Source organism: Rutidosis leptorrhynchoides, chromosome 2 (assembly GCF_046630445.1).
Source record: "Rutidosis leptorrhynchoides isolate AG116_Rl617_1_P2 chromosome 2, CSIRO_AGI_Rlap_v1, whole genome shotgun sequence".
Lineage (NCBI taxonomy): Eukaryota > Viridiplantae > Streptophyta > Magnoliopsida > Asterales > Asteraceae > Rutidosis > Rutidosis leptorrhynchoides.
Genome location: NC_092334.1, coordinates 109,091,765 through 109,163,853, shown reverse-complemented (window position 1 = coordinate 109,163,853; position 72,089 = coordinate 109,091,765). Strand labels below are relative to the sequence as shown.

Below are 72,089 nucleotides of genomic sequence, written 5' to 3'. Positions count from 1 at the left end.
AACCTTAGAGGACATGTTACGAGCTTGCGTGGTTGATTTCGGAAAATCTTGGGACAAGCACTTACCTCTCGCCGAGTTCTCTTACAACAATAGTTATCACGCGAGTATTAAAGCCGCACCTTTTGAAGCGCTATACGGTCGAAAATGTCGTTCACCTCTTTGTTGGGCCGAGGTAGGCGACGTACAAATCACCGGACCCGAACTCATTCACGAAACCACCGAGAAAATTGTTCAAATCCGAGATAGGCTTAGGACGGCCCGAAGTCGTCAAAAGAGCTATACCGACAAACGACGCAACGATCTTGAATTTCAAGTCGGTGACCGAGTAATGTTAAAGGTCGCACCTTGGAAGGGTGTAATCCGTTTTGGGAAACGCTGGAAGCTAAATCCGCGGTATATTGGTCCTTTCGAAATCTTGGAGCGTATTGGAACCGTTGCTTATCGTTTAGATCTTCCGCCTCAACTGAGTTCCGTTCATCCTACCTTCCATGTATCTAACTTGAAAAAGTGTCTTGCTGAACCCGATATCGTCATCCCTCTCGAGGAACTTACTATTGATGACAAACTTCATTTTGTGGAGGAACCGGTTGAAATTGTGGACACCTCCGTCAAGATATTGAAACAAAGTCGAATCCCGATTGTTAAAGTCCGTTGGAACTCCAAAAGAGGACCCGAGTTTACTTGGGAAAGACAAGATCAAATGCAAAGGAAGTATCCTCATCTATTCGTGAATTCAGAAACGCAAGATCTCGAGGAAGAAACAACGACTACTACGCCTACTTAAATTTCGGGACGAAATTTCTTTTAAGGAGTAGGTAATGTAACATCCCGCCTTTTTCCGTCTACTTTTCCGTTATACTAATTTAAACTCCGTTATATGTTTATAACATCTTCCGTTGATACGCGTTTTAAATTATCTCGTTTAGGTAATTCACGCACCCGAATGAAAGTTGAGGGACTAAACTTGACAAGGGATCAAACCCTTGACTAGGTCAAAGGGTCAAACCCCTTTCACTCATTCATTATCATCTCCATCTCTCTCTCTTTCTCTCTAGCAAGAACACACACACCATTTCCAAATTCATTCAATCATCATCTAAATCCGATCTAGGAGGCTTACAACAAAATAAATTACATATTCGTAATCCTCTCTTCCTCCTCTTCATTTTGGTACCAACTTCATCTCGTTTGGGTAACATTTCTAAAACTCTAGATTTCTCTAAATTCATGTTTTTGACTTGAAAAGGTGTTAGTTAGTGTCTATGGCTCATTGTGATGTCGTGTATGTAATTTGTATGCTCGATCTCGTTGTTTTAGTATAACTAGCATGAACTTGAATTTTGGTGTGTTGTTCTTGAATTTTGGATGATCATATGTTGTTAGATGTTAAAAGTTCATGTTTTAATTGTGTTCCTAGTATCACTAGCTTCAAATTGATGTGTAGGTTCCTTGAGAAAACTCCATAAACTTGATTAGTGATTTTTGGTGGAATTGAGCTAGGGTTTAATGAACTTGAAATGATTATTTGATGCATTGATTGCCATGATTTGTTGTTAGTAAGTTGTTAGTTGTATTGTATGCTCAATTACCTACAAAATGGCATGTCATATGTATGCATTGAATGCCTAAATCATTAAATGTGCATTGGTGAGTTTGAAGCATTAATGTGTGCATTGAATGATCACTTGGTTTGAAAACTCGGTTGTTACAAATGAGGTTTTTGATTGATGAATTGTGTTTAGTTGCATTCTACGTCAAAAGAGCTTTCCAACGATATAAGGTGCGAGTCCTAAGTGTTAGCGGTTTGTGTTTTATGCACAAAAAGGTTTTGGATTGAGACTTGAACATTTGGGACTGGCCAGGCACCAGCATCCGGCCTTTGCCGCGGCGCGGCCCTTTCATGTCGCGGCGCGACATATAAGGGGGTCAGGTTCTGACCTCCATGTCCAAAATACGAAAAATGTTTGGCATACTACGGACCTCCGATTCACATGAGACTTGTTCTAACATGCTTATATATGAATAAAAACCTCAGAAAAATAGTTCGGAACCCGACCCGAACGTGTTGACTTTCGTTGACTTTGACCGACCAAAGTTTGACTTTTAATCAAACTTAACCAAATATTTGTGCAATCGTTCTAACATGTTTTTATACTTGTACCTTGCATGAAACATGACAATTTGATTCACATGCTATTATGATCGAGTCTTAACGAGCCATAGGACTAATTGAACATCTTTGACCTATTGTGTTTACCGTTATTGATGCGACCTATTTGTTTAGGTCAAGACTAGCACTATCCTTCGCACACGTTATTTTGTGAAGTACTTTTCGTACGTGCACTCAAGGTGAGATCATAGTCCCACTTTTACTCTTTTTGAACTTACATTTGGGATGAGAAAACATAAACATTTCTTTACTAAGTGAACACAAGTACAGGAAAACAAACATTCTACATACGAGTTTAGAACAAAATCCTCAATTCGATTATCATTAGTTACACTTGCCGGGTGTAAGCGAGAACTTATGTTGTATGGATCCATATGGGTTTGACAAACCCTCATTCAAACGGTTCGCTACCGTTTACGAATGAAATATATTTTCGAGAAACAGTGTATGTTCTAGCACTAAGTGATGGGGTTCAATGGAAGGAAATGTTAAGCATTGATAATTGGGTGCTCGTGAAACAAACTTTTGGAATGTATTACTATTATTTCATTGATGCAAATCTTGTGGTTCACTTGTACTTACTTACTTAAACCTATGATTTCACCAACGTTTTCGTTGACAGATTTCTATGTTTTTCTCAGGTCCTTGAACGATACATGATACATGCTTCCACTCATTATTTTGATACTTGCATTGGATGTCGAGTATATATGCATACATTGAGCGTCTTTTGACTACTTTTAAATTGTGTCGCATAAGTTTCATTTGTACTTAAAACTTTGTATCGTAACTTGTGGTGGAACTATTCTCGTAAACTTTGAACAATCTTTACATTTAAAATGAATGCGACATATCTTTTGGTCAAACGTTGTTTTAAAGACTTATGACCACGTAACGGGACCTAAGTAGACGGCGCTGTCAAACATGATTTGGTCGGGTCGCTACAGGATGATCACCTTACAAGATTGAAAGTGAGCTAGCAAACTTGAAAGTATTCTTGATTTTATGTAACTAGAACTTGTAGAATATATGAAGAACACTTAGAACTTGAAGATAGAACTTGAGAGAGATCAATTAGATGAAAAAAATTGAAGAATGAAAGTGTTTGTAGGTGTTTTTGGTCGTTGGTGTATGGATTAGATATAAAGGATATGTAATTTTGTTTTCATGTAAATAAGTCATGAATGATTACTCATATTTTTGTAATTTTATGAGATATTTTATGCTAGTTGCCAAATGATGGTTCCCACATGTGTTAGGTGACTCACATGGGCTGCTAAGAGCTGATCATTGGAGTGTATATACCAATAGTACATACATCTAAAAGCTGTGTATTGTACGAGTACGAATACGGGTGCATACGAGTAGAATTGTTGATGAAACTGAACGAGGATGTAATTGTAAGCATTTTTGTTAAGTAGAAGTATTTTGATAAGTGTATTTAAGTCTTTCAAAAGTGTATAAATACATATTAAAAAACTACATGTATATACATTTTAACTGAGTCGTTAAGTCATCGTTAGTCGTTACATGTAAGTGTTGTTTTGAAACCTTTAGGTTAACGATCTTGTTAAATGTTGTTAACCCAATGTTTATAATATCAATTGAGATTTTAAATTATTATATTATCATGATATTATCATGTATGAATATCTCTTAATATGATATATATACATTAAATGTCTTTACAACGATAATCGTTACATATATGTCTCGTTTAAAAATCATTAAGTTAGTAGTCTTGTTTTTACATATGTAGTTCATTGTTAATATACTTAATGATATGTTTACTTATCATAGTATCATGTTAAATATATATATATATATCCATATATATGTCATCATATAGTTTTTACAAGTTTTAACGTTCGTGAATCACCGGTCAACTTGGGTGGTCAATTGTCTATATGAAACATATTTCAATTAATCAAGTCTTAACAAGTTTGATTGCTTAACATGTTGGAAACACTTAATCATGTAAATAACAATTTCATTTAATATATATATAAACATGGAAAAGTTCGGGTCACTACAGTACCTACCGGTTAAATAAATTTCGTCCTGAAATTTTAAGCAGTTGGAGGTTTTGACGTATCTTCTGGAAATAAATGCGGGTATTTCTTCTTCATCTGATCTTCTCATTCCCAGGTGAACTCGGGTCCTCTACGAGCATTCCATCGAACCTTAACAATCGGTATCTTGTTTTGTTTAAGTCTCTTAACCTCACAATCCATTATTTCGACGGGTTCTTCAATGAATTGAAGTTTTTCATTGATTTAGATTTCGTCCAATGGAATAGTGAGATCTTCTTTAGCAAAACATTTCTTCAAATTTGAGATGTGGAAAGTGTTATGTACATTCGCAAGTTGTTGAGGTAACTCAAGTCGGTAAGCTACTGGTCTGACACGATCAATAATCTTGAATGGTCCAATATACCTTGGATTTAATTTCCCTCGTTTACCAAATCGAACAACACATTTCCAAGGTGCAACCTTAAGCATGACCATCTCTCCAATTTCAAATTCTATGTCTTTTCTTTTAATGTCGGCGTAGCTCTTTTGTCGACTTTGGGCGGTTTTCAACCGTTGTTGAATTTGGATGATCTTCTCGGTAGTTTCTTGTATTATCTCTGGACCCGTAATCTGTCTATCCCCCATTTCACTCCAACAAATCGGAGACCTGCACTTTCTACCATAAAGTGCTTCAAACGGCGCCATCTCAATGCTTGAATGGTTCTTGTTGTTGTAGGAAAATTCTGCTAATAGTAGATGTCGATCCCAACTGTTTCCGAAATCAATAACACATGCTTGTAGCATGTCTTCAAGCGTTTGTATCGTCCTTTCACTCTGCCCATCAGTTTATGGATGATAGGTAGTACTCATGTCTAGACGAGTTCCTAATGCTTGCTGTAATGTCTGCCAAAATCTTGAAATAAATCTGCCATCCCTATCAGAGATAATAGAGATTGGTATTCCATGTATGGAGACGACTTCCTTCAAATACAGTCGTGCTAACTTCTCCATCTTGTCATCTTCTCTTATTGGCAGGAAATGTGCTGATTTGGTGAGACAATCAACTATTACCCAAATAGTATCAAAACCACTTGCAGTCCTTGGCAATTTAGTGATGAAATCCATGGTAATGTTTTCCCATTTCCATTCCGGGATTTCGGGTTGTTTAAGTAGACCTGTTGGTTTCTGATGCTCAGCTTTGACCTTAGAACACGTCAAACATTCCCCTACGTATTTAGCAACATCGGCTTTCATACCCGGCCACCAAAAATATTTCCTGAGATCCTTGTACATCTTCCCCGTTCCAGGATGTATTGAGTATCTGGTTTTATGAGCTTCTCTAAGTACCATTTCTCTCATATCTCCAAATTTTGGTACCCAAATCTTTTCAGCCCTATACCGGGTTCTGTCTTCCCGAATATTAAGATGTTTCTCCGATCCTTTAGGTATTTCATCATTTAAATTTCCCTCTTTTAAAACTCCTTGTTGCGCCTCCTTTATTTGAGTAGTAAGGTTATTATGAATCATTATATTCATAGATTTTACTCGAATGGGTTCTCTGTCCTTCCTGCTCAAGGCATCGGCTACCACATTTGCCTTCCCCGGGTGGTAACGAATCTCAAAGTCGTAATCATTCAATAATTCAATCCACCTACGCTGCCTCATATTCAGTTGTTTCTGATTAAATATGTGTTGAAGACTTTTGTGGTCGGTATATATAATACTTTTGACCCCATATAAGTAGTGCCTCCAAGTCTTTAATGCAAAAACAACCGCGCCTAATTCCAAATCATGCGTCGTATAATTTTGTTCGTGAATCTTCAATTGTCTAGACGCATAAGCAATCACCTTCGTTCGTTGCATTAATACACAACCGAGACCTTGCTTTGATGCGTCACAATAAATCACAAAATCATCATTCCCTTCAGGCAATGACAATATAGGTGCCGTAGTTAGCTTTTTCTTCAATAACTGAAACGCTTTCTCTTGTTCATCATTCCATTCAAATTTCTTCCCTTTATGCGTTAATGCAGTCAAGGGTTTTGCTATTCTGGAAAAGTCTTGGATGAACCTTCTGTAGTAACCAGCTAGTCCTAAAAACTGGCGTATGTGTTTCGGAGTTTTCGGGGTTTCCCACTTTTCAACAGTTTCTATCTTTGCCGGATCCACCTTAATACCTTCTTTGTTCACTATGTGACCGAGGAATTGAACTTCTTCCAACCAAAATGCACACTTTGAAAACTTAGCGTACAATTCTTCCTTCCTCAATACTTCTAACACCTTTCTCAAATGTTCACCGTGTTCTTGGTCATTCTTTGAGTAAATAAGTATGTCATCAATGAAAACAATGATAAACTTGTCAAGGTATGGTCCACACACTCGGTTCATAAGGTCCATGAACACAGCTGGTGCATTAGTTAAACCAAACGGCATGACCATAAACTCGTAATGACCGTAACGTGTTCTGAAATCAGTCTTTGGAATATCATCTTCTTTCACCCGCATTTGATGATACCCGGAACGTAAGTCAATCTTTGAATAAACAGACGAGCCTTGTAGTTGATCAAATAAGTCGTCGATTCTCGGTAGTGGGTAGCGGTTCTTGATGGTAAGTTTGTTCAACTCTCGGTAGTCGATACACAACCTGAATGTACCATCTTTCTTCTTGACAAACAAACCAGGAGCTCCCCACGGTGATGTACTTGGTCGAATGAAACCACGCTCTAAAAGTTCTTGTAATTGGTTTATAGTTCTTTCATCTCGCTGGGTGCGAGTCTGTAAGGAGCACGAGCTATTGGTGCAGCTCCTGGTACAAGATCTATTTGAAATTCAACGGATCGCTGTGGGGGTAATCCCGGTAATTCTTTCAGAAATACATCGGAAAATTCTTTTGCAATGGGAACATCATTGATGCTCTTTTCTTCAGTTTGTACTTTCTCGACGTGTGCTAGAACAGCATAGCAACCTTTTCTTATTAGTTTTTGTGCCTTCAAATTACTAATAAGATGTAGCTTCATGTTGCCCTTTTCTCCGTACACCATTAAGGATTTTCCTTTTTCTCGTATAATGCGAATTGCATTTTTGTAACAAACGATCTCTGCTTTCACTTCTTTCAACCAGTCCATACCGATTATCACATCAAAACTCCCTAACTCTACTGGTATCAAATCAATCTTAAATGTTTCGCTAACCAGTTTAATTTCTCGATTCCGACATATATTATCTGCTGAAATTAATTTACCATTTGCTAATTCGAGTAAAAATTTACTATCCAAAGGCGTCAATGGACAACTTAATTTAGCACAAAAATCTCTACTCATATAGCTTCTATTCGCACCCGAATCAAATAAAACGTAAGCAGATTTATTGTCAATAAGAAACGTACCCGTAACAAGCTCCGAGTCTTCATGTGCCTCTGCTGCATTAATATTGAAAACTCTTCCGCGGCCTTGTCCATTCGTGTTCTCCTGGCTCGGGCAATTTCTAATAATGTGGCCCGGTTTTCCACATTTATAACAAACTATATTGGCATAACTTGCTCCGACACTACTTGCTCCGCCATTACTCATTCCGACACCATTTGTTCCTTTCGTTCTATTAACCCCTGGTTCGTAGACGCTCCGCCATTACTCATTCCGACACCATTTGTTCCTTTCGTTCTATTAACCCCTGGTCCGTAGACCTCACACTTCGCCGCGCTATGACCATTTCTTTTACACTTGTTGCAAAATTTGGTGCAAAGCCCCGAGTGATACTTTTCAAACCTTTGGCATAGCTGCTTCTGATTGTTGTTGTTGTTGCGGTTATTATTGTTGTTGGGATGATTGTTGTAGTTGCTGTTGTTGTTGTTGTTGTTGTTGGGCCGTTTGTTGTAGTTGCGATTGATGTTGCGATTGTTGGGATAATTGTTGCGATTATTGTTGTAATTGCTGTTGTTGTTTTATTGGTGATTCTTATCACCGTTTTCCTCCCACTTTCTTTTGACTTGCTTCACATTGGCCTCTTCAGCAGTCTGTTCTTTAATTCTTTCTTCAATCTGGTTCACTAGTTTGTGAGCCATTCTACATGCCTGTTGTATGGAGGCGGGCTCGTGTGAACTTATATCTTCTTGGATTCTTTCCGGTAATCCTTTCACAAACGCCTCGATCTTCTCTTCCTCATCTTCGAATGCTCCCGGACACAATAGGCACAATTCTGTGAATCGTCTTTCGTACGTGGTAATATCAAATCCTTGGGTTCGTAACCCTCTAAGTTCTGTCTTGAGCTTATTGACCTTGGTTCTGGGACGGTACTTCTCGTTCATCAAGTGCTTGAATGCTGACCACGGTAGTGCGTACGCATCATCTTGTCCCACTTGCTCTAGATAGGTATTCCACCATGTTAACGCAGAACCTGTAAAGGTATGCGTAGCGTACTTCACTTTGTCCTCTTCAGTACACTTACTTATGTCAAACACCGATTCGACCTTCTCGGTCCACCGTTTCAATCCGATCGGTCCTTCGGTTCCATTAAATTCCAAAGGTTTGCAGGCAGTGAATTCTTTGTAGGTGCATCCTACACAATTTCCTGTACTGCCAGATCCAAGGTTATTGTTGGTATGTAGCACAGCCTGTACTGCGGCTATGTTTGAAGCTAGAAAAGTACGGAATTCCTCTTCATTCATATTCACGGTGTGTCGAGTAGTCGGTGCCATTTCCTTCAAAATAGTCAAATGGAACAAGTTAATCATACAGAATATTAAGAGTAGTTAATAGTATTTCGTAGCATAATATGAACTCATTTATAAAAGCTTTTTCTTCATATTAGCGTTTTATAAGTTTAAATTCGGGTAGTACGTACCCGTTAAGTTCATACTTAGTAGCTAATATACAATTCAACTACTACAATTCTATATGAAAAACTGATTGTAATAATATTTCGCGTTCAAACTTTTATACAATATTTTACAAACTTACAATACCGCTTATTTTACATAAAGCATGAAATATAGCACACAATAACTTTGATACAAGATAGTTGTGAAGATAATTCTAGCTAGTACACAAGTCGTTCAGCAAAGGCAATAAAGACACGTAATTCATACGTCCAGAAACAAGTCATGCATTCTGGTTTTACTAGGACTACTTCCCATCCTTGGTCTTGTGGAACATAACCGTTATGGCCGTTGATAAGACAGCGTGTTGTAATGTCGTCAAAGGGACGAGGGTTACGTAATGACCAACAGTCTCGTAATAACCTAAAAACCTCATTTCTTACCCCAATTACCGACTCCGTCACTTGTGGGAACGTTTTGTTTAATAGTTGTAGTCCGATGTTCTTGTTCTCACTTTGGTGAGAAGCGAACATTACTAACCCGTAAGCATAACATGCTTCTTTATGTTGCATGTTAGCCGCTTTTTCTAAATCACGAAGTCCTATATTCGGATATACTGAGTCAAAATAATTTCTTAACCCGTTGCGTAAAATAGCATTTGGGTTCCCCGCAATATATGCGTCAAAGTAAACACATCGTAACTTATGGATTTCCCAATGTGATATCCCCCATCTTTCGAACGAAAGCCTTTTATAAACCAAGGCATTCTTGGAACGTTCTTCGAATGTCTTACAAACTGATCTCGCCTTAAATAGTTGTGCCGAGGAATTCTGACCGACTCTAGACAAGATTTCATCAATCATGTCTCCGGGTAGGTCTCTTAAAATATTGGGTTGTCTATCCATTTTGTGTTTTTATACTGTAAAATAGACAAGAGTTAGATTAATAAAAAAATACTTATTAATACAACCAATTTTTACATATATCATAAAGCATAAGCACACTATATTACATATATTACACCACACGAATACAACTGTCGTATTCTGACTCGCTCGTTTCTTCTTGTTCGGTTTTGGTTTGTTTTGCCAAGTTTCTAGGGATATATGATGTTCCCCTAATACGAGCCGTTGTTGTCCACATTGGTTTAGAAAAACCTGGTGGTTTAGAGGTTCCCGGGTCATTGTTACAACTTAAGGACTTCGGGGGTTGACGATACATATAAAGTTCATCGGGGTTGGAATTAGATTTCTATATTTTTATGCCCTTTCCCTTATTATTTTCTTTTACCTTTTTAAATTCAGTTGGGGTAATTTCTATAATATCATCGGAATTCTCGTCGGAATCCGATTCATCGGAGAATTGGTAATCCTCCCAATATTTTGCATACTTGGCGGAAACACCATTGACCATAATTAACCTTGGTCGGTTGGTTGAGGATTCTCTTTTACTTAACCATTTTATCATTTCCCCCACCGGTTCTATTTCTTCTTCCGGTTCCGATTCTTGTTCTGGTTCCGATTCTTCTTCCGGTTCCGACTCTTCTTCCGGTTCCTCTTCGGGAACTTGTGAATCAGTCCACGAATCATTCCAATTTACATTTGACTCTTCATTATTATTAGGTGATTCAATGGGACTTGTTCTAGAGGTAGACATCTATCACATAATATCAAACACGTTAAGAGATTAATATATCACATAATATTCATATGTTAAAAATATATAGTTTCCAACAAAAATGTTAAGCAATCATTTTTAAAGAAAACACGGTAGAAGTCCAGACTCACTAATGCATCCTAACAAACTCGATAAGACACACTAATGTAAATTTTCTGGTTCTCTAAGACCAACGCTCGGATACTAACTGAAATGTCCCGTTCTTATTGATTAAAAACGTTCCATATTAATTGATTTCGTTGCGAGGTTTTGACCTCTATATGAGACGTTTTTCAAAGACTGCATTCATTTTTAAAACAAACCATAACCTTTATTTCATAAATAAAGGTTTAAAAGCTTTACGTAGATTATCAAATAATGATAATCTAAAATATCCTATTTACACACGACCATTACATAATGGTTTACAATACAAATATGTTACATCGAAATCAATTTCTTGAATGCAGTTTTTACACAATATCATACAAACATGGAATCCAAATCTTGTCCTTATTTTAGTATGCAACAGCGGAAGCTCTTAGTATTCACCTGAGAATAAACATGCTTTAAACGTCAACAAAAATGTTGGTGAGTTATAGGTTTAACCTATATGTATCAAATCGTAACAATAGACCACAAGATTTCATATTTCAATACACATCCCATACATAGAGATAAAAATCATTCATATGGTGAACACCTGGTAACCGACATTAACAAGATGCATATATATAAGAATATCCCCATCATTCCGGGACACCCTTCGGATATGATATAAATTTCGAAGTACTAAAGCATCCGGTACTTTGGATGGGGTTTGTTAGGCCCAATAGATCTATCTTTAGGATTCGCGTCAATTAGGGTGTCTGTTCCCTAATTCTTAGATTACCAGACTTAATAAAAAGGGGCATATTCGATTTCGATAATTCAACCATAGAATGTAGTTTCACGTACTTGTGTCTATTTTGTAAATCATTTATAAAACCTGCATGTATTCTCATCCCAAAAATATTAGATTTTAAAAGTGGGACTATAACTCACTTTCATAGATTTTTACTTCGTCGGGAAGTAAGACTTGGCCATTGGTTGATTCACGAACCTATAACAATATATACATATATATCAAAGTATGTTTAAAATATATTTACAACACTTTTAATATATTTTGATGTTTTAAGTTTATTAAGTCAGCTGTCCTCGTTAGTAACCTATAACTAATTGTCCACAGTTAGATGTACAGAAATAAATCGATAAATATTATCTTGAATCAATCCACGACCCAGTGTATACGTATCTCAGTATTGATCACAACTCAAACTATATATATTTTGGAATCAACCTCAACCCTGTATAGCTAACTCCAACATTCACATATAGAGTGTCTATGGTTGTTCCGAAATATATATAGATGTGTCGACATGATAGGTCGAAACATTGTATATGTGTCTATGGTATCTCAAGATTACATAATATACAATACAAGTTGATTAAGTTATGGTTGGAATAGATTTGTTACCAATTTTCACGTAGCTAAAATGAGAAAAATTATCCAATCTTGTTTTACCCATAATTTCTTCATTTTAAATCCGTTTTGAGTGAATCAAATTGCTATGGTTTCATATTGAACTCTATTTTATGAATCTAAATAGAAAAAGTATAGGTTTATAGTCGTAAAAATAAGTTACAAGTCGTTTTTGTAAAGGTAGTCATTTCAGTCGAAAGAACGACGTCTAGATGACCATTTTTGAAAACATACTTCCACTTTGAGTTTAACCATAATTTTTGGATATAGTTTCATGTTCATAATAAAGATCATTTTCTCAGAATAACAACTTTTAAATCAAAGTTTATCATAGTTTTTAATTAACTAACCCAAAACAGCCCGCGGTGTTACTACGACGGCGTAAATCCGGTTTTACGGTGTTTTTCGTGTTTCCAGGTTTTAAATCATTAAGTTAGCATATCATATAGATATAGAACATGTGTTTAGTTGATTTTAAAAGTCAAGTTAGAAGGATTAACTTTTGTTTGCGAACAAGTTTAGAATTAACTAAACTATGTTCTAGTGATTACAAGTTTAAACCTTCAAATAAGATAGCTTTATATATATGAATCGAATGATGTTATGAACATCATTACTACCTTAAGTTCCTTGGATAAACCTACTAGAAAAGAGAAAAATGGATCTAGCTTCAATAGATCCTTGGATGGCTCGAAGTTCTTGAAGCAGAATCATGACACGAAAACAAGTTCAAGTAAGATCATCACTTGAAATAAGATTGTTATAGTTATAGAAATTGAACCAAAGTTTGAATATGATTATTACCTTGTATTATAATGATAACCTACTATAAGAAACAAAGATTTCTTGAGGTTGGATGATCACCTTACAAGATTGAAAGTGAGCTAGCAAACTTGAAAGTATTCTTGATTTTATGTAACTAGAACTTGTAGAATATATGAAGAACACTTAGAACTTGAAGATAGAACTTGAGAGAGATCAATTAGATGAATAAAATTGAAGAATGAAAGTGTTTGTAGGTGTTTTTGGTCGTTGGTGTATGGATTAGATATAAAGGATATGTAATTTTGTTTTCATGTAAATAAGTCATGAATGATTACTCATATTTTTGTAATTTTATGAGATATTTTATGCTAGTTGCCAAATGATGGTTCCCACATGTGTTAGGTGACTCACATGGGCTGCTAAGAGCTGATCATTGGAGTGTATATACCAATAGTACATACATCTAAAAGCTGTGTATTGTACGAGTACGAATACGGGTGCATACGAGTAGAATTGTTGATGAAACTGAACGAGGATGTAATTGTAAGCATTTTTGTTAAGTAGAAGTATTTTGATAAGTGTATTTAAGTCTTTAAAAAGTGTATAAATACATATTAAAACACTACATGTATATACATTTTAACTGAGTCGTTAAGTCATCGTTAGTCGTTACATGTAAGTGTTGTTTTGAAACCTTTAGGTTAACGATCTTGTTAAATGTTGTTAACCCAATATTTATAATATCAATTGAGATTTTAAATTATTATATTATCATGATATTATCATGTATGAATATCTCTTAATATGATATATATACATTAAATGTCTTTACAACGATAATCGTTACATATATGTCTCGTTTAAAAATCATTAAGTTAGTAGTCTTGTTTTTACATATGTAGTTCATTGTTAATATACTTAATGATATGTTTACTTATCATAGTATCATGTTAACTATATATATATCCATATATATGTCATCATATAGTTTTTACAAGTTTTAACGTTCGTGAATCACCGGTCAACTTGGGTGGTCAATTGTCTATATGAAACATATTTCAATTAATCAAGTCTTAACAAGTTTGATTGCTTAACATGTTGGAAACAGTTAATCATGTAAATAACAATTTCATTTAATATATATATAAACATGGAAAAGTTCGGGTCACTACAAACATTGGACCTAGCAGTACAGGAAATCGTGTAGGATGCACCTACAAAGAATTCACTGCCTGCAAACCTTTGGAATTTGATGGAACCGAATGACCGATCGGATTGAAATGGTGGACCGAGAAGGTCGAATCGGTGTTTGCCATAACTAAGTGTACTGAAGAGGACAAAGTGAAGTACGCTACGCATACCTTCACCGGTTCTGCGTTAACATGGTGGAATACCTATATAGAGCAAGTGGGACAAGATGATGCTTATGCACTACTGTGGTCAGCATTCAAGCACTTGATGAACGAGAAGTACCGTCCCAGAACCGAGGTCAATAAGCTCAAGACAGAACTTAGAGGGTTACGAACCCAAGGATTTGATATTACCACGTACGAAAGACGTTTCACAGAATTATGCCTATTGTGTCCGGGAGCGTTCGAAGATGAGGAAGAGAAGATCGACGCGTTTGTGAAAGGATTACCGGAAAGAATCCATGAAGATATAAGTTCACACGAGCCCGCCTCCATACAACAGGCATGTAGAATGGCTCACAAACTAGTAAACCAGATTGAAGAAGAATTAAAGAACAGACTGCTGAAGAGGCCAATGTGAAGCAAGTCAAAAGAAAGTGGGAGGAAAACGGTGATATGAATCACCAATACAACAACAACAGCAATTACAACAATAATCGCAACAACTATCCCAACAATCGCAACATCAATCGCAACTACAACAAACGGCCCAACAACAACAATAACAATAACAATAACAACAACAACAACAACAACAACAACAACAACAACAACAACAACAACAACAACAACAACTACAACAATCATCCCAACAACAATAATAACCGTAACAACAACAACAATCAGAAGCAGCTATGCCAAAGGTGTGAAAAGTATCACTCGGGGTTCTGCACCAAATTTTGCAACAAGTGTAAAAGAAATGGTCATAGCGAGGCGAAGTGTGAGGTCTACGGATCAGGGGTTAACAGAACGAAAGGAACAAATGGTGTCGGAACGAGTAATGGCGGAGCAAGTAGTGTCGGAGCAAGTTATGCCAATGTAGTTTGTTATAAATGTGGAAAACCGGGCCACATTATTAGAAATTGCCCGAACCAGGAGAACACGAATGGACAAGGCCGCAGAAGAGTTTTCAATATTAATGCGGCAGAGGCACAGGAAGACCCGGAGCTTGTTACGGGTACGTTTCTTATTGACAATAAATCTGCTTACGTTTTATTTGATTCAGGTGCGGATAGAAGCTATATGAGTAGAGATTTTTGTGCTAAATTAAGTTGTCCATTGACGCCTTTGGATAGTAAATTTTTACTTGAATTAGCAAATGGTAAATTAATTTCAGCAGATAATATATGTCGGAATCGAGAAATTAAACTGGTTAGCGAAACATTTAAGATTGACTTGATACCAGTAGAGTTAAGGAGTTTTGATGTGATAATCGGTATGGACTGGTTGAAAGAAGTGAAAGCAGAGATCGTTTGTTACAAAAATGAAATTCGCATTATACGAGAAAAAGGAAAACCCATAATGGTGTACGGAGAAAAGGGCAACACGAAGCTACATCTTATTAGTAATTTGAAGGCACAAAAACTAATAAGAAAAGGTTGCTATGCTGTTTTAGCACACGTCGAGAAAGTACAAACTGAATAAAAGAGCATCAATGATGTTCCCGTCGCAAAAGAATTTCCCGATGTATTTCTGAAAGAATTACCAGGATTACCCCCACATCGATCCGTTGAATTTCAAATAGATCTTGTACCAGGAGCTGCACCAATAGCTCGTGATCCTTACAGACTCGCACCCAGCGAGATGAAAGAACTGCAAAGCCAATTACAAGAACTTTTAGAGCGTGGTTTCATTCGACCAAGCACATCACCGTGGGGAGCTCCTGTTTTGTTTGTCAAGAAGAAAGATGGTACATTTAGGTTGTGTATTGACTACAGAGAGTTGAACAAACTTACCATCAAAAACCGTTATCCACTGCCGAGAATTGACGACTTATTTGATCAACTACAAGGCTCGTCTGTTTATTCAAAGATTGACTTATGTTCCGGGTATCATCAAATGCGGGTGAAAGAAGATGATATTCCAAAAACTGCTTTCAGGATACGTTACGGTCATTACGAGTTTATGGTCATGCCGTTTGGTTTAACTAATGTACCAGCTGTATTCATAGACCTTATGAACTGAGTGTGTGGACCATACCTTGACAAGTTGTCATTGTTTTCATTGATGACATACTTATTTACTCAAAGAATGACCAAGAACACGGTGAACATTTGAGAAAGGTGTTAGAAGTATTGAGGAAGGAAGAATTGTACGCTAAGTTTTCAAAGTGTGCATTTTGGTTGGAAGAAGTTCAATTGCTCGGTCACATAGTGAACAAAGAAGGTATTAAGGTGGATCCGGCAAAGATAGAAACTGTTGAAAAGTGGGAAACCCCGAAAACTCCGAAACACATACGCCAGTTTTTAGGACTAGCTGGTTACTACAGAAGGTTCATCCAAGACTTTTCCAGAATAGCAAAACCCTTGACTGCATTAACGCATAAAGGGAAGAAATTTGAATGGAAGGATGAACAAGAGAAAGCGTTTCAGTTATTGAAGAAAAAGCTAACTACGGCACATATATTGTCATTACCTGAAGGGAATGATGATTTTGTGATTTATTGTGACGCATCAAAGAAAGGTCTCGGTTGTGTATTAATGCAACGAACGAAGGTGATTGCTTATGCTTCTAGACAATTGAAGATTCACAAACAAAATTATACGACGCATGATTTAGAATTAGGCGTGGTTGTTTTTGCATTAAAGACTTGGAGGCACTACTTATATGGGGTCAAAAGTATTATATATACCGACCACAAAAGTCTTCAACACATATTTAATCAGAAACAAATGAATATGAGGCAGCGTAGGTGGATTGAATTTTTGAATGATTACGACTTTGAGATTCGTTACCACCCGGGGAAGGCAAATGTGGTAGCCGACGCCTTGAGCAGGAAGGACAGAGAACCCATTCGAGTAAAATCTATGAATATAATGATTCACAATAACCTTACTACTCAAATAAAGGAGGCGCAACAAGGAGTTTTAAAAGAGGAAAATTTAAAGGATGAAATACCCAAAGGATCAGAGAAGCATCTTAATATTCGGGAAGACGGAACCCGGTATAGGGCTGAAAGGATTTGGGTACCAAAATTTGGAGATATGAGAGAAATGGTACTTAGAGAAGCTCATAAAACCAGATACTCAATACATCCTGGAACGGGGAAGATGTACAAGGACCTCAATAAACATTTTTGGTGGCCGGGTATGAAAGCCGATGTTGCTAAATACGTAGGAGAATGTTTGACGTGTTCTAAGGTCAAAGCTGAGCATCAAAAACCATCAGGTCTACTTCAACAACCCGAAATCCCGGAATGGAAATGGGAAAATATTACCATGGATTTCATCACTAAATTGCCAAGGACTGCAAGTGGTTTTGATACTATTTGGGTAATAGTTGATCATCTCACCAAATCAGCACACTTCCTGCCAATAAAAGAAGATGACAAGATGGAGAAGTTAGCACGACTGTATTTGAAGGAAGTTGTCTCCAGACATGGAATACCAATCTCTATTATCTCTGATAGGGATGGCAGATTTATTTCAAGATTCTGGCAGACATTACAGCAAGCTTTAGGAACTCGTTTAGACATGAGTACTGCCTATCATCCACAAACTGATGGGCAGAGCGAAAGGACGATACAAACGCTTGAAGACATGCTACGAGCATGTGTTATTGATTTCGGAAACAGTTGGGATCGACATCTACCGTTAGCAGAATTTTCCTACAACAACAGCTACCATTCAAGCATTGAGATGGCGCCGTTTGAAGCACTTTATGGTAGAAAGTGCAGGTCTCCAATTTGTTGGAGTGAAGTGGGGGATAGACGGATTACGGGTCCGGAGATAATACAAGAAACTACCGAGAAGATCATCCAAATTCAACAACGGTTGAAAACCGCCCAAAGTCGACAAAAGAGCTACGCTGACATTAAAAGAAAAGATATAGAATTTGAAATTGGAGAGATGGTCATGCTTAAAGTTGCACCTTGGAAAGGTGTTGTTCGATTTGGTAAACGAGGGAAATTAAATCCAAGGTATATCTGACTATTCAAGATTATTGATCGTGTCGGACCAGTAGCTTACCGACTTGAGCAACAACTCGCGGCTGTACATAACACTTTCCACATTTCGAATTTGAAGAAATGTTTTGCTAAAGAAGATCTCACTATTCCGTTAGATGAAATCCAAATCAACGAAAAACTTCAATTCATCGAAGAACCCATCGAAATAATGGATCGTGAGGTTAAAAGACTTAAGCAAAATAAGATACCAATTGTTAAGGTTCGATGGAATGCTCGTAGACGACCCGAGTTCACCTGGGAATGAGAAGATCAGATGAAGAAGAAATACCCGCATTTATTTCCAGAAGATACGTCAACACCTCCAACTTCTTAAAATTTCGGGACGAAATTTATTTAACTGGTAGGTACTGTAGTGACCCGAACTTTTCCATGTTTATATATATATTAAATGAAATTGTTATTTACATGATTAAGTGTTTCCAACATGTTAAGCAATCAAACTTGTTAAGACTTGATTAATTGAAATAGGTTTCATATAGACAATTGACCACCCAAGTTGACCGGTGATTCACGAACGTTAAAACTTGTAAAAACTATATGATGACATATATATGGTTATATATATAGTTAACATGATATTATGATAAGTAAACATATCATTAAGTATATTAATAATGAACTACATATGTAAAAACAAGACTACTAACTTAATGATTTTGAAACGAGACATATATGTAACGATTATCGTTGTAACGACATTTAATGTATATATATCATATTAAGAGATATTTGTACGTCATAATATCATGATAATATAATAATTTAAAATCTCATTTGATATAATAAACATTGGGTTAACAACATTTAACAAGATCGTTAACCTAAAGGTTTCAAAACAACACTTACATGTAACGACTAACGATGACTTAACGACTCAGTTAAAATGTATATACATGTATTTTTTAATATGTATTCATACACTTTTGAAAGACTTCAAGACACTTATCAAAATACTTCTACTTAACAAAAATGCTTACAATTACATCCTCGTTCAGTTTCATCAACAATTCTACTCGTATGCACCCGTATTCGTACTCGTACAATACATAGCTTTTAGATGTATGTACTATTGGTATATACACTCCAATGATCAGCTCTTAGCAGCCCATGTGAGTCACCTAACACATGTGGGAACCATCATTTGGAAACTAGCATGAAATATCTCATAAAATTACAAAAATATGAGTAATCATTCATGACTTATTTACATGAAAACAAAATTACATATCCTTTATATCTAATCCATACACCAACGACCAAAAACACCTACAAACACTTTCATTCTTCAATTTTCTTCATCTAATTGATCTCTCTCAAGTTCTATCTTCAAGTTCTAAGTGTTCTTCATAAATTCTACAAGTTGTAGTTTCATAAAATCAAGAATACTTTCAAATTTGCTAGCTTACTTCCAATCTTGTAGAGTGATCATCCAACCTCAAGAAATCTTTCTTATTTACATTAAGATATCTTTCTAATACAAGGTAATACTCATATTCAAACTTTGATTCAATTTCTATAACTATAACAATCTTATTTCGAGTGAAAATCTTACTTGAACTGTTTTCGTGTCATGATTCTGCTTCAAGAACTTTCAAGCCATCCAAGGATCCTTTGAAGCTAGATCCATTTTTCTCATTTCCATTAGCTTTATACAGAAAACTTGAGGTAGTAATGATATTCATAACATCATTCGATTCATACATATAAAGCTATCTTATTCGAAGGTTTAAACTTGTAATCACTAGAACATAGTTTAGTTAATTCTAAACTTGTTCGCAAACAAAAGTTAATCCTTCTAACTTGACTTTTAAAATTAACTAAACACATGTTCTATATCTATATGATATTCTAACTTAATGATTTAAAACCTGGAAACACGAAAAACACCGTAAAACCGGATTTACGCTGTCGTAGTAACACCGCGGGCTGTTTTGGGTTAGTAAATTAAAAACTATGATAAACTTTGATTTAAAAGTTGTTCTTCTGGGAAAATGATTTTTCTTATGAACATGAAACTATATATAAAAAATCATGGTTAAACTCAAAGTGGAAGTATGTTTTCTAAAATGGTCATCTAGACGTCGTTCTTTCGACTGAAATGACTACCTTTACAAAAATGACTTGTAACTTATATTTCCGACTATAAAACTATACTTTTTCTGTTTAGATTCATAAAATAGAGTTCAATATGAAACCATAGCAATTTGATTCACGCAAAACGGATTTAAAATGAAGAAGTTATGGGTAAAACAAGATTGGATAATTTTTCTTGTTGTAGCAACGTGAAAATTGGTAACAAATCTATATTAATCATATCCTAGCTAACTAATATTGTATTATACATGTATCCTAATATATTATGTAATCTTGGGATACCATAGACACGTATGCAAATGTTTTGACATATCATATCGACCCATGTGTATATATTATTTGGAACAACCATAGACACTCTATATGCAGTAATGTGGGAGTTAGCTATACAGGGTTGAGGTTGATTCCAAAAATATATATACTTTGAGTTGTGATCTAGCCTGAGATGTGTATACACTGGGTCGTGGATTGATCCAAGATTATATCAATTTTTTTTTCTGTACATCTAACGTTGGACAACTAGTTGTAGGTTACTAACAAGGACAGCTGACTTAATGAACTTAAAACATCAAAATGTATTAAAAGTGTTGTAAATATATTTTGAACATACTTTGATATATATGTATATATTTGTTATAGGTTCGTGAATCGACCAGTGACCAAGTCTTACTTCCTGACGAAGTAAAAATCTGTGAAAGTGAGTTATAGTCCCACTTTTAAAATCTAATATTTTTGGGATGAGAATATATGCAGGTTTTATAAATGATTTACAAAATAGACACAAGTACGTGAAACTACATTCTATGGTTGAATTATCGAAATTGAATATACCCCTTTTTATTAAGTCTGGTAATCTAAGAATTAGGGAACAGACACCTAATTGACGCGAATCCTAAAGATAGATCTATTGGGCCTAACAAACCCCATCCAAAGTACCGGATACTTTAGTACTTCGAAATTTATATCATATCCGAAGGGTGTCCCGGAATGATGGGGATATTCTTATATATGCATCTTGTTAATGTCGGTTACCAGGTGTTCACCATATGAATGATTTTTATCTCTATGTATGGGATTTATATTGAAATATGAAATCTTGTGGTCTATTGTTACGATTTGATATATATAGGTTAAACCTATAACTCACTAACATTTTTGTTGACGTTTAAAGCATGTTTATTCTCAGGTGAATACTAAGAGCTTCCGCTGTTGCATACTAAAATAAGGACAAGATTTGGAGTCCATGTTTGTATGATATTATGTAAAAACTGCATTCAAGAAACATATGTCGATGTAATATATTTCTATTGTAAACCATTATGTAATGGTCGTGTGTAAATCGTATATTTTAGATTATCATTATTTGATAATCTACGTAATGCTTTTGAAACCTTTATTGATATAATAAAGGTTATGGTTGTTTTAAAAATGAATGCAGTCTTTGAAAAACGTCTCATATAGAGGTCAAAACCTCGCAACGAAATCAATTAATATGGAACGTTTATAATCAATATGAACGGGACATTTCAAACGCCAACGAAGACTAAATCCGAATATGCAAAATGTTGTTAAGAAAGAAATAATTAAACTACTAGATGCAGGTTTAATTTATCCAATTTCTGATAGTCCATGATTAAGCCCAGTTCAATGCGTGCCTAAGAAGGGTGGCATGACTGTCATTACAAATGAGAAAAATGAGCTTATTCCTACTAGGACTGTAACAGGATGGCGTGTGTGTATTGATTATTGAAAACCCAAAAATAAAAGACACTTGATGAAAAAAATACACACATAAAATCCGAATTTTTTCATCATTTTTCATCAAATCTTTCATAAAATCGCAATGAGGAGACTATTATCAAGGAATTACTCAAGGAAATCGGTAAATTTCTACATCAAAACACCCTTTAATCCGAAAATTAGTGTTCTTGAGCAATTTTATACCCAATTTGATTTTAATGATTTTTAGTGTAATTATGCTTAAATTGCTTATATATTATGCTTGTATAACCTATATTGATGCTATTTAACATGATTAGAAGCCTTAAACTTCAAATTTTGAGTAATCTAGGGTTTGTGTTCTTGAGCAATTTGGGGCTTTTTGATATAGACAGGTTATGGCCGATTTTTGTCATGAATTATTGCTAAATTAAGTAGTGTAACATGTTTAGGTAGTTAAATGATCCAAACTTTGAGCCTAAACATGATTTTTGAGAATTAAAGTGGACTTTTTCAAGTCTAAAATTCATGAACTTGATTTTTGAGAGATAATGCCATTTGAAACTTGTTTAATTGCTAATAATGATTATTTTGACATGTTATTTGAGTTGAATGCTTATGAACTTGGCGAACATTTTCGTATATGCTTATTTGAAAACGTGTAGATTTGATAAAAATATGAAAATGAGCATAAGTTTGATATAAATTGAACATGTCATTGTAATTATTTTGATTGATGATTTTGCTGACACTAATGCATATTTGGATGCACAAAAATTGTGTTTGATGTGTTTTGCAGACTGAAAGGGGTGAATCTTCATCCCAAGCTCGCATTGCTCCTCCTGAGAATGCGGAACAACAGGATGTTGATAACTATTATAAACAAGATATACCTCATCTAGTTATGACATTTTCAGATATGCACGTGGAAGATTTACACCCGAACTTGAGATTAGACAGACGTTGGATAGATTATCTAAAATACCAAAGGGGCTTGCACACTCTTCATTCTAAAGCTGTTGAAGTACCTAGGGTAATAGAATGGGAACCGTTAAAAGCTGTAGGATTGGGCGAACGGATTAGAGAATTACTTACACAGAGGTATGGTAATTCTACTTTTAACGATTGGGTACGATTATTCAACATGCGTAGACCTGTATATAAAGTATGGTGTGAAGAATTATTGTGTAGTATAGAAATAAATGATCGGGTAGCTACTTTAACCGATCGAACTTTTATTAGATTTTTGTTAGGAGGTTCGATGCGCCACATGTCTCTACTAGACATGGCTTAGGCCTTACGTATATATACGCCTGAGGAGCTAGCATCTGCCGATTGTTAAGGGTTGATATTAAATGGTAGAAAGATTGATGAAAATTTTGATACGCATGGTGTATGGAGTCAAATGACTAGCCATCACCGATTTAAAGGGGGAAATTACTCTTATACGGATATAGATAGAGCTGAGTTAAGAGTAATTCACAGGTTTCTAGCGAACTCGATTACACAGCGAGGTAAAAATAAGGAAAAGGTAAATGAGCAAGATTTATTTTACCACATGTGTATTCGAGACCCACAAAGCGCTGTTAGTATACCTTATTGTGTGGGTTATTATTTATCCGCTATGGTTAGGGGGATGAGACCGCACAGTATAATAGGAGGTGGTATATTTATTACATTAATTGCAGAGTATCTCGATGTGGATATAAGTCGGGGGGAATTATTAATCAAAGAACCAGAACCCCACGATACAATTGGTTTAAATGTATATCATGGTGCTAAGGTTTTGAAGAGGCGAAATAACGTAGTACAATATAATGGAAGACATCCACAGGTTGAAAGAAATCAACAGCCAGGTAATGTGGGAGGGGGAAATGAAATGACAGAAATGCAAAGGTTTATAGCTTCACAAGTGTATGAAAATGCTAGACATCGAGCATTTGAAGATTGGCAAGTTCATCAAAACCACATCATAGCTCATTGCCAACAGGTAGGTAGAAACTATATTCCTACTCCAAAGCCCGTATTTCCTCCCTGGTCTATAGAGATCCAACCACCGTATCCTACTTATAACCCAGCTGAAGCATTCTATAACACATACGGTTATGCATGGAACCCCTACTGGTATCAGTATCAACCCTAGTTTATTTAGTTTTATTTATTTTATTTTTGTAATGTTACTACATTTAGCACTTATGTTGATATTGTAATAGTTTTTATAATTTTCTAACTTTTATTATTAGATTTTAATAATTTTTGAATGTGGGGTAATATACCAAACTTCAAAAATATGTATATATGTTTGCAGTTTATCTTATGTATACAACAGGGTAAAACAACGCATTTTCAAAGACTGACATTAAGTTCAACAAAAGTAACTAATTTTGACGACAAGATGCAAAATATATGTGAAATAACTACAAGACGGAATGAACAAATGATGTGCACCATTTATCATTCAACACAAACAACAATATGTTTGGAAACTTTGGTAAAATTTAATCATTTTTCTACGCTAATCACCCTCAATAATTTAAATTGTTACTGATTTCTTGCAAATGAGGGCATTGCAAGATCTTAAGTGTGGGAAGGGGTTAAATTCTTTCAATTTTAAAAAAAAAAATTATTTAAACACTTGGTTACCATTAAAAATACTAGTAAAGCAGTAGTTGTATTAGAATCTAGTGCTCTCTGATAATAAAGAACAGCCCTAGTCTTATATACTGACTACCCAATTCTAGTAAAAATTTTCAAAATTTTCAATTAAATGAACTCAAAATCATGTTTATACATATTTATGAACGATAAAACTAGGTGTTAATACTGAAATTATTGTTACCTTGGAAAGGTTATAAATTTAGAAACAAACCAAAATGTTAGAATTCATTTAAAATGGAATAGATGAGAACAAAAAGGAAAAATAAAAGCCAAGTGTGGGAAAATTCACCAAGTTATCTTAAACATATGTCACATATTTCTGTAACAAATAATTGAAGATACTTTTGTTTTGGACTAATCTAATCAGTTTTACCTGATTTACTGTAATATATTTGAAAGAAAGATGGATCTACACGATGAATTAATTCCATCATTAAAAGGAAGTAAAGTCTTCCGAAAAAGAAACGCGCTTCTTGATTTAGGTCATGAAGTTGTCGTCCAGACCAGCTGTAGGTTGACGAAAAATCTAGAAAAGGCATCTCTAAAATCAGCAGGAAATCCACGGACCTCAGCATCAAACAGGGTCGCCAAGTGGTCATACTTATCCTAACCATGACAGGATCTGTCTTGTAAAATGGGGAGGACGCCGTGCAAATTAGCTGGATAAGACTAATGAATCAGATCCCCAGAAAAGGATAATCTCCTTAAAAGATCAAAAATCAGCTTTTAAGACTGATATTACTCAATCCTAGAGATTGACCTTAAAGATTGAGAATTACAAACTCATGGAATTCGACGATATCTAAACTCGAGCTTGAACGAGAAAATATTTTGATCAAACTTACAAACCGATTTGTTTTCTGAAAACCCATTTTCAATGCATTAATTACCATTGAACGTAAAATCCTAGGAATTCACCTAGAATTCATTAGGTCACCTGAACCAAATCGGGTGTCAACCGTATGAACGGTGGTTACATAGTATGGTCAAAGACAGGACCTTGTGTCAAACCGACAAAATTATAAGGGTGAGCTTTACTATTGCTCCTACAAAGGATAGTAATTGCATCTGACACGTTATAGACCATAATTAAAAGCATGTCAGGGAACATTGCCTTAACAGTTTCTTGTTCAACGCTTTCCTTTACAACCAGACGGTAGTTTACCGAAAGGTAATTGATAATGCTAAAAACGAACATATATTTCATAGCATTATTCCTCAAGAAAGACAAGCTTTTAGTTGCAATTGTTCTATTTACAAGTGATATTCGTTTAAATAATAAAAGGTGAAGACAAAAGACAGATTCGACGAATTGAAGACGCAAACGACCAAAAAGCTCAAAAGTACAAAAGACAATCAAAGAGGTTCCAATTATTGATAAGAAACGTCTCGAAATTACAAGAGTACAAGATTCAAAACGCAAAGTACAATATATTAAATTATACGCAAGGACGTTCAAAAATCCGGAACCGGGACCAGAGTCAACTCTCAACGCTCGACGCAACGGACTAAAAATTACAAGTTAACTATGTATATAAATATAATATAATATATAATTAATTATATAAATTATATATATATTATATTTATATAATAAACCGTCGGTAAACAAAGAGCCAAAATGGAGTGAGCTGTAATTACAAACTCCGCGAGTCGCGGAGTTTGAAGAAGGAATGGGCCGCGAGTCGCGGAGCCCCAAAAACTGAAACTCCCTATAAAGCCCAACGAATTCTGATCAATTTTTCATCCAATATCTATCAATCTCTCTATATATATACGTAATATTTATATTTATAATTTATATTTTAATTTTAATTTTAATTTTAATCCTAATAATAAGGGTATGTTAGCGAATGTTGTAAGGGTGTAAGTCGAAATTCTGTTCGTGTAACGCTACGCTATTTTTAATCATTGTAAGTTATGTTCAACCTTTTTACATTAATGTCTCGTAGCTAAGTTATTATTATGCTTATTTAATCCGAAGTAATCATGATGTTGGGCTAATTACTAAAATTGGGTAATTGGGCTTTGTACCATAATTGGGGTTTGGACAAAAGAACGACACTTGTGGAAATTAGACTATGAGCTATTAATGGGCTTTATATTTGTTTAACTAAATGATAGTTTGTTAATGTTAATATAAAGATTTACAATTGGGCGTCCCTATAAATTACCATATACACTCGATCAGACACGATGGGCGGGGTATTTATATGTACAAATAATCGTTCATTTAACCGGACACGGGAATGGATTAATAGCCACTAGAATTATTAAAACAGGGGTGAAATTATGTACAATGACACTTGGCATAATTGATAACAAAGTATTAAAACCTTGGGTTACACTCAGTCGACATTCTGGTGTTATAATTAAACAAAGTAATAAAACCTTGTTATAGTTTAAGTCCCCAATTAGTTGGAATATTTAACTTCGAGTATAAAGATAATTTGACGAGGACACTCGCACTTTATATTTATGACTGATGGACTGTTATGGACAAATACCAGACGGACATATTAAATAATCCAGGACAAAGGACAATTAACCCATGGGCATAAAACTAAAATCAACACGTCAAACATCATGATTACGGAAGTTTAAATAAGCATAATTCTTTTATTTCATATTTAATTTTCTTTATTTTATATTTAATTGCACTTCTAATTATAGCACTTTTATTTATTGTTATTATATTTAATTGCACTTTTAATTATCGTACTTTTTAATTATCGCAAGTTTATTTTATCGCACTTTTATTATTCGCAATTTCATTATCGTTATTTACTTTACGCTTTAAATTAAGTCTTGTATTTATTTATTATTTTACATTTGGTTTTAACTGCGACTAAAGTTTTAAAATCGACAAACCGGTCATTAAACGGTAAAAATCCCCCTTTATAATAATATTACTTATATATATATTTGTATTTTTATAAATTTAAACTAATATAGCGTTAAGCTTTGTGAAAAAGATTCCCTGTGGAACGAACCGGACTTACTAAAAACTACACTACTGTACGATTAGGTACACTGCCTATAAGTGTTGTAGCAAGGTTTAAGTATATCCATTCTATAAATAAATAAATATCTTGTGTAAAATTGTATCGTATTTAATAGTTTTTCCTAGTAAAATATAAGCTATTTCATATACGCCTCGCATAACATCAAGTATTTTTGGCGCCGCTGCCGGGGATTCGCTTAAAAGCCGGAAGCGCAACGCTAATATAAAAAAAAAGATTTTTATTTTTAGTTTACTTTTATAAAAATACGTTTTTGTAAAAAATACGTTTTTAATTATTTGAAAATATAAAAAGAAAACAAAAATATAAATATTTTTAAGAGTTTGTTAAATATTTAAGTTTTATAAAGTTTCTTTATTTTTATTTTATAAAAATATAAGTTTTATTTAAATATTTTGTGTTTATTTAGAACATAAAAAAAAACCGAAAAAAAAATTTAATATATATATAAATCTATTTTTAAGATATTTTTAAAATTATAAAGTAGTTCTATTTTTATTTTAGTTTTTAAATATAAGTTTTTATTATATAAATATTTTGATTTAAACAGAAAATATAAAACAGAAAAAAAAAACGCGTCGAATTTTAAACTGTACCTGAGTTGAAAATTGGAACCCCGCGACTCGCGGAGTTTGCAGCCTCGAATACCCCGACTCGCGGAGCCTCCCTGACACACGTGACAGAACCCTAATTTTGCATTAATTACGGATTTTATTATTATTATTATTAATAAACCCTAATTACTTAATTATTATTATAATTAGTTTAAGTTTTTAAATTAAATTGTATTTTAAATTTTAATTAGTTTTATTATATATAAAATTAATAGTTTTATAAAATAAATAATATAAAAATAATATTTTTATAAAAATTGTACTTTTTACAACTTTTAGTATATTTTTATATTTTGTCCATTTTTAATTGTTTTAGCGTAATATTTGTATTCTTCGCTAGTATTTAGTTTTAAACTTAGTTTTTGCCATAGTTATTTTAACTTCTAGATTTTTAGGCTTTGCCGTAAAATCTCTTAAGTGCTTTTACTTTAGACTAAGATTTAGGTACTTTAGAATTTTGCGACGCCTTTTTAAGTTTTAGTTTCTTTTTAAGTTATTGCCATTTGGGATTTAGTTTTTCCTGTAAGCTTTAATATTTTTAGACGACTTTTACCTATGTATCAATTATCATTCCAATTAATAATCACAATTTGCGATTATAATTTTAAGTTAGTTGTGGTAATAAGGTTAGGTTAGTCGAGTGTTTTTAAGTTTTATAAGTCATTTTTTTTTCTTTTTCTTATTTTTCGACGCCTTTTATTTTTCACCCCTTCTCTTTTTCGATCTTTTTCGACGCGCTCTTTTTCTTTCTTATTTCTCGCTATTCTAGTTTTTAGGACATAGATTTTTATTCTACTTCTTATCTAAATTTCTTAAAATTACGAAAAATTATTTTAAGTGGTTAAATTGATAGACATCAAAATTTTCTGGTTCGTAGTAATAGTTGGATTTGTACGTGGACCAGGTTATTGGAGCCAAACAGTCCTTAATTATATTGAGACCAAACGAATCCTGCCCCTCTGCTGCATCTTTTGGCTATTCGAAACGTGGGCAAAATTAGAAAAGTCTATTAATTGGATAACTTATATAATTTTTCTTTCCTTTTTAAAAAAACTAATAGGATATTCAGTGAATGCACCGAGCAAGACGTTCACCACCTTTTGTACGTTCACCACCTGTAACTAGATCAAGACATTTAGCAAATATTACCGCCGTTGATTTTTCTTTAGAATCGTCATCCAGTCGACCAAGTACTCCAGTTCAAATTTCCGATAATCCATTTTTTGAACCCGACCTCACAATTGAGAATCCGGAGAATATTCAGGGACGATTCATAGATCCTGAACCATTAAATTTTCCTCCGGAACCACCAATCATTCAAACAGAGATTGTTGAGGAACGAACCATTAAATCAGAATCCTCTAGTGATTCCGATTCAACAAATTCAATTATGGAGAATCTGGAACCTTTAAGTATGGAAGACCGAATGAGAGCTAAACGCACTGGCCAAGGTCACGCAATTACTCATCCAGACATTAATGCGCCAGATTATGAAATCAAAGGACAAATTCTACACATGGTGACTAATCAATGCCAATTTAGTGGTGCGCCGAAGGAAGATCCAAATGAACATCTTCGTACCTTTAATAGGATCTGCACACCATTTAAAATCCAAGAAGTGGAGGATGAACAGATATATCTCATGTTATTTCCCTGGACTTTAAAGGAAGAAGCCAAAGATTGGTTGGAATCGTTACCTGAAGGGGCTATTGATACATGGGATGTTTTAGTTGAAAAATTTCTTAAACAATTCTTTCCGGCATCTAAAGCCGTAAGACTTCAAGCAGAAATTGTTACGTTTACACAGAAGCCAAATGAAACTCTATATGAGGCATGGACAAGATTTGGAAAGTTATTAAGAGGATGTCCGCAACATGGTTTAGACACCTGTCAAATAGTACAAATATTCTACCAAGGATGCGACATCACTACAAGAAAAGACATAGATATAGCAGCTGGTGGTTCCATTATGAAGAAAACCAAAATTGATGCTTACAAAATTATTGATAACACTGCTTCCCACTCACATGAGTGGCACCAAGAAAAAGATATCGTTAGATCATCTAAAGCAGCTAGAGCCGATTCTATCCATGACTTAGATTCCATTTCTGCAAAGATAGATGCTGTCGAGAGACGAATGGAAAAAATGACTAAGGATATTCACTCAATATGAATTAGTTGTGAGCAGTGTGGAGGACCACATTTGACAAAAGATTGTCTCAGTATTGAATTAACAATGGAACAAAGAGAGAATATTTCATACATAAACCAAAGTCCTGGAAATAATTATCAGAATAATTATCAACCGCCAAGACCTATTTACAATCAAAACCAGAACTATAACAGAAATATTCCATACAACAACCAACAAGGTCCTAGCAATCAACAAGTATCCAATAATAATTACAATCAGCAAAGACCTAATTTTCAAAACAAACCACCACAACAAACCGATGATAAAAAGCCGAATTTAGAAGATATGATGATGAAGCTAGTTGAAACTCAAACGCAGTTTTTCACATCTCAGAAACAAACTAATGAACAAAATGCTCAAGCATTTAGAAATCAACAAGCTTCTATTCAAAATCTGGAACAAGAAGTAAGTAACCTAGCAAGGTTAATAGGTGAAAGAAAACCGGGAAGTCTACCTAGTGATACAAATGCTAACCCCCGGAATGAAACAGCTAAAGCCATTACCACAAGAAGTGGTACAACACTTAAACCACCTGAAATACCTGTAACTTTTGATGAAGCTATTCCTACTCCACAAGAACCACAACCTAATCAAGATAAGGAAAAAGAACCGGTAGTTGAAAAGGTTAATGAAGATAACACAGTTAAGGCTAAACCTTATGTTAAACTATACCAACCACCACTTCCTTACCCGAGTAAAATGAAGAAAGAGAAACTTGAAGCCGAGCAATCCAAATTCTTGGATATGTTTAAACAGATAAATGTAAATCTTCCTTTCATTGATGTGATTTCAGGAATGCCTAGATATGCTAAATTCTTGAAAGATGTAATCTCAAATAGAAAGAAAATGGAAGAACTCTCGGCTGTTACCATGAATGCTAATTGTTCAGCAGTGCTGTTGAATAAGATACCAGAAAAACTATCTGATCCAGGAAGTTTCACAATTCCATGTTTTCTGGGTAGTCTTAGTTCAATAGAAGCATTGGCAGACTTAATTGCTAGTATAAATCTAATGCCATATTCACTATACGCTAAACTAGACCTTGGAGAATTGAAACCAACCAGAATAAGCATACAACTAGCCGATAGATAAATAAAATATCCTAGAGGGATAATGGAGAACATGCTAGTTAAAGTTGGTACTTTAGTATTTCCAGTAGATTTTGTTGTTCTGGACATGGAAGAAGATTCTCAAGTTCCTCTCATATTAGGAAGACCATTCTTAAACACGGCTAAAGCAATGATAGACGTGTTCAGTAAGAAATTGACCCTAAGTATAGAGGATGAGAGTGTTACCTTTTCAGTTGATAGAGCAATGCAACAACCACAATCTGCAGATGATACATGTTATTATATTCAAACTATAGATGCACATGCAGAATTATTAGAAGAATTTCCAGAATTACAAGGAACAGGAGAATGTTCTTTAGGAGAAGGAACAGAACAAATTGATGAAACTGAAATGTTAGCTACACTTATAGCTAATGGATATGAACCAACAACAGAAGAAATTCAAATGCTAAAAGAAGAAGACAGATATCGATATAAATCATCGATAGAAGAACCACCGAAATTAGAGTTAAAGCCACTTCCAAACCATTTGGAATACGTTTATTTACATGGTGAATCTGAATTATCTGTAATAATATCGTCTTCTCTTACTGAAAATGAGTAATCACAACTCATTTCTGTGTTGAAAGCTCATAAACCAGCCATTGCATGGAAGATTCATGATATTAAAGGAATAAGTCCTTCGTATTGCACACATAAAATCCTTATGGAAGAAGGTCATAAAACGTATGTGCAACGCCAACGAAGACTAAATCCTAATATGCAAGATGTAGTTAAAAAAGAAATTATTAAACTGCTAGACGCAGGTCTAATTTATCCAATTTCTGATAGTCCATGGGTAAGCCCAGTTCAATGCGTGCCTAAGAAGGGTGGCATGACTGTCATTACAAATGAGAAAAATGAGCTTATTCCTACTAGGACTGTAACAGGATGGCGTGTATGTATTGATTATAGAAAATTAAATGACGCCACCAGAAAAGATCACTTTCCCTTACCTTTCATTGATCAAATGTTGGAAAGATTAGCCGAAAATAGTTACTATTGTTTTCTAGATGGATTTTCCGGATATTTTCAAATTCCAATAGCACCCGAAGATCAAGAGAAAACCACATTCACGTGCCCTTATGGTACTTTTGCTTACAAACGCATGCCATTTGGACTTTGCAACGCCCCTGCAACCTTTCAAAGGTGTATGATGGCGATTTTTCATGACATGATAGAAGAATGCATGGAAGTTTTCATGGATGACTTTTCAGTCTTCGGTGATACATTTGAAACATGTCTAGCTAATCTTGAACGAATGCTTATTAGATGCGAACAATCAAATCTAGTACTTAATTGGGAGAAATGCCATTTCATGGTTAAAGAGGGCATCGTTCTTGGACATAAAATTTTAAAAGAAGGAATTGAAGTGGATAGAGCTAAAGTAGATGTAATTGCTAAACTTCCACATCCCACCAATGTTAGAGGAGTTAGGAGTTTTCTAGGGCATGCCGGTTTTTACCTATGTTTCATAAAAGATTTTTCTAAAATTGCCACTCCTATGAATAAACTCCTAGAAAAGGATGCTCCATTCATCTTTTCAGATGAGTGTATCAAATCTTTTAATATTCTTAAAGAGAAACTCACTAATGCGCCGATCATGATAACACCAAATTGGAATCTACCATTTGAACTAATGTGCGATGCAAGTGATTTTGCAATGGGAGCCGTTTTAGGACAAAGGATTGAAAAACGATTTCAACCTATATATTATGCTAGTAAGACGTTACAAGGAGCACAAACTGAAATGTCCCGTTCTTATTGATTAAAAACGTTCCATATTAATTGATTTCGTTGCGAGGTTTTGACCTCTATATGAGACGTTTTTCAAAGACTGCATTCATTTTAAAACAAACCATAACCATTATTTCATAAATAAAGGTTTAAAAAGCTTTACGTAGATTATCAAATAATGATAATCTAAAATATCCTGTTTACACACGACCATTACATAATGGTTTACAATACAAATATGTTACATCGAAATCAGTTTCTTGAATGCAGTTTTTACACAATATCATACAAACATGGACTCCAAATCTTGTCCTTATTTTAGTATGCAACAGCGGAAGCTCTTAATATTCACCTGAGAATAAACATGCTTTAAACGTCAACAAAAATGTTGGTGAGTTATAGGTTTAACCTATATATATCAAATCATAACAATAGACCACAAGATTTCATATTTCAATACACATCCCATACATAGAGATAAAAATCATTCATATGGTGAACACCTGGTAACCGACATTAACAAGATGCATATATAAGAATATCCCCATCATTCCGGGACACCCTTTGGATATGATATAAATTTCGAAGTACTAAAGCATCCGGTACTTTGGATGGGGTTTGTGAGGCCCAATAGATCTATCTTTAGGATTCGCGTCAATTAGGGTGTCTATTCCCTAATTCTTAGATTACCAGACTTAATAAAAAGGGGCATATTCGATTTCAATAATTCAACCATAGAATGTAGTTTCACGTACTTGTGTCTATTTTGTAAATCATTTATAAAACCTGCATGTATTCTCATCCCAAAAAAATATTAGATTTTAAAAGTGGGACTATAACTCACTTTCACAGATTTTTACTTCGTCGGGAAGTAAGACTTGGCCACTGGTTGATTCACGAACCTATAACAATATATACATATATATCAAAGTATGTTCAAAATATATTTACAACACTTTTAATATATTTTGATGTTTTAAGTTTATTAAGTCAGCTGTCCTCGTTAGTAACCTACAACTAGTTGTCCACCATTAGATGTACAGAAATAAATCGATAAATATTATCTTGAATCAATCCACGACCCAGTGTATACGTATCTCAGTATTGATCACAACTCAAACTATATATATTTTGGAATCAACCTCAACCCTGTATAGCTAACTCCAACATTCACATATAGAGTGTCTATGGTTGTTCCGAAATATATATAGATGTGTCGACATGATAGGTCGAAACATTGTATACATGTCTATGGTATCTCAAGATTACATAATATACAATACAAGTTGATTAAGTTATGGTTGGAATAGATTTGTTACCAATTTTCACGTAGCTAAAATGAGAAATATTATCCAATCTTGTTTTACCCATAACTTCTTCATTTTAAATCCGTTTTGAGTGAATCAAATTGCTATGGTTTCATATTGAACTCTATTTTATGAATATAAACAGAAAAAGTATAGGTTTATAGTCGGAAAAATAAGTTACAAGTCGTTTTTGTAAAGGTAGTCATTTCAGTCGAAAGAACGACGTCTACATGACCATTTTAGAAAACATACTTCCACTTTGAGTTTAACCATAATTTTTGGATATAGTTTCATGTTCATAATAAAAATCATTTTCTCAGAATAACAACTCTTAAATCAAAGTTTATCATAGTTTTTAATTAACTAACCCAAAACAGCCCGCGGTGTTACTACGACGGCGTAAATCCGGTTTTACGGTGTTTTTCGTGTCTCCAGGTTTTAAATCATTAAGTTAGCATATCATATAGATATAGAACATGTGTTTAGTTGATTTTAAAAGTCAAGTTAGAAGGATTAACTTTTGTTTGCGAACAATTTTAGAATTAACTAAACTATGTTCTAGTGATTACAAGTTTAAACCTTCAAATAAGATAGCTTTATATGTATGAATCGAATGATGTTATGAACATCATTACTACCTTAAGTTCCTTGGATAAACCTACTGAAAAAGTGAAAAATGGATCTAGCTTCAACGGATCCTTGGATGGCTCGAAGTTCTTGAAGCAGAATCATGACACGAAAACAAGTTCAAGTAAGATCATCACTTGAAATAAGATTGTTATAGTTATAGAAATTGAACCAAAGTTTGAATATGATTATTACCTTGTATTAGAATGATAACCTACTGTAAGAAACAAAGATTTCTTGAGGTTGGATGATCACCTTACAAGATTGGAAGTGAGCTAGCAAACTTGAAAGTATTCTTGATTTTATGTAACTAGAACTTGTAGAATATATGAAGAACACTTAGAACTTGAAGATAGAACTTGAGAGAGATCAATTAGATGAAGAAAATTGAAGAATGAAAGTATTTGTAGGTGTTTTTGGTCGTTGGTGTATGGATTAGATATAAAGGATATGTAATTTTGTTTTCATATAAATAAGTCATGAATGATTACTCATATTTTTGTAATTTTATGAGATATTTCATGCTAGTTGCCAAATGATGGTTCCCACATGTGTTAGGTGACTCACATGGGCTGCTAAGAGCTGATCATTGGAGTGTATATACCAATAGTACATACATCTAAAAGCTGTGTATTGTACGAGTACGAATACGGGTGCATACGAGTAGAATTGTTGATGAAACTGAACGAGGATATAATTGTAAGCATTTTTGTTAAGTAGAAGTATTTTGATAAGTGTCTTAAAGTCTTTCAAAAGTGTATGAATACATATTAAAACATTACATGTATATACATTTTAACTGAGTCGTTAAGTCATCGTTAGTCGTTACATGTAAATGTTGTTTTGAAACCTTTAGGTTAACGATCTTGTTAAATGTTGTTAACCCAATGTTTATAATATCAAAAGAGATTTTAAATTATTATATTATCATGATATTATGATGTACTAATATCTCTTAATATGATATATATACATTAAATGTCGTTACAACGATAATCGTTACATATATGTCTCGTTTCAAAATCATTAAGTTAGTAGTCTTGTTTTTACATATGTAGTTCATTGTTAATATACTTAATGATATGTTTACTTATCATAATATCATGTTAACTATATATATAACCATATATATGTCATCATATAGTTTTTACAAGTTTTAATGTTCGTGAATCACCGGTCAACTTGGGTGGTCAATTGTCTATATGAAACATATTTCAATTAATCAAGTCTTAACAAGTTTGATTGCTTAACATGTTGGAAACATTTAATCATGTAAATATCAATCTCAATTAATATATATAAACATGGAAAAGTTCGGGTCACTACAGTACCTACCCGTTAAATAAATTTCGTCCCGAAATTTTAAGCTGTTGAAGGTGTTGACGAATCTTCTGGAAATAGATGCGGGTATTTCTTCTTCATCTGATCTTCACGCTCCCAGGTGAACTCGGGTCCTCTACGAGCATTCCATCGAACCTTAACAATTGGTATCTTGTTTTGCTTAAGTCTTTTAACCTCACGATCCATTATTTCGACGGGTTCTTCGATGAATTGAAGTTTTTCGTTGATTTGGATTTCATCTAACGGAATAGTGAGATCTTCTTTAGCAAAACATTTCTTCAAATTCGAGACGTGGAAAGTGTTATGTACAGCCGCGAGTTGTTGAGGTAACTCAAGTCGGTAAGCTACTGGTCCGACACGATCAATAATCTTGAATGGTCCAATATACCTTGGATTTAATTTCCCTCGTTTACCAAATCGAACAACGCCTTTCCAAGGTGCAACTTTAAGCATGACCATCTCTCTAATTTCAAATTCTATATCTTTTCTTTTAATGTCAGCGTAGCTCTTTTGTCGACTTTGGGCGGTTTTCAACCGTTGTTGAATTTGGATGATCTTCTCGGTAGTTTCTTGTATAATCTCCGGACCCGTAATCTGTCTATCCCCCACTTCACTCTAACAAATCAGAGTCCTGCACTTTCTACCATAAAGTGCTTCAAACGGCGCCATCTCAATGCTTGAATGGTAGCTGTTGTTGTAGGAAAATTCTGCTAATGGTAGATGTCGATCCAAACTGTTTCCGAAATCAATAACACATGCTCGTAGCATGTCTTCAAGCGTTTGTATCGTCCTTTCGCTCTGCCCATCAGTTTGTGGATGATAGGCAGTACTCATGTCTAGACGAGTTCCTAATGCTTGCTGTAATGTCTGCCAGAATCTTGAAATAAATCTGCCATCCCTATCAGAGATAATAGAGATTGGTATTCCATGTCTGGAGATGACTTCCTTCAAATACAGTCGTGCTAACTTCTCCATCTTGTCATCTTCTCTTATTGGCAGGAAGTGTGCTGATTTGGTGAGACGATCAACTATTACCCAAATAGTATCAAAACCACTTGCAGTCCTTGGCAATTTAGTAATGAAATCCATGGTAATGTTTTCCCATTTCCATTCTGGGATTTCGGGTTGTTGAAGTAGACCTGATGGTTTCTGATGCTCAGCTTTGACCTTAGAACACGTCAAACATTCTCCTACGTATTTAGCAACATCGGCTTTCATACCCGGCCACCAAAAATGTTTCTTGAGATCCTTGTACATCTTCCCCGTTCCAGGATGTATTGAGTATCTGGTTTTATGAGCTTCTCTAAGTACCATTTCTCTCATATCTCCAAATTTTGGTACCCAAATCCTTTCAGCCCTATACCGGGTTCCGTCTTCCTGAATATTAAGATGCTTCTCCGATCCTTTGGGTATTTCATCCTTTAAATTTCCCTCTTTTAAAACTCCTTGTTGTGCCTCCTTTATTTGAGTAGTAATGTTATTATGAATCATTATATTCATAGATTTTACTCGAATGGGTTCTCTGTCCTTCCTGCTCAAGGCATCGGCTACCACATTTGCCTTCCCCGGGTGGTAACGAATCTCAAAGTCATAATCATTCAATAATTCAATCCACCTACGCTGCCTCATATTCAGTTGTTTCTGATTAAATATGTGTTGAAGACTTTTGTGGTCGGTATATATAATACTTTTGACCCCATATAAGTAGTGCCTCCAAGTCTTTAATGCAAAAACAACCGCGCCTAATTCCAAATCATGCGTCGTATAATTTTGTTCGTGAATCTTCAATTGTCTAGACGCATAAGCAATCACCTTCGTTCGTTGCATTAATACATAACCGAGACCTTGCTTTGATGCATCACAATAAATCACAAAATCATCATTCCCTTCAGGCAATGACAATATAGGTGCCGTAGTTAGATTTTTCTTCAATAACTGAAACGCTTTCTCTTGTTCATCATTCCATTCGAATTTCTTCCCTTTATGCGTTAATGCAGTCAAGGGTTTTGCTATTCTGGAAAAGTCTTGGATGAACCTTCTGTAGTAACCAGCTAGTCCTAAAAACTGGCGTATGTGTTTCGGAGTTTTCGGGGTTTCCCACTTTTCAACAGTTTCAATCTTTGCCGGATCCACCTTAATACCTTCTTTGTTCACTATGTGACCGAGGAATTGAACTTCTTCCAACCAAAATGCACACTTTGAAAACTTAGCGTACAATTCTTCCTTCCTCAATACTTCTAACACCTTTCTCAAATGTTCACCGTGTTCTTGGTCATTCTTTGAGTAAATAAGTATGTCATCAATGAAAACAATGACAAACTTGTCAAGGTATGGTCCACACACCCGGTTCATAAGGTCCATGAACACAGCTGGTGCATTAGTTAAACCAAACGGCATGACCATAAACTCGTATTGACCGTAACGTGTTCTGAAAGCAGTCTTTGGAATATCATCTTCTTTCACCCGCATTTGATGATACCCGGAACGTAAGTCAATCTTTGAATAAACAGACGAGCCTTGTAGTTGATCAAATAAGTCGTCGATTCTCGGTAGTGGGTAGCGGTTCTTGATGGTAAGTTTGTTCAACTCTCGGTAGTCGATACACAACCTGAATGTACCATCTTTCTTCTTGACAAACAAAATAGGAGCTCCCCACGGTGATGTGCTTGGTCGAATGAAACCACGCTCTAAAAGTTCTTGTAATTGGCTTTGCAGTTCTTTCATCTCACTGGGTGCGAGTCTGTAAGGAGCACGAGCTATTGGTGCAGCTCCTGGTACAAGATCTATTTGAAATTCAACGGATCGATGTGGGGGTAATCCCGGTAATTCTTTCGGAAATACATCGGGAAATTCTTTTGCAATGGGAACATCATTGATGCTCTTTTCTTCAGTTTGTACTTTCTCGACGTGTGCTAGAACAGCATAGAAACCTTTTCTTATTAGTTTTTGTGCCTTCAAATTACTAATAATATGTAGCTTCGTGTTGCCCTTTTCTCCGTGCACCATTAAGGGTTTTCCTTTTTCTCGTATAATGCGAATTGCATTTTTGTAACAAACGATCTCTGCTTTCACTTCTTTCAACCAGTCCATACCGATTATCACATCAAAACTCCCTAACTCTACTGGTATCAAATCAATCTTAAATGTTTCGCTAACCAGTTTAATTTCTCGATTCCGACATATATTATCTGCTGAAATTAATTTACCATTTGCTAATTTGAGTAAAAATTTACTATCCAAAGGCGTCAATGGACAACTTAATTTAGCACAAAAATCTCTACTCATATAGCTTCTATCCGCACCCGAATCAAATAAAACGTAAGCAGATTTATTGTCAATAAGAAACGTACCCGTAACAAGCTCCGGGTCTTCCTGTGCCTCTGCCGCATTAATATTGAAAACTCTTCCGCGGCCTTGTCCATTCGTGTTCTCCTGGTTCGGGCAATTTCTAATAATGTGGCCCGGTTTTCCACATTTATAACAAACTACATTGGCATAACTTGCTCTGACACTACTTGCTCCGCCATTACTCATTCCGACACCATTTGTTCCTTTCGTTCTATTAACCCCTGGTCCGTAGACCTCACACTTCGCCGCGCTATGACCATTTCTTTTACACTTGTTGCAAAATTTGGTGCAGAACCCCGAGTGATACTTTTCACACCTTTGGCATAGCTGCTTCTGATTGTTGTTGTTGTTGCGGTTATTATTATTGTTGGGATGATTGTTGTAGTTACTGCTGTTGTTGTTGTTGTTGTTGTTGTTGGGCCATTTGTTGTAGTTGCGATTGATGTTGCGATTGCTGGGATAATTGTTGCGATTATTGTTGTAATTGCTGTTGTTGTTGTATTGGTGATTCTTATCACCGTTTTCCTCCCACTTTCTTTTAACTTGCTTCACATTGGTCTCTTCAGCAGTCTGTTCTTTAATTCTTTCTTCAATCTGGTTCACTAGTTTGTGAGCCATTCTACATGCCTGTTGTATGGAGGCGGGCTCGTGTGAACTTATATCTTCTTGGATTCTTTCCGGTAATCCTTTCACAAACTCGTCGATCTTCTCTTCCTCATCTTCGAATGCTCCCGGACACAATAGGCACAATTCTGTGAATCGTCTTTCGTACGTGGTAATATCAAATCCTTGGGTTCGTAACCCTCTAAGTTCTGTCTTGAGCTTATTGACCTCGGTTCTGGGACGGTACTTCTCGTTCATCAAGTGCTTGAATGCTGACCACGGTAGTGCGTACGCATCGTCTTGTCCCACTTACTCTAGATAGGTATTCCACCATGTTAACGCAGAACCTGTGAACGTATGCGTAGCGTACTTCACTTTGTCCTCTTCAGTACACTTACTTATGGCAAACACCGATTCGACCTTCTCGGTCCACCGTTTCAATCCGATCGGTCCTTCGGTTCCATCAAATTCCAAAGGTTTGCAGGCAGTGAATTCTTTGTAGGTGCATCCTACATGATTTCCGGTACTGCTAGATCCAAGGTTATTATTGGTATGTAGCGCAGCCTGTACTGCGGCTATGTTTGAAGCTAGAAAAGTACGGAATTCCTCTTCATTCATATTCACGGTGTGTCGAGTAGTCGGTGCCATTTCCTTCAAAATAGTTAAATGGAACAAGTTAATCATACAGAATATTAAGAGTAGTTAATAGTATTTCGTAGCATAATATGAACTCATTTATAAAAGCTTTTTCTTCATATTAGCGTTTTATAAGTTTAAATTCGGGTAGTACCTACCCGTTAAGTTCATACTTAGTAGCTAATATACAATTCAACTACTACAATTCTATATGAAAAACTGATTATAATAATATTTCGCGTTCAAACTTTTACACAACATTTTACAAACTTACAATACCGTTTATTTTACATATAGCATGAAATATAGCACACAATAAATTTGATACAAGATGGTTGTGAAGATAATTCTAGCTAGTACACAAGTCGTTCAGCAAAGGCAATAAAGACACGTAATTCATACGTCCAGAAACAAGTCATGCATTCTGGTTTTACTAGGACTATTTCCCATCCTTGGTCTTGTGGAGCATAACCGTTATGGCTGTTGATAAGACAGCGTGTTGTAACGTCGTCAAAGGGACGAGGGTTACGTAATGTCCAACAGTCCCGTAACAATCTAAAAACCTCATTTCTTACCCCAATTCCCGACTCCGTCACTTGTGGAAACGTTTTGTTTAATAGTTGTAGCCCGATGTTCTTGTTCTCACTTTGGTGAGAAGCGAACATTACTAATCCGTAAGCATAACATGCTTCTTTATGTTGCATGTTAGCCGCTTTTTCTAAATCACGAAGTCCAATATTCGAATATATTGAGTCAAAATAATTTCTTAACCCATTGCGTAAAATAGCATTTGGGTTCCCCGCAATATATGCGTCAAAGTAAACACATCGTAACTTATTGGTTTCCCAATGTGATATCCCCCATCTTTCAAACGAAAGTCTCTTATAAACCAAGACATTTTTGGAACGTTCTTCGAATGTCTTACAAACTGATCTCGCCTTAAATAGTTGTGCCGAGGAATTCTGGCCGACTCTAGACAAGATTTCATAAATCATGTCTCCGGGTAGGTCTCTTAAAATATTGGGTTGTCTATCCATTTTGTGTTTTTAAACTGTAAAATAGACAAGAGTTAGATTCATAAAAAAAATACTTATTAATACAAGCAATTTTTACATATATCATAAAGCATAAGCACACTATATTACATATATTACACCACACGAATACAACTATCTTATTCCGACTCGCTTGTTTCTTCTTCTTCGGTTTTGGTTCGTTTTGCCAAGTTTCTAGGGATATATGATGTTCCCCTAATACAAGCCGTCGTTATCCACATTGGTTTAGAAAAACCTGGTGGTTTAGAGGTTCCCGGGTCATTATTACAACTTAAGGACTTCGGGGGTTGACGATACATATAAAGTTCATCGGGGATGGAATTAGATTTCTCTATTTTTATGCCCTTTCCCTTATTATTTTCTTTTGCCTTTTTAAATTCATTTGGGGTAATTTCTATAACATCATCGGAATTCTCGTCGGAATCCGATTCATCGGAGAATTGGTAATCCTCCCAATATTTTGCTTCCTTGGCGGAAACACCATTGACCATAATTAACCTTGGTCGGTTGGTTGAGGATTCTCTTTTACTTAACCGTTTTATTATTTCCCCCACCGGTTCTATTTCTTCTTCCGGTTCTGATTCTTCTTCCAGTTCCGATTCTTCTTCCGGTTCCGACTCTTCTTCCGGTTCCTCTTCAGGAACTTGTGAATCAGTCCACGAATCATTCCAATTTTCATTTGACTCTTCATTATTATTAGGTGAGTCAATGGGACTTGTTCTAGAGGTAGACATCTATCACATAATATCAAACGCGTTAAGAGATTAATATATCACATAATATTCACATGTTAAAAATATATAGTTTCCAACAAAATTTGTTAAGCAATCATTTTTCAAGTAAACACGGTCGAAGTCCAGACTCACTAATGCATCCTAACAAACTCGATAAGACACACTAATGCAAAATTCTGGTTCTCTAAGACCAACGCTCGGATACCAACTGAAATGTCCCGTTCTTATTGATTAAAAACGTTCCAGATTAATTGATTTCGTTGCGAGGTTTTGACCTCTATATGAGACGTTTTTCAAAGACTGCATTCATTTTAAAACAAACCATAACCATTATTTCATAAATAAAGGTTTAAAAAGCTTTACGTAGATTATCAAATAATGATAATCTAAAATATCCTGTTTACACACGACCATTACATAATGGTTTACAATACAAATATGTTACATCGAAATCAGTTTCTTGAATGCAGTTTTTACACAATATCATACAAACATGGACTCCAAATCTTGTCCTTATTTTAGTATGCAACAGCGGAAGCTCTTAATATTCACCTGAGAATAAACATGCTTTAAACGTCAACAAAAATGTTGGTGAGTTATAGGTTTAACCTATATATATCAAATCATAACAATAGACCACAAGATTTCATATTTCAATACACATCCCATACATAGAGATAAAAATCATTCATATGGTGAACACCTGGTAACCGACATTAACAAGATGCATATATAAGAATATCCCCATCATTCCGGGACACCCTTCGGATATGATATAAATTTCGAAGTACTAAAGCATCCGGTACTTTGGATGGGGTTTGTGAGGCCCAATAGATCTATCTTTAGGATTCGCGTCAATTAGGGTGTCTATTCCCTAATTCTTAGATTACCAGACTTAATAAAAAGGGGCATATTCGATTTCAATAATTCAACCATAGAATGTAGTTTCACATACTTGTGTCTATTTTGTAAATCATTTATAAAACCTGCATGTATTCTCATCCCAAAAAAATATTAGATTTTAAAAGTGGGACTATAACTCACTTTCACAGATTTTTACTTCGTCGGGAAGTAAGACTTGGCCACTGGTTGATTCACGAACCTATAACAATATATACATATATATCAAAGTATGTTCAAAATATATTTACAACACTTTTAATATATTTTGATGTTTTAAGTTTATTAAGTCAGCTGTCCTCGTTAGTAACCTACAACTAGTTATCCACCATTAGATGTACAGAAATAAATCGATAAATATTATCTTGAATCAATCCACGACCCAGTGTATACGTATCTCAGTATTGATCACAACTCAAACTATATATATTTTGGAATCAACCTCAACCCTGTATAGCTAACTCCAACATTCACATATAGAGTGTCTATGGTTGTTTCGAAATATATATAGATGTGTCGACATGATAGGTCGAAACATTGTATACATGTCTATGGTATCTCAAGATTACATAATATACAATACAAGTTGATTAAGTTATGGTTGGAATAGATTTGTTACCAATTTTCACGTAGCTAAAATGAGAAAAATTATCCAATCTTGTTTTACCCATAACTTCTTCATTTTAAATCCGTTTTGAGTGAATCAAATTGCTATGGTTTCATATTGAACTCTATTTTATGAATCTAAACAGAAAAAGTATAGGTTTATAGTCGGAAAAATAAGTTACAAGTCGTTTTTGTAAAGGTAGTCATTTCAGTCGAAAGAACGACGTCTAGATGACCATTTTAGAAAACATACTTCCACTTTGAGTTTAACCATAATTTTTGGATATAGTTTCATGTTCATAATAAAAATCATTTTCTCAGAATAACAACTCTTAAATCAAAGTTTATCATAGTTTTTAATTAACTAACCCAAAACAGCCCGCGGTGTTACTACGACGGCGTAAATCCGGTTTTACGGTGTTTTTCGTGTCTCCAGGTTTTAAATCATTAAGTTAGCATATCATATAGATATAGAACATGTGTTTAGTTTATTTTAAAAGTCAAGTTAGAAGGATTAACTTTTGTTTGCGAACAAGTTTAGAATTAACTAAACTATGTTCTAGTGATTACAAGTTTAAACCTTCAAATAAGATAGCTTTATATGTATGAATCGAATGATGTTATGAACATCATTACTACCTTAAGTTCCTTGGATAAACCTACTGAAAAAGAGAAAAATGGATCTAGCTTCAACGGATCCTTGGATGGCTCGAAGTTCTTGAAGCAGAATCATGACACGAAAACAAGTTCAAGTAAGATCATCACTTGAAATAAGATTGTTATAGTTATAGAAATTGAACCAAAGTTTGAATATGATTATTACCTTGTATTAGAATGATAACCTACTGTAAGAAATAAAGATTTCTTGAGGTTGGATGATTACCTTACAAGATTGGAAGTGAGCTAGCAAACTTGAAAGTATTCTTGATTTTATGTAACTAGAACTTGTAGAATATATGAAGAACACTTAGAACTTGAAGATAGAACTTGAGAGAGATCAATTAGATGAAGAAAATTGAAGAATGAAAGTATTTGTAGGTATTTTTGGTCGTTGGTGTATGGATTAGATATAAAGGATATGTAATTTTGTTTTCATGTAAATAAGTCATGAATGATTACTCATATTTTTGTAATTTTATGAGATATTTCATGCTAGTTGCCAAATGATGGTTCCCAGATGTGTTAGGTGACTCACATGGGCTGCTAAGAGCTGATCATTGGAGTGTATATACCAATAGTACATACATCTAAAAGCTGTGTATTGTACGAGTACGAATACGGGTGCATACGAGTAGAATTGTTGATGAAACTGAATGAGGATGTAATTGTAAGCATTTTTGTTAAGTAGAAGTATTTTGATAAGTGTCTTAAAGTCTTTCAAAAGTGTATGAATACATATTAAAACATTATGTAACATCCCGCCTTTTTCCATTTATTTTTCCGTTATACTAATATAAAGTCCGTTATATGTTTATAACATCTCCCGTTGATACGCGTTTTAAATTATCTCGTTTAGGTAATTCCCGCACCCGAGCGAAAGTTGAGGGACTAAACTTGACAAGGGATCAAACCCTTGACTAGGTCAAAGGGTCAAACCCCTTTCACCCATTCATTTCATCTTCATCTCTCTCTCTTTCTCTCTAGCAAGAACACACACACCCAAAACCATATTCATTCAATCATCATCTAAATTCGATCTAGGAGGCTTACAACAAAATAAATTACATATTCGTGATCCTCTCTTCATCCTCTTCGTTTTGGTACCAACTTCATCTCATTTGGGTAACTTTCTAAAATCACTAGATTTTGTGTTCTTGATGTTTTTAACTTATAAAAGTGTTAATTAGTGTCTATGGCTCAAGTCTAACATGAATATATGATTTATATGCTCGATCTCGTTGTTTTAGTGTAACTAGCATGAACTTGAATTTTGGTGTGTTATTCTTGAATTTTGGATGATCATATGTTGTTAGATGTTAAAAGTTGATGTTTTAATTGTGTTACTAGCATCACTAGCTTCAATTTGATGTGTAGGTTGCCTTAGAAAAACTTCATGAACTTGATTATTGATTTTGGTGAATTTGGGTTAGGGTTTGATGAACTTGAAATGGACTTTTGATGCATTGAATGCCATGGATTATTATTGGTAAGTGTTTAGTTGGATTGTATGCTTGATTACCTTCGAAACGGCATATCATTCATGTAAATTGGTTGCCCGAATCATAAAATGCGTTTTTGGAACTCGAACTTTGATTATGAACGTTTAATTATGGTTTTTGGTTGTTGTAAGTGGAAGTTTGGTTGATGAATTGTGTTTAGTTGTGTTCTTTGTCAAATTACCTTTCCAACGATATAAGGTGCGAGTTCTAAATGTTAGCGGTTTGTAATTTATGCTTGAAAGAGTTTTGATTTGGGACTTGAACAATTGAGACTGACCAGGTGCCAGCGCACGGCTAATGCCGCGGCGCGGCCAGACTATGTCGCGGCGCGACATAAGCCTTGGTCAGGCTCTGACCACCATGTCCAAATTACGAAAAATGTTTGGCATACTACGGACCTCCGATTCACATGAAACTTGTTCTAACATGTTCATATATGATTAAAAACCTCAGAAAAATAGTTCGGAACCCGACCCGAACGTGTTGACTTTCGTTGACTTTGACCGACCAAAGTTTGACTTTTAATCAAACTTAACCAAATATTTATGCAATCGTTCTAACATGTTTTTATACTTGTAACTTGCATGAAACATGACAATTTGATTCACATACTATTATGATCGAGTCTTAACGAGCCATAGGACTAATTGAACATCTTTGACCTATCGTGTTTACCGTTATTGATACAAACCTATTGTTTAGGTCAAGACTAGCATTGTTCTTTGCACACGTTTACTTGTTGAAGTACTTTACTACTCGTGCACTCAAGGTGAGATCATAGTCCCACTTTTACTCTTTTTGAACTTATATTGGGATGAGAAAACATAAACGATTCTTTTGAACTAAGTGAACACAAGAACGGGAAAACAAACATTCTACATACGAGTTTAGAACAAAATCCTCAATTCGATTATCATTAGTTACACTTGCCGGGTGTAAGCGAGAACTTATGTTATATGGCCATATGGGTTGACAACCCTCATCCTTGACGGTTCGCTACCGTCTACGGATGAAATATATTTTCGAGAATCAGTGTTTGTTCTAGCACTAAGTGATGGGGTATACAATGGAAGGAATGTTAAGCTTTGATAATTGGGTGCTCGTGAAACAAACTTTTGGAATGTATTACTATTATTTCATTGATGCAAATCTTGTGGTTCACTTGTACTTACTTACTTAAACCTATGATTTCACCAACGTTTTCGTTGACAGATTTCTATGTTTTTCTCAGGTCCTTGAACGATACATGATACATGCTTCCGCTCATTATTTGATACTTGCATTGGATGTCGAGTATATGTGCATTTCATGGAGCGTCTTTTGACTTTACTTTAAACCGTGTCGCCTAGATTTCATTCGTATTATAACGTTGTAACTTAACTATTGGTTGAACAATTCTTGTAAACTTTGGGAACAAATCTTTATTTTGAAATGAAGGCGACATATTTTGGTCAAACTATGTCTTAAAGACTTATGACCACGTAACGGGACCTAAGTAGACGGCGCCGTCAAATATGATTTGGTCGGGTCGCTACAGATGGTATCAGAGCGTTGGTTGTAGGGATTTAGAGTTCATTAGTGTCAACCCCGAGTCATAGGGTACATTGGTGAGTCTAGACTACAACCGGCATATAGACTTGAAGTAGGAATTACTTGACTACTTGTGCATTTATACTCGAACGCTTCTACTCATATCTACTCTTAGTTCATCTTAATCTCACGTTGTTTAATTTGATTGACACGCCACCTTGACTATATGAAATGATGTCGAATGCACATATGAATCAGGGTAATATAATTTCCGGGATTATATTACGGTGACTCATATGAACGTTCCGACATTATGACATAAAGAATTTAAGGCGAGTCGAGGAAAAAAAAAAAAAAAAAAAAAAAAAAAAAAAAAAACTTCTCTTTATCTTTATTCTATATCACGGTTAGTATTATTGAGAATACTAATCAATGATATTCTTGTGTCTTGAAGGAACAATGGCTCCTCGTCGTGTACGCCGCAATGAAACTCCCGAACAAGCTCTCGAACGGATGATAGCTACCGCCGTAGATGCGGCCATGGCCGGTCACTCATCCAACAACAATAATAATAACAACCACAACAACAACAACAACAACAACAATGGAGCCGGAAACTCAAACGAGGGATGCTCCTATAAAGCTTTCATGGGGTGCAAACCTCACACTTTTGATGGAACCGGGGGACCGGTCGTGCTCACCCGATGGTTTGAGCAAACGGAAGCCGTCTTTAGCATAAGCGGTTGTCGGGACCAAGACAAGGTCAAATACTCCACTCACACTTTCTCCGGAATTGCTCTAACATGGTGGAACACCTATGTTCAATCGGTGGGTACCGATGAAGCTCATGCCCTCTCTTGGGCCGATCTAAAGGAAAAGATGATTGTTGAATATTTTCCGCGCGAAGAAACCCGAAAGCTTGAGGAGGAACTAAGATCTTTGAAAGCGGTCGGAAACGATCTTAAAGCTTATAATCAACGCTTCGCCGAACTATCCTTGATGTGTCCTAATCTTGTTAACCCCGAATCTCAAAGGATTGAGCTCTACATGCTCGGTCTTCCAAAAAGCATCAAACAAGGGGTGATGTCATCCAAACCCACTACTCATCAAGCCGCTATGAACATGGCTCGCCAACTAATTGAAACGGTTGACGAAATCGTAGTTCCGGCACCTAAGGCCGAGGATAAATCGGGCGGCAACAAAAGAAAGTGGGAACCCTCCCAATCAAGCAACAACAACTTTGCTAAGAAGCCTTACACCTCCGACGGCAAGAAAGGTTATGCCGGGAACCTACCTCTTTGCAACAAATGCAACAAACATCACTTTGGCGAATGTAGTAAGTTAATTTGCCACCGGTGCCAAGGAATTGGTCATAAGGCCAACGATTGTAAAAGTGCCACTCCCGTCGCTCGAAAATGGCCCAATGCACCAAAGACGGGCACTTGTTATGAATGTGGCCAAACGGGTCATTATAGAAATGCATGCCCGAAAAGGAAAGATAACACCAATACGCGCGGCCGAGCTTTCAACATCAACACCGAGGAAGCCCGGGATGACACTGAACTAGTCACGGGTACGTTCCTTCTCAACAATTCTTATGTCTCTTGCTTATTCGATTCGGGTGCCGATAAATGCTTTGTATCCAAGACTTTGACTCATTATTTTAGCACTCCACCTCTTCCATTAGATACCACTTATACCATTGAGGTGGCTAACGGGAAACTATTAAGTGCCAACACATATTATCGGGGGTGTACGTTAAACATTTTGGGTAAGGAATTTGGAATTGACTTGATACCCATGGAACTAGGAAGCTTTGATGTAATAATCGGTATGAATTGGTTAGTCAAAACGAAATCCCACATTCTTTGTGATCTTAACGCAATCCGAATTCCTATCGAGAATGGTGAACCTTTGATTGTCTACGGCGATAAGAGTTGCACCAGACTCAACCTCGTTTCGTGCCTTAAAGTTAGAAAACTGCTCCGTAAGGGTTGTTTTGCAATCCTTGCCCACGTTAAGAAAGTCGAGTCCGATGATAAGCATATCGATGATGTGCCAATTGTTAGTGACTATTCCGATGTATTTCCCGATGAATTGCCGGGTCTTCCGCCTCATCGACCGGTTGAATTCCAAATCGATCTTATTCCGGGAGCCGCACCCGTAGCACGTGCACCATATAGACTCGCTCCATCTGAAATGCAAGAATTGCAAAGTCAAATCCAAGAACTACTTGATAGAGGTTTTATCCAACCTAGCCATTCACCTTGGGGCGCTCCGATTTTGTTCGTTAAAAAGAAAGACGGATCCCTACGAATGTGCATTGATTATCGTGAACTAAATAAATTGACGGTTAAGAACCGATATCCTCTTCCCCGCATCGATGACCTCTTTGATCAACTACAAGGGTCTTGTGTATATTCGAAAATCGATCTCCGCTCGGGTTATCATCAATTGAGGGTTAAGGGGGAAGATGTCTCCAAAACCGCTTTCCGAACTCGTTATGGTAGTTATGAATTCCTTGTCATGCCATTTGGTCTCACTAACGCACCAGCGGTGTTCATGGATCTTATGAACCGCGTGTGCAAACCATATCTTGATAAATTCGTTATTGTGTTCATCGATGACATATTGATCTATTCTAAAAATGAAGAAGAGCACGAACAACATCTCCGACTTGTGCTTGAACTTTTAAGACAAGAACAACTCTATGCCAAATTCTCCAAGTGTGAATTTTGGTTAAAGGAAGTTCAATTTCTTGGTCATGTTGTAAGTGATCAAGGTATTAAAGTCGATCCAACGAAAATCGAAGCCATTAGCAAATGGGAGACTCCTACTACTCCTACTCACATTCGGCAATTTTTGGGTCTCGCCGGGTACTATCGTAGATTCATCGAAAATTTCTCTTTGGTTGCACGTCCTCTAACCGCATTGACTCACAAGGGAAAGAAATTCATTTGGGCGACCGAACATGAATCCGCATTCCAAATCTTGAAAACGAAGCTAACCACCGCTCCTATCTTGTCACTTCCCGAAGGCAATGATGACTTTGTTGTATATTGCGATGCCTCAAAACATGGTTTTGGGTGTGTATTGATGCAACGAACGAAAGTCATTGCTTATGCTTCTCGACAACTCAAAATTCATGAACGAAACTATACGACACATGATCTCGAACTCGGAGCCGTTGTCTTTGCACTTAAAATGTGGAGACACTATCTTTATGGAACCAAGAGTACTATCTTCACCGATCACAAAAGCCTTCAACACATTTTCGATCAAAAGCAACTAAACATGAGACAACGAAGGTGGATTGAAACCTTAAACGATTACGATTGCGAGCTTCGTTACCATCCCGGGAAGGCAAATGTAGTAGCCGATGCCTTAAGTCGAAAAGAAAGAGTGGTGCCTCTTCGTGTCCGAGCCTTAAACATCACCATCCACACAAACCTTAATAGCCAAATTCGGGTAGCCCAAGATGAGGCTCTCAAGGATGAGAACATCTCTCTCGAACACTTGAACGTCCTCACCTCTCGATTCGAAGTTAAAGAAACCGGACTCCGATATTTCGCCGGAAGAATTTGGGTGCCTAGTTATGGGGACCTACGAAGCCTTATTTTAGATGAAGCCCATAAGTCACGATACTCGATTCACCCCGGTGCCAATAAGATGTACCACGACCTTAAACAGCTATATTGGTGGCCGAACATCAAAAGGGACGTAGCTACTTATGTTTCCAAGTGTTTGACATGTTCCAAAGTCAAAGCCGAACACCAAAGACCGTCCGGACTACTTCGACAACCCGAGATTTCGCAATGGAAGTGGGAAAGGATAACGATGGATTTTATCACCAAGCTACCAAAAACGACGGGCGGTTATGATACCATTTGGGTTATTGTTGACCGTCTCACCAAATCCGCACACTTCCTTGCCATGAAAGAAACGGACAAAATGGAGAAACTTGCGCAACTTTACATTAAGGAGGTCGTAGCCCGACACGGTGTACCTTTATCGATTATCTCCGACCGAGATGGCGGTTTCGTTTCTAGATTTTGGCGTACATTGCAAGAAGGGTTGGGAACGCGTTTAGACATGAGCACCGCATATCATCCTCAAACCGATGGACAAAGCGAACGTACAATTCAAACCTTAGAGGACATGTTACAAGCTTGCGTGGTTGATTTCGGAAAAGCTTGGGACAAGCACTTACCTCTCGCCGAGTTCTCTTACAACAATAGTTATCACGCGAGTATTAAAGCCGCACCCTTTGAAGCGCTATATGGCCGCAAATGTCGTTCACCTCTTTGTTGGGCCGAGGTAGGCGACGTGCAAATCACCGGACCCGAACTCATTCACGAAACCACCGAGAAAATCGTTCAAATCCGAGATAGGCTTAGGACGGCCCGAAGTCGTCAAAAGAGCTATACCGACAAACGACGCAACGATCTCGAATTTCAAGTCGGTGACCGAGTAATGTTAAAAGTCGCACCTTGGAAGGGTGTAATCCGTTTTGGGAAACGCGGGAAGCTAAATCCGCGGTATATTGGTCCTTTCGAAATCTTGGAGCGTATTGGAACCGTTGCTTATCGTTTAGATCTTCCGCCTCAATTGAACTCCGTTCATCCTACCTTCCATGTATCTAACTTGAAAAAGTGTCTTGCCGAACCCGATATCGTCATCCCTCTCGAAGAACTTACCATTGATGACAAACTTCATTTTGTGGAGGAACCGTTTGAAATTGTGGACACCTCCGTCAAGACATTGAAACAAAGCCGAATTCCGATTGTCAAGGTTCGTTGGAATGCCAAAAGAGGACCCGAGTTTACTTGGGAAAGACAAGATCAAATGCAAAGGAAGTATCCTCATCTATTCGTGAATTCGGAAACGCGAGATCTCGAGGAAGAAACAACGACTACTACGCCTACTTAAATTTTGGGACGAAATTTCTTTTAAGGAGTAGGTAATGTAACATCCCGCCTTTTTCCATTTATTTTTCCGTTATACTAATATAAAGTCCGTTATATGTTTATAACATCTCCCGTTGATACGCGTTTTAAATTATCTCGTTTAGGTAATTCCCGCACCCGAGCGAAAGTTGAGGGACTAAACTTGACAAGGGATCAAACCCTTGACTAGGTCAAAGGGTCAAACCCCTTTCACCCATTCATTTCATCTTCATCTCTCTCTCTTTCTCTCTAGCAAGAACACACACACCCAAAACCATATTCATTCAATCATCATCTAAATTCGATCTAGGAGGCTTACAACAAAATAAATTACATATTCGTGATCCTCTCTTCATCCTCTTCGTTTTGGTACCAACTTCATCTCATTTGGGTAACTTTCTAAAATCACTAGATTTTGTGTTCTTGATGTTTTTAACTTATAAAAGTGTTAATTAGTGTCTATGGCTCAAGTCTAACATGAATATATGATTTATATGCTCGATCTCGTTGTTTTAGTGTAACTAGCATGAACTTGAATTTTGGTGTGTTATTCTTGAATTTTGGATGATCATATGTTGTTAGATGTTAAAAGTTGATGTTTTAATTGTGTTACTAGCATCACTAGCTTCAATTTGATGTGTAGGTTGCCTTAGAAAAACTTCATGAACTTGATTATTGATTTTGGTGAATTTGGGTTAGGGTTTGATGAACTTGAAATGGACTTTTGATGCATTGAATGCCATGGATTATTATTGGTAAGTGTTTAGTTGGATTGTATGCTTGATTACCTTCGAAACGGCATATCATTCATGTAAATTGGTTGCCCGAATCATAAAATGCGTTTTTGGAACTCGAACTTTGATTATGAACGTTTAATTACGGTTTTTGGTTGTTGTAAGTGGAAGTTTGGTTGATGAATTGTGTTTAGTTGTGTTCTTTGTCAAATTACCTTTCCAACGATATAAGGTGCGAGTTCTAAATGTTAGCGGTTTGTAATTTATGCTTGAAAGAGTTTTGATTTGGGACTTGAACAACTGAGACTGACCAGGTGCCAGCGCACGGCTAATGCCGCGGCGCGGCCAGACTATGTCGCGGCGCGACATAAGCCTTGGTCAGGCTCTGACCACCATGTCCAAATTACGAAAAATGTTTGGCATACTACGGACCTCCGATTCACATGAAACTTGTTCTAACATGTTCATATATGATTAAAAACCTCAGAAAAATAGTTCGGAACCCGACCCGAACGTGTTGACTTTCGTTGACTTTGACCGACCAAAGTTTGACTTTTAATCAAACTTAACCAAATATTTATGCAATCGTTCTAACATGTTTTTATACTTGTACCTTGCATGAAACATGACAATTTGATTCACATACTATTATGATCGAGTCTTAACGAGCCATAGGACTAATTGAACATCTTTGACCTATCGTGTTTACCGTTATTGATACAAACCTATTGTTTAGGTCAAGACTAGCATTGTTCTTTGCACACGTTTACTTGTTGAAGTACTTTACTACTCGTGCACTCAAGGTGAGATCATAGTCCCACTTTTACTCTTTTTGAACTTATATTGGGATGAGAAAACATAAACGATTCTTTTGAACTAAGTGAACAAAAGAACGGGAAAACAAACATTCTACATACGAGTTTAGAACAAAATCCTCAATTCGATTATCATTAGTTACACTTGCCGGGTGTAAGCGAGAACTTATGTTATATGGCCATATGGGTTGACAACCCTCATCCTTGACGGTTCGCTACCGTCTACGGATGAAATATATTTTCGAGAATCAGTGTTTGTTCTAGCACTAAGTGATGGGGTATACAATGGAAGGAATGTTAAGCTTTGATAATTGGGTGCTCGTGAAACAAACTTTTGGAATGTATTACTATTATTTCATTGATGCAAATCTTGTGGTTCACTTGTACTTACTTACTTAAACCTATGATTTCACCAACGTTTTCGTTGACAGATTTCTATGTTTTTCTCAGGTCCTTGAACGATACATGATACATGCTTCCGCTCATTATTTGATACTTGCATTGGATGTCGAGTATATGTGCATTTCATGGAGCGTCTTTTGACTTTACTTTAAACCGTGTCGCCTAGATTTCATTCGTATTATAACGTTGTAACTTAACTATTGGTTGAACAATTCTTGTAAACTTTGGGAACAAATCTTTATTTTGAAATGAAGGCGACATATTTTGGTCAAACTATGTCTTAAAGACTTATGACCACGTAACGGGACCTAAGTAGACGGCGCCGTCAAACATGATTTGGTCGGGTCGCTACACATTACATGTATATACATTTTAACTGAGTCGTTAAGTCATCGTTAGTCGTTACATGTAAATGTTGTTTTGAAACCTTTAGGTTAACGATCTTGTTAAATGTTGTTAACCCAATGTTTATAATATCAAAAGAGATTTTAAATTATTATATTATCATGATATTATGATGTACTAATATCTCTTAATATGATATATATACATTAAATGTCGTTACAACGATAATCGTTACATATATGTCTCGTTTCAAAATCATTAAGTTAGTAGTCTTGTTTTTACATATGTAGTTCATTGTTAATATACTTAATGATATGTTTACTTATCATAATAGCATGTTAACTATATATATAACCATATATATGTCATCATATAGTTTTTACAAGTTTTAACGTTCGTGAATCACCGGTCAACTTGGGTGGTCAATTGTCTATATGAAACATATTTCAATTAATCAAGTCTTAACAAGTTTGATTGCTTAACATGTTGGAAACATTTAATCATGTAAATATCAATCTCAATTAATATATATAAACATGGAAAAGTTCGGGTCACTACACAAACAAACTATAAAACTACTGAAAAAGAACTCCTTGCTATTGTCTTTGCTTTTGACAAATTTAAATCATATCTCATTCTAGCAAAAACAGTGGTCTATACCGACCATTCTGCTCTTAGATACCTATTTTCAAAACAAGATGCTAAACCAAGATTAATCCGTTGGATCTTACTCTTACAAGAGTTCGATATTGAAATCCGAGATAAAAAAGGAGCAGAAAATCTCGCCGCTGATCATCTTTCTCGTCTTGAAAATCCCGAATTAGAAGTTCTAAATGAATCGGCCATACAAGACAACTTTCCTGATGAATATCTATTGAAGATAGATTATAAAGAAATTCCATGGTTTGCAGACTATGAAAATTAATTAGTTTGTGGATTCCTTGAAAAAGGATTATCGTACCAAAAACGAAAAAAATTCTTTAGTGATATAAAACACTATTTCTGGGAAGATCCACATCTGTTTAAAAGTTATCCCGATGGAATAATACGCCGATGTGTATTTGGAGATGAAGCTAGTAAAATTTTAAACCATTGTCACACAGGACCAACATTAGGGCATTATGGGCCTCAACTAACAGCAAGAAAAGTTTATGATGCTGGATTCTATTGGCCTACAATTTACAAAGATGCACACCTTCTTTGCAAATCCTGTGATGCTTGTCAAAGGGCTGGAAAAATAAGTCAACGTGATGAAATGCCACAAAATGTCATCCAAGTATGTGAAGTATTTGACATTTGGGGTATTGACTTTATGGGTCCATTTCCAAAATCTCATAATAATCTATATATACTCGTAGCCATTGATTATGTATCTAAATGGGCGGAAGCACAAGCTCTCCCAACTAACGATGCACGAGTTGTAGTCAACTTTTTAAAACGTATTTTTGCAAGGTTTGGAACACCGAAAGCTTTAATAAGTGATTGGGGTACTCATTTCTGTAATAATCAACTTGAGAAAGTTCTTAAAAGATATGGAGTAACTCATAAAATCTCCACCGCATATCATCCACAAATAAGTGGACAAGTTGAAAATACCAACCGAGCTTTAAAACGTATTCTAGAGAAAACCATAGGATCAAATCCGAAGGAATGGTCCATTAAATTGGAGGATGCACTCTGGGCTTTTAGAACAGCCTACAAAACTCCAATTGGAACCACACCTTTTAGACTTGTTTATGGAAAAGCATGTCATCTTCCAGTAGAAATTGAACACAAAGTATTTTGGGCTTTGAAGACATGTAATCTTGATTTACATGAAGCCGGACGTCTACGATTAAGTCAACTAAACGAATTAGAAGAATTAAGATATGAAGCATACGAAAATTCGTTAATCTATAAAGAAAGAACGAAGAAATGGCATGATAAAAGAATCAGAAGTTCAAAAGAATTTAAAGAAGGAGACAGAGTTCTTCTTTTCAATTCACGATTCAAGCTATTTCCTGGAAAATTGAAATCAAGATGGTCTGGACCATTCATAGTCAAAAGAGTTTTCCCATACGGAACGATAGAATTAATAAATTCAAATGGGATTGAATTTAAAGTTAATGGTCACAGAGTTAAACATTACATACATGGTCCGATGGAAGAAGACAATGATGTTAATCACAATTTCGATACCACAGCTAACTAAGTATAGGGGGTTTATGTATTTCTATTAGAGTTAGATTGTCTGTTTTCGTGTAGTTCTCGAAAATGGAACCCGAACGGTGTTTCCCTAGCAGACCCTAAAGAACTAGTCTTCTCCCCCCATTCTGAATTTTTATTTTTTTAGGAAATGAAGACTGCCTGTGAACTAAACCATGGTCTAATGCTACACGCTTTGATCACTAAACGTAATAATGACACACTACCAAGTGAAATAGTATCAGTAATCAGAGAAAGATTGGACGGAGTTAGAAAAGAATCCAGATGCGAAGATAATAAGTTACAATTTGGTAAAGGAAAATCAAAATCCGCAGCGAAAAGAAGAGCACGACACCTAGAAAGATGTCACAAATGCGGAAAATGGTCACATGGAGGTAAATGTTCAAATAATCAAACCTATTCAAACACCGAATTTGTTACTTTATGCAGAGACGGACCGTTCATATGTTTAGAAGAAAAAACACTGAATGCTCGAGGTTACGCCTATGTAGCCATGAAAAACCAATTAAACCGACTATCTTATGAATGGGATAGATCATATAACTAAGAAATCTATTTCACAGGTATGTTTGTACAGTTTTTATTTTTTTATTTTTATTTTTAACCTTTTGATAATAAACGCTAATTTGTTCGCTATAAAGTATTAAATTGGTATTGAATAAAATTAGGTTTGGCGACCGAAATTATTGATATCATTCAAAAATTTATTACATCACTGCGAAATTTAACGTTTATTCTTAAGGTATAAATATCTTTAATCAATCAACCGAAAATATTTCAAAAATTCGTCATGAGTTAAATTAGGTCATGGAACCGAAATTACTTTACCGAAAAGAGGGGCGCATATTTTTGATAATATTTGATTGATTAAAGTGGGATAAAAAGCCAAAAAGATTTTTAATTTTATTTTTACCATGTTTTTAAAATTAATATATAAATCTTAAATTAATATTGTAAACTTTGTAAAATCAATATATTTAAAATTGTAAACATTTGAAAAATTAATATAAGTTTGTTGTGAATTTATAATATGAATTTTTAAATTAAGTTTGGTGTGAATTTTTAATTTTTAAAATATGAATTTTTAATTTTATGCATTTCAAATTTTAAGTTTGGTGTGAATTTTTAATATTAATTTTGAATTTTATATTTAAGTTGTGTGAATTTAAAAACAAAAATTTACTTTATCTCATTAAGTTAAAAATATGATTTTTAAAATTCGTCGTAAGTTGAAGACTAGGTCGTTGAACCGAAATTGCTTTACCCGAGGGAGGGACGAGAACTTTTATTATCATTATTTTTAATCTTATTGAATTAAAGTATGCCAAAAACATTAAAAAAACAAAAAAAAAATCTAAGCTTTTAAAACAATCGCTTGAAAAAGACAAATTTTAAAATTTTGTCGAAGGACGGACTAGGACATCGATCCGAAACGACCTCGTCCTAAAACAAAGGAAAACAAAATTTTAAATTTATTTTATATTTGTTTTACAGGTTAAGGTTTGTGTAAAAAAAAATAAAAAAAAAAAAATACAAACTCCGCGACTTGCGAAGTTTGAAAGGGAAAAACACCGCGACTCGCGGAGTTCCAAAAATACCGAAAAAAAATAAAAGGGGCAGAACTGATCAGTCCACAACACACACCTACGAAAACACTGCGATAAAACCCGCAAAAACCCGAAAAAACACCCCCAAATTCACAATTTTTGACCGTTAATCATCAAATCTTTTACTAAAATCATGTTGAGAAGGATGCTATCAAGGAATTACTCAAGAAAAATGGTAAATTTCTACACCTAAACTCCATTTAATCCGAAAATTAGTGTTGTTGAGCAATTTTTTCCCCAATTTGATTTTGATGCTTTTTAGTGTAATTATGCTTAAATTGTTTATGTATTATGCTTGTATAACCTAGATTGATGCTATTTAACATGATTAAAAGCCTTAAACTTCAAATTTTGAGTAATCTAGGGTTTGTGTTCTTGAGCAATTTGGGGCTTTTTGATATAAACAGGTTATGGCCGATTTTTGTCATGAATTGTTGCTAAATTAAGTAGTGTAACATGTTTAGGTAGTTAAATGATCCAAACTTTGAGCCTAAACATGATTTTGAGAATTAAAGTGGACTTTTTCAAGTCTAAAATTCATGAACTTGATTTTTGAGAGATAATGCCATTTAAAACTTGTTTAATTGCTAGTAATGATTATTTTGACATGTTATTTGAGTTGAATGCTTATGAACTTGGCAAACATTTTCGTATATGCTTATTTGAAAAAGTGTAGATTTGATGAAAATATGAAAATGAGCTTAAGTTTGATATAAATTGATCGTGTCATTATAATTATTTTGATTGATGATTTTGCTGACACTAATGCATATTTGGATGCACAAAAATTGTGTTTGATGTGTTTTGCAGACTGAAAGGGGTGAATCTTCATCCCAAGCTCGCAATGCTCCTGCTGAGAATGTGGAACAACAGGAGGTGGATAACTACTACAAACAAGATATACCTCATCCAGTCATGACATTTTCTGATATGCACTTGGAAGATTTGCACTCGAACCTGAGATTTGACAGACTTTGGATAGATTATCCAAAATACCAAAGGGGTTTGCATACTCTTCATTCTAAAGTTGTTGAGGTACCTAGGGTCATAGAATGGGGACCATTAGAAGCTGTAGAATTGGCCGGACCAATTAGGGAATTACTTGCACAGAGGTATGGTAATTCTACTTTTAACGACTGGGTACGTTTATTCACCATGCGTAGACCTGTATATAAAGTATGGTGTGAAGAATTGTTCTGTAGTATAGAATTAAATGATCGGGTAGCTAGTTTAACCGATCAATCTTTTATTAGATTTTTGTTAGGAGGTTCGATGCGCCACATGTCTTTACTAGACACGGCTCAGGCTTTACGTATATATACGCCTGAGGAGTTAGCATCTGCCGATTGTAGAGGGTTGATACTAAATGGTAGAAAGATAGATGAAAATTTTGATACATATGGTGTATGGAGTCAAATGACAAGCCATTACCGATTCAAAGGGGGAAATTACTCTTATTTGGATATAGATAGAGCTGAATTAAGAGTAATTCATAGGTTTTTAGCTAATTCGATTACACAAAGAGGAAAGAACAAGGAAAAGGTAAATGAACAGGATTTGTTTTACCATATGTGTATTCGAGACCCACAAAGCGCTGTAAGTATACCTTATTGTGTGGGTTATTATTTATCAGGTATGGTTAGGGGGATGAGACCGCATAGCATAATAGGAGGTGGTATATTTATTACTTTGATTGCTGAATATCTCGGTGTGGATATAAGTCGGGGGGGATTATTAGTCGAAGAACCAGAACCCCGCGATACAATAGGTTTAAATGTATACCATGGTGCGAAAGTTTTGAAGAGGCGAAATAACGCCGCAGTACAATACCATGGTAGACATCCACAGCTTGAGAGAAACCAACAGCAAGGTAATGTAGGAGGGGGAAATGAAATGCAAGAAATGCAAAGGTTTATAGCTTCACAGGAGTACGAAAATGCTAGGCATAGAGCATTTGAAGATTGGCAAGTTCATCAAAACTAAATCATAGCTTATTGCCAACATATAGGTAGAAACTATATTCCTACTCCATCGCCCATATTCCCTCCCTGGTCTATAGAGATTCAACCACCGTATCCTACGTATAACCCAGCCGAAGCATTTTATAGCACCTATGGTTATGCATGGAACCCCTACTGGTATCAGTATCATCCCTAGTCTACTTAGTTTTATTTATTTTGTAATTTGTAATGTTGATACGTTTAATACTTATTTAATATTGTAATAGTTTTTATAATTTTCTAACTTTTATTCTTAGATTTTAATAATTTTTGAATGTGGGGTAATATACCAAACTTCAAAAATATGTATATATGTATGCAGTTTATCTTATGTACACAACAGGGTAAAACAACGCATTTTCAAAGACTGGCATTAAGTTCAGCAAAAGCAACTAATTTTGACGAAAAGATGCAAAATATATGTGAAATAACAACAAGACGGAATGAACAAATGATGTGCACCATTTATCATTCAGCAAACAAACACAAATATGTTTGGAAACTTTGGTAAAATTTAATCATTTTCACACAAATCACCCTCAATAATTTAAATTGTTACTGATTTCTTGCAAATGAGGGCATTGCAAGATCTTAAGTGTGGGAAGGGGTTAAATTCTTTTGGATTTTAAAATTTTTAAATTATACACTTGGTTACCATTAGAAATACTAGTAAAGTAGTAGTTGTATTAGAATCTAGTGCTCTCTGATAATAAAGAACAGCCCTAGTCTTATATACTGACTACCCAATTCTAGTAAAATTTTTCAAAATTTTTAATTAAATGAACTCAAAATCATGTTTATACATATTTATGAATGATAAAACTAGGTTTTAACACCGAAATTATTGTTACCTCGGAAAGGACATAAATTGATAAACAAACCAAAATGTTAAAATTCATTTAAAATGGAATAAAGGATAATAAAAAGGAAAATAAAAGCCAAGTGTGGGAAAATTCTCCAAGTTATTCAAAACATATGTCACATATTTTTGTACAAATAACTGAAAATACTTTTGCTTTGGACTAAACTAAACTGTTTTACCCGATGAAAGAAAAGAAGAGATGGATCTACACGATGAATCAATTCCATCATTAAAAGGAAGTAAAGTCTTCCGAAAAAGAAACGCGCTTCTTGATTTAGGTCAGGAAGTTGTCGTCCAGACCAACTGTAGGTTGACGAAAAACCTAGAAAAGTCATCACTAAAATCAGCAGGAAATCCACGGACCTCAGCATTAAACAGGGTCGCCAAGTGGTCATATTTATCCTAACCATGAGAAGGATTTATCTCGTACAATGGGGGGCAACATGCAAATTAGCTGGATAAGACTAATGAATCAGATCCCCAGAAAGGATAATCTCCTTAAAAGATCAAAAATCAGCTTTTAAGCCTGATATTACTCAATCCTTGAGATTGACCTTAAAGATTGAGAATTACAAACTCATGGAATTCAATGATATCTAAACTCGAGCCTGAACGAGAAAATATTTTGATCAAAATTACAAACCGATTTGTTTTCTAAAAACCCATTATCAATGCATTCATTACCATTGAACGTAAAATCCTAGGAATTCACCTGGAATTCATTAGGTCACCTAAACCAAATCGGGTGTCAACCGTAAGAATGGTGGTTGCATAGTGGTCAAAGACAGGACCTTGTGCCAGACCTACAAATTATAAGGGTGAGCTTTACTATTGCTCCTACCAAGGATAGTAATTGCGTCTGACATGTTATAGACCATAATTAAAAGCATGTCAGGGGACATTGCCTTCACAGTTGCTTGTTCAACGCTTTCCTTTACAACCGGACGGTAGTTTACCGAAAGGTAATATACGGGACAAGTAAACTGGACGTGTTGCTTTCCAAATACAAGGTTAGCAAGTGGGTGACACAAAACCATAAGTTTTGAGCTAAAATTTTCAAATCTGAAACCCACCAAACCCACAAAAATATTTTGCAAACACCGGTGAAGGGTTATTCCGGAAAACTTATCTAGGGTAAAAACTAGATTTAATTTTCAAAAGATCAAATGTTTTCATAAAGATCCAATTTCCTTAATGGATCTAAATTTTTATAGTCATGTGGGACTGTAAACCAAATCGTTACTACCATTGTTTATACCGCCGTATAGAAATCACTGATGTACAAAGTGTGAAGAATAAAGAAGTGATTCTAGTATTTCAAGACGATATTGCTTGAGGACAAGCAACGCTCAAGTGTGAGAATATTTGATAATGCTAAAAACGAACATATATTTCATAGCATTATTCCTCAAGAAAGACAAGCTTTTAGTTGCAATTGTTCTATTTACAAGTGATATTCGTTTAAATAATAAAAGGTGAAGACAAAAGACAGATTCGACGAATTGAAGACGCAAACGACCAAAAAGCTCAAAAGTACAAAAGACAATCAAAGAGGTTCCAATTATTGATAAGAAACGTCTCGAAATTACAAGAGTACAAGATTCAAAACGCAAAGTACAAGATATTAAATTGTACGCAAGGACGTTCAAAAATCCGGAACCGGGACCAGAGTCAACTCTCAACGCTCGACGCAACGGACTAAAAATTACAAGTTAACTATGTATATAAATATAATATAATATATAATTAATTATATAAATTATATTTATATAATAAACCGTCGGTAAACAAAGAGCCAAAATGGAGTGAGCTGTAATTACAAACTCCGCGACTCGTGGAGTTTGAAGAAGGAATGGGTCGCGAGTCGCGGAGCCCCAAAAACTGAAACTCCCTATAAAGCCCAACGAATTCTGATCAATTTTTCATCCAATATCCATCAATCTCTCTCTCTATATACGTAATATTTATATTTATATTTTAATTTTAATTTTAATTTTAATTTTAATTTTAATCCTAATAATAAGGGTATGTTAGCGAATGTTGTAAGGGTGTAAGTCGAAATTCTGTCCGTGTAACGCTACGCTATTTTTAATCATTGTAAGTTATGTTCAACCTTTTTACATTAATGTCTCGTAGCTAAGTTATTATTATGCTTATTTAATCCGAAGTAATCATGATGTTGGGCTAATTACTAAAATTGGGTAATTGGGCTTTGTACCATAATTGGGGTTTGGCCAAAAGAACGACACTTGTGGAAATTAGACTATGAGCTATTAATGGGCTTTATATTTGTTTAACTAAATGATAGTTTGTTAATGTTAATATAAAGATTTACAATTGGACGTCCCTATAAATTACCATATACACTCGATCGGACACGATGAGCGGAGTATTTATATGTACAAATAATCGTTCATTTAACCGGACACGGGAATGGATTAATAGCCACTAGAATTATTAAAACAGGGGTGAAATTATGTACAAGGACACTTGGCATAATTGAAAACAAAGTATTAAAACCTTGGGTTACACTCAGTCGACATTCTGGTGTAATTATTAAACAAAGTAATAAAACCTTGTTACAGTTTAAGTCCCCAATTAGTTGGAATATTTAACTTCGGGTATAAGGATAATTTGACGAGGACACTCGCACTTTATATTTATGACTGATGGACTGTTATGGACAAAAACCAGACGGACATATTAAATAATCCAGGACAAAGGACAATTAACCCATGGGCATAAAACTAAAATCAACACGTCAAACATCATGATTACGGAAGTTTAAATAAGCATAATTCTTTTATTTCATATTTAATTTCCTTTATTTTATATTTAATTGCACTTCTAATTATAGCACTTTTATTTATTGTTATTATATTAAATTGCACTTTTAATTATCGTACTTTTTAATTATCGCAAGTTTATTTTATCGCACTTTTATTATTCGCAATTTCATTATCGTTATTTACTTTACGCTTTAAATTAAGTCTTGTATTTATTTATTATTTTACATTTGGTTTTAACTGCGACTAAAGTTTTAAAATCGACAAACCGGTCATTAAACGGTAAAAACCCCCCTTTATAATAATAATATTACTTATATATATATTTGTATTTTTATAAATTTAAACTAATATAGCGTTAAGCTTTGTGAAAAAGATTCCCTGTGGAACGAACCGAACTTACTAAAAACTACACTACTGTACGATTAGGTAAACTACACTAATTGATAATGCAAAAAACGAACATATATTTCATAGCATTATTCCTCAAGAAAGACAAGCTTTTAGTTGCAATTGTTCTATTTACAAGTGATATTCGTTTAAATAATAAAAGGTGAAGACAAAAGACAGATTCGACGAATTGAAGACGCAAATGACCAAAAAGCACAAAAGTACAAAATACAATTAAAGAGGTTCAAATTATTGATGAAGAACGTCTAAAAATGACAAGAGTACAATTACAAAACGCAAAGTACACGATATAAAATAGTACGCAAGGACGTTCGAAAATCCGGAACCGGGATCAAAGTCAACTCGCAACACGTGACGCAACGGAGCGAAAGTTACAAATTAATTATATATATAAATATAATATAATATATAATTAATTATATAAATTATATATTTATATTATAAAATCCGTCGGCAAGAAAGGATCCAAAGATGTGTGAGCTGTAAATATTACCTCCGCGACTCGCGGAGTTCGAAGGCAACAAGGGCCGCGACTCGCGGAGCACCAAATTTCAGTGTGGGCCTATAAAAGGCAATGCATTTTTCTGAATTCTACACATCTTTTTCCTTCTTCTTACTCAACGTATTATATATATATATATATATATATATATATATATATATATATATATATATATATATATATATATATATATATATATATATATATATATTATAATTTTTATTTTTATTTTAATTTTAATTCCAATAATAAGGGTATGTTAACGAATGTTGTAAGGGTGTAAGTCGAAATTCTGTCTGTGTAACGCTATGCTATTTTTAATCATTGTAAGTTATGTTCAACCTTTTTAATTTAATGTCTCGTAGCTAAATTATTATTATGCTTATTTAAGCCGAAGTAATCATGATGTTGGGCTAAATACTAAAATTGGGTAATTGGGCTTTGTACCATAATTGGGGTTTGGACAAAAGAACGACACTTGTGGAAATTAGACTATGGGCTATTAATGGGCTTTATATTTGTTTAACTAAATGATAGTTTGTTAATTTTAATATAAAGATTTACAATTGGACGTCCCTATAAATAACCATATACACTCGATCGGACACGATGGGGGTATTTATATGTACGAATAATCGTTCATTTAACCGGACACGGGAATGGATTAATAGTCTATGGAATTATTAAAACAGGGGTGAATTTATGTACAAGGACACTTGGCGTAATTGTTAACAAAGTATTAAAACCTTGGGTTACACGCAGTCGATATCCTGGTGTAATTATTAAACAAAGTAATAAAACCTTGTTACAGTTTAAGTCCCCAATTAGTTGGAATATTTAACTTCGGGTATAAGGATATTTTGACGAGGACACTCGCACTTTATATTTATGACTGATGGATTGTTATGGACAAAAACTAGACGGACATATTTAATAATCCAGGACAAAGGACAATTAACCCATGGGCATAAAACTAAAATCAACACGTCAAACATCATGATTACGGAAGTTTAAATAAGCATAATTCCTTTATTTTCATATTTAATTGCACTTCTAATTATCGCACTTTATTTCATTGTTATTGTATTTAATTGCACTTTTAATTATCGTACTCTTTAATTATCGCAAGTTTATTTTATCGCACTTTTATTTATCGCAATTTCATTATCGTTATTTACTTTACGCTTTAAATTAAGTCTTTTATTTATTTAATATTTTACATTAGGTTTTAACTGCGACTAAAGCTTTAAAAATCGACAAACCGGTCATTAAACGGTAAAAAACCCTCCTTTATAATAATAATATTACTTATATATATTTGTATTTTTATAAAATAAAACTAATATAGCGTTAAGCTTTGTTTAAAGATTTTCCCTGTGGAACGAACCGGACTTACTAAAAACTACACTACTGTACGATTAAGTACACTGCCTATAAGTGTTGTAGCAAGGTTTAAGTATATCCATTCTATAAGTAAATAAATATCTTGTGTAAAATTGTATCGTATTTAATAGTTTTTCCTAGTAAAATATAAGCTATTTCATATACACCTCTGCGCAAATCAAGTATTTTTGGCGCCGCTGCTGTAACATCCCGCCTTTTTCCGTCTACTTTTCCGTTATACTAATATAAAGTCCGTTATATGTTTATAACATCTCCCGTTGATACGCGTTTTAAATTATCTCGTTTAGGTAATTCACGCACCCGAACGAAAGTTGAGGGACTAAACTTGACAAGGGATCAAACCCTTGACTAGGTCAAAGGGTCAAACCCCTTTCACTCATTCATTATCATCTCCATCTCTCTCTCTTTCTCTCTAGCAAGAACACACACACCATTTCCAAATTCATTCAATCATCATCTAAATCCGATCTAGGAGGCTTACAACAAAATAAATTACATATTCGTAATCCTCTCTTCCTCCTCTTCATTTTGGTACCAACTTCATCTCGTTTGGGTAACATTTCTAAAACTCTAGATTTCTCTAAATTCGTGTTTTTGACTTGAAATGGTGTTAGTTAGTGTCTATGGCTCATTGTGATGTCGTGTATGTAATTTGTATGCTCGATCTCATTGTTTTAGTATAACTAGCATGAACTTGAATTTTGGTGTGTTGTTCTTGAATTTTGGATGATCATATGTTGTTAGATGTTAAAAGTTCATGTTTTAATTGTGTTCCTAGTATCACTAGCTTCAAATTGATGTGTAGGTTGCTTGAGAAAACTCCATAAACTTGATTAGTGATTTTTGGTGGAATTGAGCTAGGGTTTAATGAACTTGAAATGATTATTTGATGCATTGATTGTCATGATTTGTTGTTAGTAAGTTGTTAGTTGTATTGTATGCTCAATTACCTACAAAATGGCATGTCATATGTATGCATTGAATGCCTAAATCATTAAATGTGCATTGGTGAGTTTGAAGCATTAATGTGTGCATTGAATGATCACTTGGTTTGAAAACTCGGTTATTACAAATGAGGTTTTTGATTGATGAATTGTGTTTAGTTGCATTCTACGTCAAAAGAGCTTTCCAACGATATAAGGTGCGAGTCCTAAGTGTTAGCGGTTTGTGTTTTATGCACAAAAAGGTTTTGGATTGAGACTTGAACATTTGGGACTGGCCAGGCACCAGCACCCGGCCTTTGCCGCGGCGCGGCCCTTTCATGTCGCGGCGCGACATATAAGGGGGTCAGGTTCTGACCTCCATGTCCAAAATACGAAAAATGTTTGGCATACTACGGACCTCCGATTCACATGAGACTTGTTCTAACATGCTTATATATGATTAAAAACCTCAAAAAAATAGTTCGGGACCCGACCCGAAAGTGTTGACTTTTTCGTTGACTTTGACCGACCAAAGTTTGACTTTTTGTCAAACTTAACCAAATGATTATGCAACCTTCCTAACTTGTTTATATACTTGTACCTTGCATGAAACTTGACAATTTGATTTCACATGCTACATAATCGAGTCATAACGAGCCAGAGGACTAATTGAACATCTTTGACCTATCGTGTTTACCGTTATTGATGCGACCTATTTGTTTAGGTCAAGACTAGCACTATCCTTCGCACACGTTATTTTGTGAAGTACTTTTCGTACGTGCACTCAAGGTGAGATCATAGTCCCACTTTTACTCTTTTTGAACTTACATTTGGGATGAGAAAACATAAACATTTCTTTTACTAAGTGAACACAAGTACAGGAAAACAAACATTCTACATACGAGTTTAGAACAAAATCCTCAATTCAATTATCATTAGTTACACTTGCCGGGTGTAAGCGAGAACTTATGTTGTATGGATCCATATGGGTTTGACAAACCCTCATTCAAACGGTTCGCTACCGTTTACGAATGAAATATATTTTCGAGAAATAGTGTATGTTCTAGCACTAAGTGATGGGGTTCAATGGAAGGAATGTTAAGCATTGATAATTGGGTGCTCGTGAAACAAACTTTTGGAATGTATTACTATTATTTCATTGATGCAAATCTTGTGGTTCACTTGTACTTACTTACTTAAACCTATGATTTCACCAACGTTTTCGTTGACAGATTTCTATGTTTTTCTCAGGTCCTTGAACGATACATGATACATGCTTCCGCTCATTATTTTGATACTTGCATTGGATGTCGAGTATATATGCATACATGGAGCGTCTTTTGACTACTTTTAAATTGTGTCGCATAAGTTTCATTTGTACTTAAAACTTTGTATCGTAACTTGTGGTGGAACTATTCTCGTAAACTTTGAACAATCTTTACATTTAAAATGAATGCGACATATCTTTTGGTCAAACGTAGTTTTAAAGACTTATGACCACGTAACGGGACCTAAGTAGACGGCGCCATCAAACATGATTTGGTCGGGTCGCTACAGATGGTATCAGAGCGTTGGTTGTAGGGATTTAGAGTTCATTGGTGTCAACCTCGAGTCATAGGGTACATTGGTGAGTCTAGACTACAACCGGCATATAGACTTGAAGTAGGAATTACTTGACTACTTGTGCATTTATACTCGAACGCTTCTACTCATATCTACTCTTAGTTCATCTTAATCTCACGTTGTTTAATTTGATTGACGCGCCACCTTGACTATATGAAATGATGTCGAATGCACATATGAATCAGGGTAATATAATTTCCGGGATTATATTACGGTGACTCATATGAACGTTCCGACATTATGGCATAAAGAATTTAAGGCGAGTCGAGGAAAAAATTCTCTTTATCTTTATTCTATATCACGGTTAGTATTATTGAGAATACTCATCAATGATATTCTTGTGTCTTGAAGGAACAATGGCTCCTCGTCGTGTACGCCGCAATGAAACTCCCGAACAAGCTCTCGAACGGATGATAGCCACCGCCGTAGATGCGGCCATGGCCGGTCACTCATCCAACAACAACAACAACAACAACAACAACAACAACAACAACAATGGAGCTGGAAACTCAAACGAGGGATGCTCCTATAAAGCTTTCATGGGGTGCAAACCTCACACTTTTGATGGAACCGGGGGACCGGTCGTGCTCACCCGATGGTTTGAGCAAACGGAAGCCGTCTTTAGCATAAGCGGCTGTCGGGACTAAGACAAGGTCAAATACTCCACTCACACCTTCGCCGGTGTCGCTCTTACATGGTGGAATACTTATGTACAATCGGTGGGTACCGATGAAGCTCACGCCCTCTCTTGGGCTGACTTGAGGGAAAAGATGATTGTCGAATATTTCCCTCGTGAAGAAACCCGAAGGCTCGAACAAGAGCTAAGAACTTTAAAGGCGATCGGAAATGATCTCAAGGCTTATAATCAACAATTTTCCGAACTAGCCTTGATGTGCCCAAATCTTGTGAACCCCGAAGCTTTAAGGGTTAAACTTTACATGGATGGTCTTCCAAAGAGCATCAAACACGGAGTAATGTCATCCAAACCCCCTAATCATCAAGAAGCTTTGAACATGGCCCGCAAATTGATAGAGACAGTGGACGAAATCGTAGTACCGGCACCTAAAGCCGAGGACAAGTCGGGTAACAACAAAAGAAAATGGGAAGCTCCCCTATCAAGCAACAACAACTTTGCCAAGAAATCTTTCACCTCCGACGGCAAGAAGGGTTATGCCGGAATTCTACCTCTTTGCAACAAATGCAACAAACATCAATTTGGCGAGTGTAGTAAGCTAATTTTCCATCGGTGCCAAGGAATTGGTCATAAGGCCAACGATTGTAAAAGTGCCACTCCCGTCGCTCGAAAGTGGCCCAATGCACCAAAGACGGGCACTTGTTACGAATGTGGCCAAACGGGCCATTATAGAAATGCATGCCCGAAGAGGAAAGATAACACCAATACGCGCGGCCGAGCTTTCAACATCAACACCGAGGAAGCCCGAGATGATAATGAATTAGTCACGGGTACGTTTCTTCTCAACAATTCTTATGTCTCTTGCTTATTCGATTCGGGTGCCGATAAATGCTTTGTATCCAAGACTTTGACTCATTCTTTTAGCACTCCACCTCTTCCATTAGATACCACTTATACCATTGAAGTGGCTAACGGGAAACTATTAAGTGCCGACACATATTACCGAGGGTGTACGATAAACATTTTGGGTAAGGAATTTGAAATTAACTTGATACCCATGGAACTAGGAAGCTTTGATGTAATAATCGGTATGAATTGGTTAGTCAAAACGAAATCTCACATTCTTTGTGATCTTAACGCAATCCGAATTCCTATCGAGAATGGTGAACCTTTGATCGTCTATGGCGATAAGAGTTGCACCGGACTCAACCTCGTTTCGTGTATTAAAGTTAGAAAACTACTCCGTAAGGGTTGTTTTGCGATCCTTGCTCACGTTAAGAAAGTCGAGTCCGATGAGAAGCACATCGATGATGTGCCAATTGTTAGTGACTATTCCGATGTATTTCCCGACGAATTGCCGGGTCTTCCGCCTCATCGACCGGTTGAATTCCAAATCGATCTTATTCCGGGAGCCGCACCCGTAGCACGTGCACCATATAGACTCGCTCCATCTGAAATGCAAGAATTGCAAAGTCAAATCCAAGAACTACTTGATCGTGGTTTTATCCAACCTAGCCATTCACCTTGGGGCGCTCCGATTTTGTTTGTTAAAAAGAAAGACGGATCCCTACGAATGTGC

General features: G+C 35.4%; 1 non-coding gene across 1 annotated transcript; it reads right to left on the bottom strand.

Annotated features, from left to right (window-relative positions):
• Window positions 1–30,199: 30,199 nt before the first annotated feature.
• Window positions 30,200–30,306, bottom strand: LOC139895362 (small nucleolar RNA R71). Its single transcript, XR_011775817.1, has one exon. It is a non-coding gene; the product is annotated as a small nucleolar RNA R71 (small nucleolar RNA).
• Between the last annotated feature and the right edge of the window lie 41,783 nt (window positions 30,307–72,089).